Below are 60,948 nucleotides of genomic sequence, written 5' to 3'. Positions count from 1 at the left end.
TTTTGCTTGGAGACTTCATTGTCCCCATCTGTGAAATGGGGACTCATGGAGCTGCTGTGAGGGTGCCTGGGTACCCAGCACATGATTGATAATTGCTAACTGAGCTTCAGACATCAAACCCTAGCCCACCCTCACTTTTCGGGGCCAGAGGACACTCAGACTTGGGCCGGGGGCGTGAAGAATAAACTTTAATCTCTCTCGGAGTGGGGCCTCTAGTTAGGCTGCTCTCTGGGTGGGGTCACAGAGCCGTGCACACGCACTCGGTATAGGCAGGTGAAGCGTGGGTTCCCCCAGTTGCTTGATATCTTCATCTTGACTGCTCCAAAAGTCCTGGGAGGGTGGTTCTAGAAAAGAGTCACAGACGGGGGGCAGCTCGCCATAGGACCCCCACCCGGCCTGTCCAGAGGAGTGTTCGGGAGAGAAAGGGAACCCTCTATTTCCTCAGGTGGGGAAACTGAGGCTCAGAGAGCAGAATGTCCCAAAGCCACACAGTAAGTTGCTACTCAGGGGCTGGGATGGAAGGGGATGAGGCCAGAGGACAGATAGACTGTGATGAGGAATGCGTCCCAGCACAGTACGTACGTGCTCCGGGACCCTGGGCAAACCACGGCCTCTCTGGGCTTCAGTTCCCCGTCTGTAAGAGGGAGCGGTAATATCTGCTTCTCAGGGTTGCCGTAAGCATGAAATGAGATCTTGGGGCCAGATGGCTTACTGGCACCTGGCACACAGTAGGTGCTCTGTAAGTGCTTTGCCCTCCCCTTTTTGCACCCTCCCCAGAGGGGATGGAGCCCAGTGCAAAAGGGGGCCTTGGCCTGTGAGATCTCACTGGATGGTCTCAACCTACCAGGGAATTACACCAGGGGAAACTGAGGCCCAGAGAGAAAGGGAATGGCCTGAGATCACAGAGAACGTTTGGTTGGGTCAGGATTTGGGTCAGGGTTAGCCTGATTCCCAAGCCTAGACATCCCACTGAGCCTCAGGGCCATTCCAGCAGCCACCCTCTGGTCCTGCTTCTGTCCCCAGCTCCCTCCCCTCCAGGCCTCAGCTTCCCCACCTGTGGTTGGACCAGGTGCTGATCATGTGGCCGCCCAGTATGGAGACTCTAAGTTTGAGGCCAGCAACCCTGGCCTGACAGGTCACCTGCTCAACACCTGCTGTCCCTGGGAGGAACCACAGCGGGAGGGATCCTGGGCAGGTCAGGGAAATGGAAGCGAATAGGTCTCCTCAGGGTCCTACCCTAGGCCCTGGGCAGTAGCTCTATCACTCTGGGCCTCAGTTTCCTCATCTGTCAGTGGGCTAGTGACAACTCTGCACCTCCTCGGGCTGCTGGGAGATGAAGTGGGGGCCCCTGGGTAAAGCCCTGCATGCAGTGTGTGTTCATCAGGTGCTCAACGTGGGCAGCTTTTCTCAGGTACCTGGAGCTGGAACATCTGAATGATGTTTTCTGGCTGAAACTGGAACGCTCCCAGGAACACCTCCTTCTTTGGGGAAACTTCCATGCCCTGGAGAATCAGAGCCACAAAGAAAGTGTCAGGCACAGGTAGGACATCTAGAGGGTGCTGCCTTCTCCCAGCCGAGACTTGCACACCTCCCAGGATGGGGAGCTCCCTACCTCTTTGGGCACCGTTCCATTGCAGCACAGAGTAATGAATAGGAAAGAGCATTGGACTGGGAGTCAGAAGGTTAGGGGTCCACTTCTAACTCTGCCATAGACTTGTAGGGTTTGATGTTTCCCTGCCCTTTCTCTGAATCTCCAGTTTTCTTATCCGTAAAATGGGGGCTTAATGGTCTCTGAAGACTAAATTGGCTCTGAAAAGCTTGGGTTGAAATAAAGTACTGTTTACCCCCTTTCCTTGAAGGCTGTGATCTGACCCCAACCCTGGCCATTCCCAGCCTTAAGGTCCAGCCCCTGCAGGCTTCGGGAATTGTGCAGACAGTTTATCACAGTGCCTGGAATACTGCCATTATGAGCTGTCCCCTCCCTCAGTTAAGCATCGCTCCCAGCCAGGGCATGCTCACGTAGATGACGAAGTCCTTGGGGGCAGTGTCCAGGCTGCCTGACAGTGAGATGGTCTTGGGGATGTGCTGCAGTGTCAGGTTGGACAGGTAGACCTTCTGGGCCAGTTGGATGGTCACCTGGCCTCTGTCACCCGAGAAGGCCCAGCAGTTGCCAGGTGTCATGTTGGGCTAGAAGTGGCAGATGCAATGAGGGCTTTGCTGGGTGGGTGGGTGGGTGGGGGAGAGCAGATTCCTCATCCCACCCTGGGTTCCTAGACCTCATCGGCCCTCCTGGATGAGCCAGATCCTTCCTGTCTACAAAGCTTGGCTCGAGTACCATCACCACCAGGAAGATTCCCTGACTATAGGTAGCAAGGATAAGCCTTCCCCTCAGCCCAGTGCAGCGAGGGCAGGGGCCTTCTCAGGGCCCTGAGGGTTCCCTGCCCTCAAGACTTGAGGGCTGGGGGAGGGGCCCTTTCCAGTGCCAAAGCAGGCTGTCCTTGCCCCTGTGCCTGCACCCCCAGGGGTCCCTGCTGTCTGCACTCGCCTCTTGCCCTTGCTCCCTGACTTTTCCCCAGAGCCCCCCCTCGCCCCATCAGTTGCCCCCTTTCTCTGCCTCTGCACCCCGCTCTCTTGTTCCTACCCCTGCCCCAGGCCCCCACCCCCTGCACTCTCGCTCCAACCTCTGCCTTCAGTTCCTGCCCCCAGGCCCCTGACCACACCCCTACCACTCTCCCCAAGTCCTGCCATTCCTCCTGCCTCAAGGATCACGTCCGGGGGCTGTGCATAGTTCCACAGCCGGATCCAGTTCCAGTAAGAGTGAGCCTTGTCGTGGTTGTATGTGGCTGACGTTTGCTCGTAGTCGATGGATGCCCCTGTATGGGAGGTGATGGTGCAGGGTTGGGGGGAGAGGTGTCTCAGCTGAGCAGCCCTGGCTTCTGCCTGGTGGAGGGGAGACTCACTATGTGCCGGGGGAGCACTTTGGAAGAGTCATTGGTGCTCTCTGGACTTTAGTGTTCTCCTCTGGGAAATGGGAGTAATAATAGTAACAATAATAGTAGTAATGATAGCATCCATTTCATAGGGTTGTTGTGAGGTTACAAGGAGTTAATACACCAAACTGTTTTTCCAGCAGCGCCTGGTGCGAAGTAAGGTGCTTGCTCACTTACGTCAGCCTAGTTACTATAACCCGGTTTTTATTACTATGGCCATGATTATACCCATTTCACAGAGGAAGAAACTCCGGGCCCGAGAAGTTAGACTGATACTTTCTGACCCTACATCTCCTTGGGCCTGCGGGTGCCTGCGTGAGCTGGTACTGTCTGCACAGGGCAGCCCACCCTGCCGGCCCACCTCCCTGCTTTCCACACAGCCCCTCACAGGGGCATCTTTCACGTCGGTTCCCTTAGTCTGGAACGCTTTTCCCTACTCACCAGGTCTCAACCCAGCGTCCTCCTTCCCACCCCTCTACTGCAGCCACTGGCTTTATTTTTCCAAGGCACGATTCCCAACTGTGATTGGTCCGTGGTCAGTCTCCCCAGCCGGGCAGGGACAGCTCTGCTGACCCCTGGATTTGGAGGATGATGGGTGGGGGAGGGCTGGGGAAGGGCCTCCCCTCCCCACCTCAGCTGCCATGGGAGAAAACGGAAAACTGTAACAAGGAGACCAGCTGGGAGGCAGAGGTTAGCTCTGAGGACAAACTTCCCAGCAGCAGGGTGTGCCCCAGACCAGAACTGAAATCACCCTCTGAAGGGTTTCTAAGGAAACTGGAGGTGGGCCGATTGGTGGGGCAAGGGGGAGGGGGAGGGGGGCAGGGGGAGGCACTCACCTATCGACTTCAGGGCAAAGTCCGGCTTTTCAATGTAATCTCCTTGGATCATCTTCATTATTTTCTGGGCCATTTTTTGCTGAGAAGGCAGAAAACCCAAGCTGTGCACTGGTGCGTTCTTACGGATCATGGTCCACAGGTGTGTTCACACCAGGTGATGTGTGCCTTCAGGACTCCCTCTTGTCCCTACCTGCTTGCCCCTGCATGGTCCACACACAGGGCTGCCCAGTGCTATGCTGTGAGGAAGCCCAGGGCCAGCCCTATCCCACCCATGGGGTTACTTAGTATTTTCACACCCACGGTGATGGGATGTCACACACGCAGGACCAGGGGTCTCAGTGAAGTTAAGGGCAGGGGAGCTGGAGTCAGACCTTTCCTGCTAAGAGCCCTTGGGCTATTTACCGCCCCCTGAGTCTCGATTTTCTTGTCTGTAAGATGGGCTGATAATCGCGTCCACCTCCTACTTTTGCAAGGATTAGAGCTGAGACTCAAAGCCGCTACTATATGCCAGGACTGTCTTCGGCTTCACGTGTGGTCACTCTTATGCCCCCACAGCAACCCTAGGAGGTATGTACTATTATCATCCCCATTTTAAGGAGGAGAACCCTGAGGCACAAAAGGGTAACTTGTCCAGGGTCACACAGCTGTTAAGAGGCAGACCCGGGACCTTGGGTTCTGGAGTTCAGGCTCTCAACCACTATGCTCTGTTGCCAGAGAAAGACCGCAAAGCATTTAGCATAGTCGGTGCTCAGTAATCACTGGCTATTATTCTGTTAGACTCTTCACAGCTGTGACAGATTGTATTTTCTAAAAATGGCTGCAAAAATGTCTCCCGTTCCCCGCTCCTCCTTCAGTGTGGCTTTGACACCCTTCTCATGGAGACGTGGGACTTCAGTTCCCTCCCCATCGGTCTGGATGGGCCTGTGACTATGGCAGGAGTGATGCTGTACGACTTGTGGGCTCAGTCCTAAAAGGTGAACCGCCTGCTTCTCTGGGGACGCTCACTCTTGAAAGCCAGTTGCCGTGTTGTGAGGAAGCCCGTGCCATACGAAGGGACCACTATGGGTGCTTTAGTCAACAGCCCTGAGTTCCCAGCTGACAGCCAGCATCAACCTCCAGACAAGTGAATAAAGATTCCTCCAGATGATTCCAGACCCAGCTATTGGGTCACTCCTAGCCTTCAGGTCTTCCCAGCTGAGGCCCCAGACATCATGAAGCAGTGACAAACCATCCCCGCTGGGTCCTGTCTGAATTCCTGACCCACAGAATCTCTGAACATAATAGAATGGTAGTTTTGCACGACTGTGTTTTAGGTTGGATTGTCATGCAGCAGTGGTAACTAAGATGATAGCTAGAGTGTTATAGGGCAGTGATTATGACTCTATTTCGTTGATGTGGAAACTGAGGCACAGAGACGTAAGAGCTGAACTCCAAAAGGTAAGAAGAGATTTTGCTCATAAAAAGATAAAAAAAGAAAAGATATTGCATCTATAAAATAAGAATAGGAAAATAAGAATATGAAAAGGAGCACCGAGAGAACAAAGAGGAAACCGTTACGAATTCAGAATACATTAGCAGAAATGAAAAATTCAGTAGAAGGTTTGGTAGATAAAGTGACAATGTTTTCTCAACTGTAGAGCAAAAAGATAAAGAGAGGAAAATGGGGTGAAAGGAAAAAAATCCCAGAGTATTAGTTTAGGAGTTTGACATCCACATAATGAGTAGTTTCAAAACTGAGAATAGAGCAACCAGGGCCAGGGGGAAATCATCGATTTAATCACATGATTAAAGAACATTTCTTTTTTTTTTAATTGAAGTATAGTTGATTTACATTGTTATGTTAGATTCTGGTGTACGGCAAAGTGATTCAGTTATACACATCTATATATTTTTCAAATTCTTTTCTATTATAGGAAAAGATGTTGAATGTAGTTCCCTGTGCTGTACAGTAGGATCTTGTTGTTTATCTATTTCACATATAGTAGTGTGTATATGTTAATCCCAAACTCGCCCTCTAATTTATCCCTCCCCCCTTTCCCCTTTGGAAACCGTAAGTTTGTCTTCTATGTCTGTGAGTCTGTTTCTGTTTTGCAAATAAGTCCATTTTTATCATATTTTAAATTCCACATGTAAGTGATATCATATGATATTTGTCTTTCTTAAAGAACATTTCTTAGGACTAAAGAACACATGTTTCCAAATTAAAAGGGTTCCAAGTGTGGCCAGCCCATAGGCATATTATTGTGACATTTCAGCTATAAGGTAAGATGTAGGGCTTCTAGGTAAGATGTAGTAAGTTACAGAGAACCAATGATCCCACTAAAAACAACTAGAAAAAGCCAGATAGTTTACTAAATCATATTTTAAAACCATCACTGAGCTATGAAAGAAACAGGAACAGAAGGACTAAAATTCTAGAGAGGGGACAACCACTCTAAAATGTGCTGACATTCTTAAAAAAAATCCCTGGGGCATTTGATGATTCTGGGCATGGGTTGAGGATCTGAGTTTGGGTCAGACAAGGGGCTGCTACTGGTAAAAGAGAAAGTAGCAAAGTTTTTAACAGTTACATACAGTGGGTGAGACAAAATTGGAGATTTGAGGAGCCTTGACCATGACCACTTTCCTCCATTAGATGCTAACTGAACCCCAAGACTATGTAAGAAGCTAAAGGGCTACTTTGAAAGCTTCTGAAAGGCAGAATAAAACTTCCTGGTCTCACAAGCCTTAGTAAACAAAGTCCCTCTGAGGAAGTGGACCTCAAAACAAAACAAGCAAGAGGTTAAAGCCTTAGAACAGTGATTCTCCTTATTGTATGCCAGAATCACTGAAAGACTTGTTGAAACATAGACAGTTGGTTCCCATCATCAAAGTATATGATTTGGTAGGTCTGGGTGGGGCCCATTAATTTGAAAATGTTAACATTTTTCCAGTTAATGCGGATGCTGCTGGAATAGGGGCCTCACTGTAAGAACTCATGCCCTAGAAGAAATGCTAAATCAATACTGAGTAGCTACAGCTGTGCTTACCTGAGGGCACTAAACCAATTATGGGTACAATTAGAGGCTGAGAATCCAAGCTTGACCCTGGCAGGTAAGGCTTCCAGTGGGGTCAGAGATTTTGTATCCAAAATTGGAAACTCAAAGCCCAGAAATAAATCCATCCACCTATGGTCAATTAATCTTTGACAAAGAAGGTGAGAATATATTGATACAATGGAGAAAAGACAGTCTCTTCAGCAAGTGGTGTTGGGAAAGCTGGACAGCTACATGAAATTAATGAAGTCAGAACACAGCCTCTCACCATACACAAAAATAAACTCAAAATGGCTAAAAGACTTAAATATAAGATATGATACCATAAAACTCTTAGAAGAGAACATAGGCAAAACATTCTCTGACATAAATTGTACCAATTGTTTTTCTTAGATCAGTCTCCCAAGGCAAAAAAATAAAGCAAAAATAAACAAATGGAACCTAATCAAACTTATGAGCTTCTGTACAGCAAAGGAAAACATAGACGCAAAATGAAAAGACAACCTACAGACTGGGAGAAAATATCTGCAAATGATGCGACCAACAAGGGCTCAATTTCCAAAATATACAAACAGCTCATACAACTCAATAATAAAAAACCAAACAGCCCAATCAAAAATGGGCAGAAGACCTAAATAGACATTTCGCCAAAGAAGACATACAGATGGCCAACAGGCACATGAAAAGATGCTCAACATTGCTAATTATTAGAGAAATGCAAATCAAAACAACGAGGGACTGCCTCATACCAGTCAGAATGACCATCATTAAAAATTCTACAAATAACCAATGCTGGAGAGGGTATAGAGAAAAAGGAACCCTCTTACACTGTTGGTGGGAATGTAAATTGGTGCAGCCACTATGGAAAACAGTATGGAGGTTCCTCAAAAAGCTAAAAATAGAGTTGCCATATGATCCTACAATCCCACTCCTAGACATGTATCCAAACAAAAGTATAATTCGAAAAGATACATGCACCCAATATTCATTGAAGCACTATTCACAATAGCCAAGACATGGAAACAACCTAAATGGCCATCAACAGATGAATAAAGAAGGTGTGGTACATATACATATATAAAGTGGAAGACAACTCAGCCATAAAAAAGAATGAAATAATGCCATTTGTGGCAACATGGATGGACCTAGAGATGATCATACTAAGTGAAGTATGTCAGAAAGAGAAGGACAAATACTATATGATATCACTTATATGTGTAATCTAAAATATGACATGAATGAACTTATTTACAAAACAGAAACAGACTCACAGACATAGAGAACAGACTTGTGGTTGCCACAGGGGAGGGGAGGTGGGGGAGGGATGGACTGGGAATTTGGGACTAGCAGATGCAAACCATTATATATAGAATGGATAAACAACAAGGTCCTACTGTATAGCACGGGGAGCTATAATTGATATCCTGTGGTAAACCATAATGGAAAAGTATGAGAAAGAATATATATGTATGTATGACTGAATCACTTTGCTGTATAGCAGAAATTAACACAACATTGAAAATCAGCTATATTTCAATAAAATAAATTAAAAAAAATTGGAAACTCAAGAGGCCTCAAACACATGGCAGTCTTTCCCATCAAGACATTTACCAGGACTTCCCTGGTGGTGCAGTGGTTAGGAATCTGTTTGCCAACGCAGGGGACATGGGTTTGATCCGTGGTCCGGAAGATCCCACGTGCCATGGAGCAACTAAGCCCGTGCACCACAACTACTGGGCCTGCACTCTAGAGCCCACGAGCCACAACAACTGAGCCCGCCCACCACAACTACTGAAGCCCGCAAGCCTAGAGCTCGAGCTTCGCAACAAGAGAAGCCACCACAATTAGAAGCTCGCACACCGCAACGAAGACCCAGCACAGCCAAAAAAAAAAAAAAAAATTTACCAATTTTTGAAACTGCACGGGCAGGAGGCTAGAGGGTTAAACTGAAAACCTCTGACTAAATCCTATAAAAATTGCAATCCAGGTCTGAACCAGTTCAATGCATGTTTACATAGAAGTGATCAGTATACTTCATCTTCCTTACAAAGAAAAGGGGGAACTCTCCCTGTTTGAAATTATAATTATCTGGAGCATCTAGTTCTTTTGTAAACAATGTCCAGAAAACACTAAAAAATTACCAGACATGAAAAGGCAAGACCATAAGATTGATACTCCAAAGAAAAAACGGAAAATAGGATACCATAGATGATCCAGATATTAGATTTAGCAGACAAGGATTTAAAAATAATTGTGACCAGTATGTTAAATAAAATAAGGGAAAAGACGGACAGCATAGATGAAATGATGGAGAATTTCACCATAGAATTAAAATCTATGAAAAAGAATCAAATATATATTCTAGAACTAAACAATACAATATATGAAATTAAGAACTTAATGGAAAGTTTTGAGTAGATTGGACAGAACAGACTACAGGATTATTAGTTAACCTGAAGAAATACGAAGAGGAAGTATCAAAACTTAAGCACATAGAGAAAAAGAATGAAAAAACAAGCAAACCAGGTAATAATATAGGAATTATGTGGAAAGCACTCTAAAGTTTAGCATAGATGTAATTGGAGTCCCAGGAGAGGAGATAGATAATGGGGTAGAAACAATATTTTAAGAAGATAATGGGGTAGAAACAATATTTTAAGAAATAATAGCTAAGAATTTTCCTAAACTATTGAAAAAAAATCAACCCAGAGAGTCAATAATTTCAGCAACCCCCCAAGCAGATTAAATATAGAACACTGGAGGTAAAAAGAATATCCTACAAACTCTCAGGAATGAAAACAGATCACACTCAAAGGATGAATAATAAGAGTGACATTAAACTTCTCTAAAGCAACAGTATAAAATAGAACACAATAGTGGACGTCTTTCAAAATCCTCAGGGGAAAATTTCCCATCTAGGATTCTATTCCCAGCCAAACTATCAATCAAGTGCAAGAGTAGAGTAAAGATGTTTTCAAACACGCAAGTTCTTAAAAAAATAATATACTTCTTATTTTGCTCTTTCCCAGGAAATTATTGTGGGGTATACTCCACCAAAACTTGGGATATGAGGAGTGGGGCATCAAACAGAGAGGTCAGGTGTTTGGGGCAGAATGGCCAGCATCTCACCTCATCTGACATGGCTTCCATCTTCTGGAGCTTGGCAATGAGCTGATTCAAGTTACCTCGGAGGTCCTGGATTTCCCCAGCATGATGTTGCACCTTTTCTTGGTACATCCTTATGAGGAAGGAGTGAGAATATGGACTGACCAGTTTGTGATGATGCTGCTATTACCTTCAGCTTCTACCTTTGCCAGTCAGCCCACAAAGAACTAGCTTCACATTTTTCCACTCTCATGGGCCCATCCCTGAACCTACCCAGAAAGTTCTTACCTCTAAAATATTACTCATGCTCTTCCTTCTGCTTGGACTATCCAACTATCCTTAAACCCATCTCATTCCTTCTAAATATTTGAGTATTTTGTCTGCATTTAAGGATGCTGCCACCAGGTGGTATCTTGTTGGTTAAAATTTCTTATTTGCTGAGCACTAACTATGGGCCAGGAACTATTCAAGACAGTTTACATCTTCTTGAATACCCATAATTACCTAGAACAAGGTGGATGTTACACCTCACTCATAAATGGGGAATCAAAGGCCCAGAGATGTGACGTGACTTGCATAAGTTTAGCCAGGTAGGAAGTATGGAAGCTGGGATTTAAACCCAGGTTTTCTGGCAGAGCTCACATTCTTAGCCAATACGTCTCAGGTCCTGGCTATAGCTCTGGTTTTTAGGTGATAATAGGACTATTTAGCAGACTCTTCTTACCTCAGTCTCTGCAGTGGACCATTTATGCTCTCATCCTGGTGGGGTGTTGAGGAAAGCAAGGGATCTTCTTCAGATGACCTAATCTGGGCCCAATAGAGTTTCATCCATCCATCCTCCCACAACCATAAATCCATCCACTCATCCACTTTCCTATTTATTCTTCCACCCACCGACCCACCCATCCACCTGCCATACATTCAAAATCCAATTTACCCTTCTTTTCATTCATCCATCCACATACACTTCCATCCACCCTTTCCCATCCATCTGCTCCTCCATTTATCCAATCTTTCTTATCCATCTACCCTCCTATCCATCTGCCTTACCTTATCCATTGACCGTCTCATCAGTCCATGCACGCATGCATCCCTCTACCCTCCCATCTATCTACCATCCCACTCAACTATCTATTCATCCATCTGTCCATTTACTCAGGCTATCCCATCTGCCCTCCCATCCATCCACTCTCTCATCTGTACACTCTTCCATTCATCCATCCATTTCCCCCCCCCCCATCCCTACATCCATTACTTCCATCCCCCATCCATTCACATTCCCATCTGGCCATCAAGACATCCAGCGTTGATCGTGTCCACCCTGTGCCTGGCATTGAGGTGGACATTGCTGGAATGAATCAGACCTGGCTCTGCCTTCAAGGACTCCTAATACAGTTGGGGAAATAGTTATTACCAAAAAATTGCATTTATGTTTACAGAAAATTGTGGGAGAGGGGAATGTGACTACCTCTGCTTAGGTGTTCCTGGAGGAGGTGACATTTTAGCTGGATCTTGAAGCATATATATGATGAAGTTCATGAGGGGAGAAGAGCAGAGGGAAGGACAGGCCCATCAGATCCCCTTTCTCTCTAGGGCTCTTTTCTGTCCTTAGACAGGGAGCTCTGGCCATTGGTTTCCTCCTCCTTCTTCTCCAGGAACCACAAAGCAAATGGTCTCATCTCAGTTAAGCAGAAGAACAAACTGCCTTGAATAGAGAGAAATGTGTTCCCTGGCCTCACCATCCCACTCTAGGTGGGGGCCTTGACAAAGAAGAGATGGGTCACTTCTGGGAATGAGTGACAGGAGAGGCGTCCTGGAGGAGGAACTATGCCTCTGGTCCTCAAAAGTCACATTTTGGCAGGAGAAATGGGTTCCAGGTGGGTGGCATGGCAAAGGCAGAGATTTGGAGCTGGAATGAGTCAGGAACTGAGTAGGGTCCAGTTGTGACCCTAAGAGTGAAAGGAGCTTATGAAGGCGACATTGACTGGCTGGGGTGAGGCCAGTCAGTGGTGGGGCCTGAAGAGAGCACACACTCACCTGCCAGACATCCATTTTGGACAGCAAGTGCATAGAAAACATCCAGAATCCTGTGGGGATGGGGGAATGAGAATGAGCCATTTAAGGTGAAAGGTTAAGAGCTCTGGAGTGAAGCCATCTGGATTCAAATCCCAGCCTTGCCACTTACTAGCATTTGGGAGAAGTTACTTAATCTCTCTACACTTCCGTTTCCTCCTCTGTAAAATGGGAATAGCAGTCATATGCACTTCATGATTGAATGATATCATATATGCAAAGTGTCTCCCATAAACCAAATAATCTGTCTCCTCTCTCTCTCCTGTCTCAATCTTACTGGGGATAATTGACAGAAGAAAAGGGGGTGTGGTCTCCCCTGCATTTTATGATATCTGTGCTGCCTGAAATCTCATTATTCAAGCCATTATTAAAAGCTTGTAAAACCCATTGGTTGTTCATGATAAAACACTCAACAAACCAGGAATAGAATGGAGCTTTCTCAGTCTGAAGAAGGCCATTTATGAAAACCCACAGTTAACATCATACTTAATGGTGAAAGACCGGAGGTCTGCTCTTGCCAGTTTTCTTTTTCTTCCTTCCTTCCTTCCTTCCTTCCTTCCTTTCTTCCTTCCTTCCTTCCTTCCTTCCTTCCTTTCTTTCTTTCTTTCTTTCTTTCTTTCTTTCTTTCTTTCTTTTTCTCGCTTTCTTTTTCTTTCTTTCCTTCTTTCGTTCATCTTCCTTCTCTCCTTCCTTCCTCCTTCCTTCCTCCTTCCTTCCTTCCTTTCTTTCTCTTTCCTTCCTTCTTTCTTTCTTTCATCTTCCTTCCTTCTTTCCTTCCTTCCTCCTTCCTTCCTTCCTTTCTTTCTGTTTTTCTTTCCTTTCTTTCATCTTCCTCCCTCCCTCCCTCCCTCCCTCCCTCCCTCCCTCCCTTCCTTCCTTCCTTCCTTCCTTCCTTCCTCCCTTTCTTTTGACAGCACCGTGCAGCTTGTGGGATCTTAGTTCCCAGACTAGGGATTGAAACCGGACCCTGGCAGTGAAACCAATGAGTCCTAACCACTGGACCACCAGGGAATTCCCTGCTCTTGCCATTTCTATTTAACATTATCCTGGAGATTATAGCCAGGTCAATTAGCCAAGAAAAAGAAATAAAAGGCAGATGACATGATGTTGCATATAGAGATCCTAAAGTATACAAGACTGGTGTCTTGCCCAGTGTCAGCAGTAACACATGAATTTGGCAAGGTTGCAGGATACAAGATCAGTACACAAAAATCAATTGTACAGTTGATCCTTGACAACAAGGAGTTGAACTGTGGAGTTCACTTACATACAGATTTTTTTCAATAAATATACCTTCAGCTCTCCATGTTGGGGGGTTTCACATCTGCAGATTCAACCAACTGCTGATCGAAATTTCCATCTGCAGTTGGTCAAATCTGGGGATGCAAAACCTGCAAGTAAGGAGGGCTGACTGTATTCATTGTACCACATGAATTTATATAAGGGATTTGAACATCTGCAGACTTTGGTATATACAGGGGTTCCTGGAACCAGTCCCCCTGAGGATACTGTATTTCTAAACACTAGCAATGAACAATCTGAAAATGACATTAAGAAAACAATTCCATCTATAACAGAATGTCAAAGAATAAAATACTTAGGAATAAATTTAACAAAAGAAGTACAAAATTTTCACTCTGAAAACTACAAAACATCATTGAAAGAATTAAAGGAGGCATAGAGTTATTCATCAATAATGGAAAGACAGCCCAATGTTCATAGATTGGAAGACTTAACATTGTTCAGGTGACACTACTCCCCATATTCATGTGTGGATCAATGCAATCCCTGTGAAAACCCCAATGGCCTCTTTTGTAGAAATGGAAAAGTTGATCCTAAAATTCATATTTTAATGTAAGGGACCCACAATAGCCAAAACAATTTCTAGATTTCAAAACTTACTGTGAAGCAACCAATCCAGGGTAGTACTAGCAAACAGATAGACATATAGGTCAATAGCATAGACTGAGAGTACAGAAATAAACCCTCATATTTATGGTCAATTGATTTTCAGTAAGAGTACCAGACAATTTAATGGAGAAAAGAAGTCTTTTCAATAAATGGTGCTGGTACAATTGTATATCTACTTCAAAAGAATAAGGTTGGACCCTTACCTCACACCATATACAAAAATTAACTAAAAAATGAACCATGGACCTAAATGTAAGGGCTAAAACAATAAAAATTTTAGAAGAAAACATGGGAGTAAATCCTCATCACTTTGGGCTAGACAATGGTTTCTTAGATATGACACCAAAAGCACATATCACAAAAGAAAACACAGATAAATTGGACTTAATTAAAATTTACAATTGGCCTTAATCAAAGGACTTTATCAAGAAAGACAACCCACAGAATAAGAGAAAATATTTGCAAATCATATATCTGATAAGGGACTTGAATCCTGACTAATAAGGAATTTTTAGAACTCAAGAATAAAAAGTCAAACAATCTAATTTAAAAATGGGCAAAGATCTGAATAGACCTTTCTCCAAAGATATACAAATGGCCAATAAGCACAAGGAAAGATGCTTAACATCATTAGTCATTAGGGACATGAAGTAAGAACCATAATGAGATATCACTTCTCATGACCTAGGATGGCTGATAAAAGACAGACAATAATGATTGGAAGGGAGATCAGCTCAGTGCTTAGTGTCCACTTAGAGGAGTGGGATGGGGAAGGTGGGAGGGAGACACAAGAGGGAGGAGATATGGGGATGTATGTATATGTATTGCTGATTCACTTTGTTATACAGCAGAAACTAACACACCATTGTAAAGCAATTATACTCCAATAAAGATGTAAAAAAAATAATGATTGGAACCCTCACACATTGCTGGTGGGAATGTAAATGGTGCAGCCATTTGGAAGAGAAGTTTGGCAATTCCTCAGATAGTAAGAGTAATCCAGCAATTCTACACCTAGGTATATACCCAATAAAATTGCGAACACGTGTCCATGCAAAAATATTACAGGAATGTTCATAGCAACTTTATTAATAGCAGCCAAAAAGTAGAAACAACCCTAATGTCTATCAGTTGATGGATGGATAAACAAAATGTGGCTTACCCATACAATGGACTTTCAGCCATAAAAAGGAATGAAATGCTTACGTATGCTACAAAATGGATGAACTTTGAAAACACTGTAAGTGAAAGGAACCAAAAGACAACATATTGTATGATTCTATTTATATGAAATGTCCAGAATAGGCAAGTCCATAGAGTCAGAAAATAGATTAGTGGTTGCCTAGGTCGAAGGGGAGGGGGCATGGGGAATGGCTGCCAGGGACTGGGAAGTTTCTTTCGGGGGCAGTGAAAATACTGGAATTTGTTAGTAGTGATGGGTGCACTACTTTGTGAATATACTAAAAACTGCTGTATTATACACTTAAAAATGGGGTTATTTATGATATCCTTAATAACCTTAATAAAGCTATTTAAAAGAATCTTATCTGTTGGGTTATGTTGCCTAGGAATTTCTAATTTCCTAGGAAATTCTCCCCCCGCTCCAAACCCCGTGGTGCCCTTAAGTGGAAGGAGGAGATTCCTTTGCTTGAAAAAGCAAAGCTGTGATGCGGTGGTGGTGGTGGTGTCTGGTAGGAAGCCATAGAGACCCAGAGAGAGAGAGAGAGAGAAATGATTATCATAACATGGTCTGGGGAGAGCTTTACAGTTTTCAAAGTTTTTCTTAGCTTTCAAAAAATTTTCTTGGTCATTGTTTCATTTAATCTTCTGAGCAACACTGATTAGTCAGATGAGGAAACTGAGGCTCCTAGAGGGGCAGTGTCTGACCCAGTGTCACGTAGTCAGTGCCAGAGCCCTCACTCTTTCCCTTCCCAGGATGGGCAAGAGCCCAGGGATACCTCCACCTGGGATGGGGCAGGGCTTTGGATACACACCAAAAGCACAGAGGATCAGAACACCTGTCTTTCCCATGAGCTTGCAGAGGGACAGATTGCATCTGGAAGACAGAGAAGCAGTGGTCAAGGCGAGGTAGGGCTTTGCACAGCCTAGTAAGTCTTAGCCTGGCTCTTGCCCCATTCCCACCCCAAGAGACAGGTTCCTTTCTGGGCAATGACACTCTCTCCCTAATGCTGGCCATATTCTGTGGCTCCACAGCATCTCAGAGGAAAGAAAGCTCTTACCTCAGTATCTGGGGCCATCAGAGATCAGCTCACAGTGGTCACCCATGTCCTTCTCACTCCCTCCATCTACATACTGTTTGTCCCCTCCCTTCTTCTCTCCCGGGAAATGCACCCTTCAGGGTTTTGTTCAAATGTCCCCTCTGCCTACAACCTCCAGAGTCAACACTCCCAGCTTGGCACTGTTTTTGGTGTCTGCCTGCCCCACCCAACTGAGAGCTCATGAGTGATGGAGGCCAGGTTGGGCCCAGAGTAGGCATTAAGGAAGCGTTTAGAATATAAACTTTAAATGAACGAATGAAGTGGAAAACTCTTGCAGGAATTTAGAGGCATTTGCATGGGCAGGGAACAGAAAGGGAAAGAATGGGACAGGCATTGCAGGCGGGAAGAGCGGCCTGTACAAAGGTATGGAGGTGGGAAGAGGAATAGTGGGTCCAGGGAGTGAGAATCCTAGCTGGCCCATTGCTGGCCCAATGGATCCACAGCAGAAAACAGAATAAGAGGAGCTTGGAAAGAAAGGGAGGGACAAGATTTCAGAGGGCTACAGGCTGATGTGCTGGAGCGATGGGGAGCCACACTGGGGTCTGGGGTGAGGCGATGTGATAAAAACCAGGTTTGAGATAGCTTATCTGAGGGGAGGTCCAAACCAGTGACGGGGCTGCCATGGTCACCAGTGCACGGTTCCAGTCCCCATAACCCTCCCCTCACCTGCCCTTGCTCACCTGCAGGTGTTGAACAGAACCTGGTGGGCCTGAGTCCTCAGGAAGCAAGCCAGGCGGCTGATCCAGGCTGTGGAGAAGACAGGGAAGCAGTGAGTAGCTGCACCCTCATTCTTATCCTGCAACAACTCACAGGGGTGAGACCCTGTTGTTGGGAGACCCTCTCAATTTGCCATTCGAGCCCAGGACAGTCCTTTGCTCTACTTATGGGTAAGCACCAGCTTGGAGTGAGTACTGGAACTATAGTAAACCCGCTAGCAACCGGTGGTTAATAAACACTTAAAAGTGACTCAGGCACATGAAAAGTCTGAGATGTCCTTGCTAATGTCCATTCCCAGACACTGAGAGCTTCTCAGTAGAAGAGTCCTTGTCTGGTTCATCCCCGGGTGCCTAGCATTGCCCCGCATTGGGGAGCTAGGCAAAAAGTAGGGGTTCAGGATGGATGAATAGGTGGAAGGATGCATGGATAAATGGAAGAATGGGTAAGAGAACGGCTTGGAAGATAGATGAATAGGAAGATGAATGAGGATGGGAGAATGAGAGGGGGGTTAGAAGGGTGAATGGGTTGATGACTGGATGGATATGAATATTAACAAATAAAGGTGTGGGTGAATTGATGGATGACTCAGTGAACGGACTGGAGGGGTGGATGAACTAATGGGATACATGGATATCCCAGAAGGTGGATATGTGAACAGATGGTTGGATACATGACTGAGTGGATGAATAGTGGAAGTGTGGCTGGATGAACATAGAAGACTGATCTTTAGGGTGTGGTCAGAACCATGTCCTTGAAGTGAGGGTGAGTTGCATCAAATCATTCCCATGACTTCAGAGGCCAGCCTGGTGGCAGAGTAGAAAAGGCCTGGCAGTTAGCTTCTCCTCCAGACAGCAAGTCTCTCTTTTAGTCCCTCTCTCCAACCGTCAGAGAGCCTCGCTGGAATGACACCCCTGACACCTCTGAAGGGAAGACCCCCAGAGCTCAACCTGCAGCCTGACTTGAGGCTGGGCCCTCTTCCCAGGCCCATGTTGATGGCCCAGGCAGCTCTTCTGTGTATACGTACACATACATCCCAGCATGCACTGGGTCAGGCCTGAGGCATTGATGTGGATAGGCAACAGGAAGGTGTCACCTGCAGAGAGCACAGGGCTGTCATGTCACTGCCAGCCTCTGGGATATGGTGCCTGCAGACACCGGGGGAGCATCCCTGCCCCCTGCCCTGCCCCTCCCCTTGCTGGGTGACCCTGGGTTGTCCATTTGACATCTTTGAGCCTCAGCCCCTCACTGCCCACAATGACCCTGGGATCCCCTCTCCCCTCCCTTCTCACTTGTGTTTGACAAATCCTCCTCTGTCATCCTGCGGGTGTTCCGGCCTCGTTGGGTGACCCTGGCAACAACAAGATTCACAATTGCATTTTTACAACTTACAAGGAGTGTGGAGTCCCCATTTTCTAGATGGAGAAACTGAATTGTAGAAAAGTTTGCTCAAGAACACAGGACTGCGAATCAGGGAGAGACCCAGGTCTGGCTGACCCCCCCGATGCAGGTCTCTTTAGAGGAAAGGACTCAGTTTGCTATGGCAGTCTTCCAAAAACCACTCCCTCCTCTTACTGGCAGAAGGCTGGTTTTGGTCCCTTGTCCCCTTCTCCCCCGAGTGATTTAGATGGTCCTGATTGGTCTCAGCCTGTTGTATTCTCAGTCCCCTTGCTGTTGGCACAAGGATGGGGAAGTCTGCAGGGGTGAGGTGTGGGGGTGGATACAGGGGTCTGGGACTTGGGGGAAAAGTTTTCTCACTGCTAAGCTGATACCTACAGGATGCAATACCCACTCTCCTTCCACCCTATATGACCATGCTTCTGTGTGACCCCTGGGACAGTGGTAGCCATCTTGTGACCATGAGCGGAGGCCAAAAGGGAGAGCAAAAAGATGGCAGGAGGGACTTCCCTGGTGGTGCAGTGGTTGAGAGTCCGTCTGCCGATGCAGGGGACACGGGTTCATGCCCCGGTTCGGGAAGATCCCACATGCCACGGAGCAACTAAGCCCGTGTGCCACAACTACTGAGCCTGCACTCTAGAGCCCATGAGCCACAATTACTGAAGCCCAGGCACCACAGCTACTGAGCCCACGGGCCACAACTACTGAAGCCTGCGCGCCTAGAGCTTGTGCTCCACAGCAAGAGAAGCCACTGCAATGAGAAGCCCACGCACTACAACGAAGAGTAGCTCCCACTCGCCGCAACTAGAGAAAGCCCGCGCAAAGCAACGAAGACCCAACACAGCCATAAATAAATAAATAAACTTAAAAAAAAAAAAAGATGGCAGGAACCTGCATCTTGGCTGGCACTGCAGAACCTCAGAATTAATGTGCTCTGGAGCCACCCATATCTTGGGACCTTTGAATATGTGAGATAAATTTTCTTTATTCCTTTAAAAATTTTTTAATTGAAATACAGTTGTACAATATTTTATAAGTTACAGGTGTACAGTACAGTGATTCACAATTTTTAAAGGTTATAGTCCATTTATAGTTATTATAAAATATTAGCTATATTCCCTGTGTTGTACATTTTTCTTTCTTTTCTTTTTTTAAAATTTTTATTGGAGTGTAGTTGCTTTACAATGTCGTGTTAGTTTCTACTATGCAGAAAAGTGAATCAGCTATACGTATACATATTTTCTTTATTTCTTGATGTAATGGTCTCCAAACATCATTTTTTGTTATACTCCCAATGTTATTTATATATATATATGTATAGCTATATATATATATATATATATATATATATATATATATATATCTACAAGTGTGCTGATATATTATTTGCCCTTTCAAATGTACAAGCTTTATTTATACCTGCCTGAGGAATATAAATTAAAAGAGGATGAGCTAAAGGAAAATACACACTGAAGTTCTAATAATTTTTCCCCTTACCCCAGTGAACTGTTTTGTACACCCTCTTGGGATATACACCTGTTCTGGGGGCCCAGACGTAGGCATCATTTTGAGCTGGAATTTCCATCACCTGCAGCCAGAGGTCTCCTACAGATAAAGATGGCAGAGATGTGTGTTTTCTCACTTACTATCTGTCTCCCTCACGTGAGCGCCACAGGGGCAGGGACCACACCCATCTGGTGCGACGCCATGCTCCCAGCACTCTGCCCAGTGCCTAGCACACAGAAGGTGCTCAGTAAACACGTGCTGAAAAGATAACCACTCCACTACTTCCTGACTGGGAGACTTTAGGAAAGCCACTGTCTAATCTCTCTGACCTCAGGTGCTGCATCTGTAGGCGCAGCTGGTAATGCCCGCTGGCTTCCATGAAAAGGCTGAGGGGCAGCATTTTGTAAACTGTCAAGGGCTGGGCAGAGGGAGGGGATGCTGTCCTCACCTCCTGGATCTGACCTCCTTGGGGACATTTCTGCGTGGGTCACATGAGTTCCCGGGGCTCCTTGAGGACCGGGGCATCGATGTCCTTCTCTAGGATGGGGAATTGGTGGCAGGGCTCTCTGGGAGTCAGTGAGGAGGAAATGGCTACTCCTGCTGCCGCCTCCTAGCGTTCCCTGGAAGGTGCCATGTGGAATCTTCCCTGGGTCAAGGGGAGCTGTTGGCACTGTGACCTCACAGAGCAGGTGGGGATGGTCAGCCCAGTCTCTAGCTTGGCCCTGGAACTTCCCCTTGGAGGAACCCATTCTGACCAACTTTCCACTTTAAAGATGGAGAAATTGAGGTCTCAAGAAAGGAAGGGCCATGCCAGGGATTCTGGGGCTGGACAGGGGAGAGACCTGGCATGCCAATATCCAGACCATGCTTTTTCTTGCTCCCAGGCCCCTTTCTGCCCCAATCTTCCCACATTCTTAGGCTGTACATGAATTTATTCTGTAATGTCGAGCTTCTCCTTGGTGTTTTGTATTTTACATAATACAAAATGATGTTTATGTGTTGTTGTCTTAATAAAGTTCTACTTTTTACTGGTGAAAAAGAAAAGCATACAGAAGGCTGTGGTTTTCCAGTCAGTCCTGCCTGTGAAGAGCCTATTTGGATTGTGGAGCTAAAAATGAATTCACTTCTTCCCTCTTGTGGCAGTTGCTCAAATTGCAGGCTAAGTACCTGTGGTAAATAGAGTAACTGTCCTCCAAAGAGGCTCACATACTAAATCCTGAACATGTAAATATTTTAGGTTACGTAAGGGGAACTGAAGCTTGCGGATGAGATTAAGGTTGCTAATCAGCTAACCTTGACATGGGAGAATATCCTAGATTATCCAAGTGGGCCCAGGGTAATGATAGGGGTCCTTATGAGTGTAAGAGGGAGGCAGAAGAGGAGAGAGATGACAGCATAAGGAGCCTAACTTGCTGGTTCTGAAGATGGAGGAAGGAACCATGAGCCAAGGAATGAAGGCCAGGAAGTGGATTCTCTTCTAGAGTTTCTAGAAAGGAACAAAGCCCTGCCAATACCTTGATTTTAGCCCAGGGAGACCCATTTTGGACTTCTGACATCCAAAACTGTTAAGGTAATAAATTTGTGTTTTAAGTTACTAAGTTTGTGGTAATTTGTTATAGCAGCAATAGGAAACTAAGACAGTGCCCTGAAGAATATTTGGTGAAGGGGAAGCCCTGAAATGCTGCCACTGTCATTGTTACAAGGGCCTTTCATTGGTGCATTCATTTAGTCATCGAGCAAGTATTTATTAGGCTATTTGTTAAGCACAGGGGTGAGCAGAAGCAGCTCCTATTCTCGGGGTGGAGGGTAAAGTGGCTGCAGAACAGCCTGCACATAGCGGGTGCTCATGGAACAGTGCTTGTCATTGCTGGTTGGGAGGTGGGCTGGTGAGAATCTCCCTCCTTTGTTTCTACTGGCTGTCACCCAGTGCCCCCTGGTGCTTGAAATGTGGAGGAAGAGGAAGTGTTCGTGTCTAGAGCAAACACTGAGAGTGGCTTTGGTCAATATTTGTGCTGCTTTCCGCTGAGTCTGCTGTTTGCCTCGGCTACAGCGAAGACCAGGAGGGCTGGTCTTATGCATCAGTGGATAAACTGAGGCCAGAGGAAGGATATCAGGGAGCATGCAGCTGGCTCCGTTCATTCCTTTCTGCCTAAAGAATGGGGCAGGGGAGCATGGGCTAGGAGGCAGGGCTGGTCCAGGGGAACTCTGGTCTCTAAGGGGAGGGCTGGATGGTTTCTGCACTTCCTGTCAGCTCTGTGGGCACTAGTGGGGACCCAGCGTGGGTGGGCCTGGACTCTGAGCCTGGTATATGGGCTGGTGTGGAATCAGTGGGAGCCATGGAGGGCTCTGGAGTGGGGGAAGGCCCTGGGGACCCTTGTGTCTGTACCCCAGGTGAGCCATGCAGAAGAATGGAAGGGCCTTCCCTGCAGTTCTGCCATCACCTACTGTGCACAATGTACGTGCACACACAAACACATACGCATACCCCGAATGTCAGGAACCAGTCCACTATGCACACATATACATACACGTACAGACCCACAGACACACTCAGTGTACTAAGCCCACCTAAACATATTGTACACAGAACTCCCCACACCTGCACTCATGTAAACAGGCATGTGACACCATAAACTAAGACGGCAACACGTCCATTTCATGTGCACACCCACACACAAACACACACTTTCCTCTGATGCCAGTAATTATGACCTAGTACACGTGTGTATGCATGACTACGCACACACAGCCACACGCAACTATAAGGACGCACATACCCCTCAGACACGCATGTATAGACAAACCCATTCGGGGGCACACGGTTCCCTGGGCCCCGTAGAGCCAAGGCGGAGGCTGGAGTTTGTAACGCGGAAAGAGCAGACGGGCTCAGTCCTCTGTGAGTGGGATGTGCATTTGGAGAGAGGCTGAGTGCTAAGTAGCAGCACTGGGTCCTCCACACGCTCTCGTCTGCCGCCCTTTGAGTTCGGGTTCCACGTCTGATGAGGGCGAAGTATGTGTGACCAGGAACAGGGCTCAGTCGGTTGGGGCTCAGGTAGCCTCCTAGAAGAGCTGGGTTTCCGCTTGGAGGCACAGGTGGAGAGGTCAGTCATCCCCCTGGCTTTAGGCATCCCTTTCCTCCTGGGCCTGGCCCAGGGGCGATGAGGGGACCTCCCGGGGACAGCCCTCCTTCTAGAGATCCGCTGATCTTTGAGGCCCTAATGCTGCCCGGCCCCAGGGTCTTGCAGTGGTTGGCAGCGGGCTTGCTACGTGGACGTGGCAGCCCCCCTCCCCCCCCCACACATGTGGGATCACACGCTTTGGCAAAGGCCATGTTTGCAGGGAAAACACTTGCAACCACGAGCAAACCTGCCCCTCCCTGGATCCCCCACAGTGGGTCCTGTGTACCGGGGAGCCTCATAAAGCAGTTTCCACACGCGCCCCGGGCCGCGGAGGGCTTGCCTGGGACTGAGAACCCACCTACCCCGGGAACTGCCTGAGGTCGGAACAGAGATGGGGCTGGCACTCCTCCAGGGAGGAGCCTTGACTTTTCCATCTGTTCAGTGGGGATGCTACTTCCAAAAGCCTTCTGCAGAAGGGTCCATCCCTGGTCTTGCTGTGGGACACTGGGCAAGTGCCGCCTCACTGGGCCTTAGTTACCCATCTGAGCAGTGGCCCCCCGGTCCCGCCTGACTCCCTCTCCCCAAGTCCACCCAGCTGGGCTGGGTCGGGAGGGGCCGGGGGCCATGTGAGAGGCCTACACTTAGTACATTCCTCACCTGGCACAGGATGAGGTGAGGATTGGACCACCCTGGGTCCTCCTCTGGCTGGGTTCGAACAACTGGGCACCAGGCTGGGCTGGATTCCTGGCATCAGACGACACAGCCCTGGGCCTTGGAATGCTGGGCCTGGGCTCCCTCCTTGAGACAGGAAGCTGCCCTCAGTCTCCACATCTGGGCGTCTCTCCATCCTCCTTTGGCACAACTTGGGTCCTGCGCCGGGTCCTAGTTTGCTGTGTGGCCCTAGGCAAGGCCATGTCTTCTCTGGGCCTTGGGGGCCGTTTCCAGACCAGATGCCCCTGTGGTTTCTGACGAAGCAGGCTGGGAAGGGGATTCTTGCCCGTGCAGAGATGCAAAAACTGACGTGTGGCAGGTCGTGAGCAGGACTGGGATCGCCACTCACAGCTTGTGACGTCCTGGCTGGGGTAGGTTTAAGCTGCCCAGGGCGGGACCGCTCTGGACAAGTTCCCTGATGCTTGTCCCCACCCCAGCGCACAGATCCTGGGGGGCAGGGGCCAGGGCTGCCATGGCTCGGGCACGCGGGCTGGGCCTGCTGTTGGCGTTGCTGTTGCCCATCGTCAGTGCCTCCAGGCCAGACACCGTGGTCAGACTCAACAAGAAAGTGCTGAGCTACGGTAAGAGACGTGCCGCCAGGCTGTCCTGCGTGTGTCTCTGCATGAGCATGTGCTTGTGAGTCCATGTCTGTACGTGTGTGTACGATCCTAATTGTACGCGTGCATCGATGAACTCAAAGCCCCACAGGGACCTGGATTTTCTCTCTTCCGCCGCTGTGTCCCTGGCCCCCAGACAGTGCTGCTGAACAAGTATTTATTAATGAATAAATAAATGAATGCGTGAGTGGGAGTTACATGCTGTGCCCTGTGTGCACATGTGTTCCCGTGGCCAAGTGATGTGAGGATGGGTCGGTTTGAGGGGCTCCTTTTGCTTGTGTGCGTCTGGTATGAGTTTGAAAATCCATGGAGATGTGCCCACGTGTGTTGGGGAGGGTGCCTAACCACTGGCCTCTGTGCAAGGGCCACAGTGCAGGCCTGAACATGTGTACCGCTGTGGCTGTACACCCTGGGTGTGTGTATGCCTGGGGGCCTGCATGTGCACGTGTGCTGGGGAGAGGCACATCTAGCGCTGCTGGGCTCACAGTTAGAACCAGCCCCTCTCTGGGCCCTTTTTGGGCGAGGCCTGTGTCCCATGTTTCTGTTCCCTCCTTCCAAGTCCTGTCCAGTCCTAGGGCAGAGGGCAAAATGAGGACATCTAGGCCCAGGAAGGGACAAAAGCTGTCCACCAGCTCTACCCGGGGAGGCTTTTGGGATCCCACCAAGGCTGGGTCAGCGGTGAGAGATCAGAAGCTCTTTTCCCCAAAACCAGACCAAACTCAGATAATAACGTGAGAAACTCAGGTCAGACAGTGGAGGGGACTTTCAGGGGTCCCAGGTCACGAAGCAGCGAGGCAGTGGCTCAAGGAAGCTGCAGGGTCCCCGTGGGGCACACACAACCTTCTGGAACCTTGCATCCGGGCAGATGGGCAGACAGTGAAAGGGGTCAGTGATCCGTGTTAGTGTGGCACGTGGATGACTGCAGGCAGGGACAGGAGGCCTGCTGCCCTCCCCTGGCTCCCTCCCTCTGCTGTGCTGTGAGAGCCTCCTTTGTCCCCAGACAGCCCTCTCCCTGCCGCCGGGTGCACCTGCCTGTGTGTTCTCAGCGGAAGCAAACTGCCGAGAACACATGCACACACCTCTTCCGTGGCCAGGCTGGTGGCTTTTTACTCCCGTCCCATCCCGCAAGCCCCAGAATTCAAGCCTCTGTCAGGGGAGCACTGTGGATGGAGTCCAGAGGTCTGGATGTGAATCTCAGCCGCAGACGGTCAGGCAGGAGAGGGGCCTCGGGAGCATGGAGACCACCACCTTTATGCTCTAGGGTCTGCAGAAACTGAGGCACAGGGACTCCCCAGGTCCCACAGCGAGTCCGAGGGAAGTTCGGGCCTCTGGGCTCTTCCTTTGATCCTCCCTGCCTGCACCACAACCTCTCATTTTAATGCTGCTCGTGTTTAATTGTTTAGTTAGCGCCTCTGTCAGCCCAGCAGCCCAGGTACGGGAGGAAGTCCAGGGCCTTGAGGGCTGGGTGCCTTGGCCCAGATCTGAGTTCTCCTGGCCAGGGTGCTCAGCGCTCGGAAAACCGGGCCTAATAATGTACTGACGTCATAGAATTTTGAGGAAAACTAAAGCCCGCAGAACAGTGTCTGGCACAGAAGAGCGCTGTGGAAGTGCTAGCCATTATTACTACAAAAAACAAGTAGCCATGGGAGCTAACACTTACTGTGAACTGAGTCAGTCTTTACAAGGACCCCATGTGACAGGCACCATTCTAGTCATTGCAGATGAATAGGCGGGGGAAATGAGGCGCGGCGCAGCCACACAGATGGCGAGTAGCAGAGCTGGGATTTGCACCCAGAATCTGAGGGACTCCAGAGCCCTCAGCCTCCGGGTGAGGCGGTCCCCACCCCATCCCCGCAGGACTGGGAAGTGCTCCTTCTGCCTGGGGGCTTGTGGAGGCTCCAGGGAGATGGGGTCTGCTCAGATCCTTGCAAAAGGGCACAGGGTGTGACTGTTTTCGAGGAAAGGGTAGACACGTAGGGTTTGGAGAGGCAGAAGTGAGAGGTGGAAAGGCATGTCTGGAGGGGCCTGGTGGGGTCATGCACCCCAGGCTGGCACATGGGGAGCCAAGTGGCCCCCCATGTGCCCGTGGAAAGACCACCCCTTCCAATCTCTGAGTTCTCTCTGCCCAAGGTGTGGGGCGGATGGTGGGCAGTGTGGTCTCTCTCGGTGTCTCCTGAGGACAACCTGACCTCACCCTGCTCTGGCCGCTCAGTGGCTGAAGCCGAGAAAGCCCCTCTCCAGCGCCCCTTGCAGGTCACTGTCGCGCATTTCCTGGACTGGAGTGGAGGGGTGTTCCAGCCCACCAGGTGAGTGTTTCCCTGACCAGGTTAGATACTCCCACCTGCCGGCTGAGTGGGTACAAGAGGATTTACGAGATGTGACCAGGCATGGGGGCCTGGTGCCTCTTCATTAGTAGATTTCTACACCCAGGGGCCAAGACTGTGGCTCCTGGGTCCCCAGGGCTGGCTAGACCCTTGGCTACTTCCACCAAAAGCCAGACACTGAATCTGGACACAGATCTGAGCTAGTTTACCCCTGCAGCCCCCTGTAATGCGGAGGCTCAAAGGCAGAGGTGGTGGAGGCACCCCAAACTCAGACACGTTTAGGGGCCGGGCTAATTGTGGGAACGCAGACTCGTTATCGCCAAGACTCTGGATTTCCAAGAGAATCTATATATACATATGTGTGTGTGTGTATATATATATTATATATGTATAAGAACTCATATATGAATATATACGTTCTTATAAAAAGCACATATATTTTCTGACTCTTGCTAGCAATAATTTTATTTCTTCATCATTGTGGTCATCATCATCAGCAACAAACATGCAGTTTCTTCCTTCTTCATACGTAGCATCGTAAAATGGGTGCTACAATCTGCCTATGGTACAAAGTTTATAAATGCAGTACACCGATACAAAGTTGAAGCCATTAAAAAGAGCTTAGGGCTTCCCTGGTGGCGCAGTGGTTGAGAGTCCGCCTGCCGATGCAGGGGACATGGGTTCGAGCCCTGGTCCGGGAGGATCCCACATGTCGCGGAGCGGCTGGGCCTGTGAGCCATGGCTGCTGAGCCTGTGTGTCCGGAGCCTGTGCTCCGCAACGGGAGAGGCCACAACAGTGAGAGGCCCACGTACCACAAAAAAAGTAAAAATAATAAAAATTAAAAAAAATTAGAATTATTTCTGTGCATTATATATATTCAAACTTGGAGCTGGGCATTCTTATGTTAACTCCTCTGAGCTGACACTACCATTTTATGAGGGCTCACTGTGGGCCAGGCTCCAAGCAGGATGTTTTCACATGATTGTCTCCCAGAAAACTCAGCACAGCAGCCCTGTGAGATAGGTACCACCAATCTTGTGTCCATTTTACAGAAGAAGAAACTGAGGCTCAGCATGGGGAATGACTGGCCCAGGGTGTTGCAGTAAGAGGGTACAGGGAGCCAGAGTTCACGGTCATCTGCTGCAATGTCTGTGACCCTGAGTGGAGTTTGGGAGTGCATCCGGCCTGCCCCAGGTGGGGCCATCTCATGTTGAGTGCAGGCCCCGCCTGTGTTAGATGGTCAGCAGGCTCTTGCCGGGGGGAGGGCGGTGGTTGTGGGGTCTTGCATCAGTCAATGTGGGCTTGCTGGGCCACAGTGCCACTGTGGCTCAGGACTGGTGTCCCTGCAGTGTTCCAGAGCCCCTGCATCTGATGCTACCCATGGCACTGCTGGCCAACACCCCTGTGAACCAGGGCTCCATCGGGCCCCCCGTGGTCAGCATCTCCGGCTGCTTCTCTCTCTTCAACAAAGCCATCGTGCTTGATGGCTATAACAGGTGGGTGCCTGTTGGGGGCTGGGCTGCAGGATCCCAGACACCGAGGCCGTGGTGTCATTTCTTGAACTTTCTACTTCATCCAATCACCAAAACGGACCTGAGCAGCACACCCACCCGCCCCCTCAGTATCACACCTATTTTATGGCGAGCACACGGAGGCTCAGAAGGGGGAGGAAGTTGCCTGAGGTCACACAGTGAGTTTGTGGCCAGAGCCCACGTCCCCGCTACTGCCCTGCACCACATGACAGTGCACAGTGGCCATCAACCTACTGTATGGGGAGGGAGTCTGGGCTGGCAGCCACTGTTAGGGACCTCAGAGGGCTGCCCCTCCCTGCAGAAATGAGGAGTCTGAGGCCCGGGGAGGGGCGGGGCCCGCCAGGTTCTCCCCGTGAGTCAGGTAGCTGCTCCTGTTGGCATCTAAAACAGACAGTCGCTCTACTTCCGGAGCACCTGCTGTGTGCTGGGTGTGCTCTGGGCCCCTTCTGTGCATCAGCTCACAGTAGTCCTACCAGGTAGGTGGAAGCATTTCCCTCATTTTACAGGAGAGCAAACGGAGGCATGGAGTGGTTAAGTGACTTGCCTAAGGTCACACAGCTGGCAAACGGGTTCAAACCCTGGCAGCCTGACAAAACCCCACCGCTGCGAATTCCTCTGCATTAGGTCTACGCTCCCGCCCGTGGATGGGGGCTCACGGTGAGGCGGTTGAGTGCTTCAGAGACTTAAGAGGGTGCGACATTTACGCAAAGACTGGACTTCTTCCTCAGAGAAGGCTTGGGTGTAAATCTATTCCCACCGGGGTCCCATGAGCAGCCCGTGTAACTCACAGCCCCCCACGACCCCTCACGGGCCTCATGGGCGGGGGCTACTCGTGGTTCATGGACGGGGAGACGGAAGTCCAGAGTTTGATGCTGTTGAGAACATAGATGCCATCCTCCCACCTCCCCAGGAGGCCATTCAGTGAGGCTGGGAAGTGGCTACAGTCAGCATTTTAGGAGACCAAGGAACCGTGATTTCCAATGGATCCGCACAGAGAAACACTGACTCAGACCCACCTCTCAATGAGGAAGGGACTTTAGTAGGTGCGTCGCAGAGAAGTGGGGCCCACGCAGGAAGCAGACCCGGGCCGCCAGCCCCACCCCCGCCTCACCGGGCTCAGTGGCCATGAGGCCAGCTGGCCAAGGACGTGGCCGTGTCCGGCTTTTGCAACACCCTCTGTCTCCCCCGAGCCTGGCCTCATTCTCACATCTCGGCCACTTCCGAACCTTGAGACCAATGACTCCCTTCTTGGCGTCACAGTTCCTCCTCTGTGGGGACAGTCGTGCCTGTACCGTGCCCAGAACATGGCAGGGTGTGGAGTGGGAATCACTGGCCCCCGGCTGAGGAGATAGTCTTTCCTTTGGGACCTGTGGTTTTGCGGAGAGACAGGCCCCAACGTGCCGACCTGGAGCTCAGGGGCCCTTCCTGGTCTCTTCTTTTTGGGCCTCTCACTGTTGTGGCCTCTCCTGCCGCGGAGCACAGGCTCCAGACTCGCAGGCCCAGCGGCCATGGCTCACGGGCCCAGCCGCTCCGCGGCATGTGGGATCTTCCCGGACCGGGGCACGAACCCGTGTCCGCTGCGTCGGCAGGCGGACTCTCAACCACTGCGCCACAAGGGAAGCCCCTCCCAGTGATTTTTAAAAAGCCTTTTCCCCCCATGTCTTGTTTTTTCTTTCACTTAAATGTTGGGGAGCTAAACTATTTAGTTTATTTGCAACAGTTTATTGTAACCCAATGTATTGTGTTTATTGCTGGCTGCATCATTCATTCATTCACTAAGTGGCTACAACGCTGCCCTCCTGGAGCTTAGATCCTCGTCCACAAGACAGACCTATAATAATAAGGTCTAAGGAAACAAGAACAAGTAAATTAGTAAAAAAAAAAAAAAAGGCTATTTTGAGATCGTCTTGAGGGTTATAAGGGGGATAAACGGGGACACATATCAGGGAGGGAAGGGGGAGGGGGAGGCACGGCTGGGTGGGCAGCGAAGGTCTCTCTGAGGAGGAAGCATCATCAGAGACCCCTCTAGGGGACTTCACAGTCTATCACCCTTCCTTTCCCCAGGATCCAGGGTCTCTTTCTCTCCTGGTCTCCTTGGTAACACCCAAATCCTAGCTCCTGGGAAGGGGGCTCAAAGAGAAGTAGGTCAGGACTTCCTGTCCAGTCTGCCCTGGGAAAGGCTAGAGGGGAGGAAGTCCTGCCTCAAGAGGGCGGCAGGAACTTGATTTCCAGGCCAGTGGCTAAGGCTGCTCTGTTCCTACTTCCAGTGTTAGAACCCTTCCTACAAATCCTTGTGAATTCACCCATTTGTTTCTGTTCCTACCTCCACCTTTCTACCCCCTCCCATCATCTTTCCTCTGAACCACTGCTCCAGCCTCCTCACTGGTCTCGCTTCTTCCAATCTTGCACCTACTATCCTTTCTCCACTCAGCGGCCGGAAGGTTGGGTTTTTTTTTTTTTTTGCGGTACGCGGGCCTCTCACTGTTGTGGCCTCTCCCGTTGTGGAGCACAGCCTCCGGACGCGCAGGCTCAGCGGCCATGGCTCATGGGCCCAGCCGCTCCGCGGCATGTGGGATCTTCCCGGACCGGGGCACGAACCCATGTCCCCTGCATCGGCAGGCGGACTCTCAACCACTGCGCCACCAGGGAAGCCCCGGAAGGTTGGGTTTTTAAAACTGCACGTCCAGTCATCTCCCTTCTCTGCTTCAAGCTCTTCTATGGACTTTTCATGGCACCCAGAGCAAAATGCAGACCCCTCACCACTGCTCACAGGGCCCTGCCAACTCTGTCCCCACCCCCTTCTTCAGCCCCATCTGTCCACTGGTCCTGTGCTGGAGGAGGGATGGTGAAGCCCTCCATATGGCCCTCATACCCCTTCCTCAGACATTAAAACACACCCACAGCCTTCAACAAGTTTAAGTTTTTCTGCTGTTTAATTTTTGAAAGAATTGAAACTTTGGGGGTGTGTACATTTTGGGGTTATAAATAACTCATTTCATTTCCCATCGTCTATGACTTCTCAAAAGTCAAAGGGCATGCTCAGGCATTCTTTCAAAGTGAGAAAGTGGATTTGGAAGAGTAGGGAAGGAGAAAGAGTCGCGGATCAGATTAGAATCTGGGCAGAGTAGCTTGGGGTGGACGATCCAAGTGGTAAAGAGTGGTCCGGCACGCTGGGACTTCTGGGGCAGTGCCGGGTATAACAGAGGAGTGAGGCTTGATGAGAGTCTTCAACACCTGGCCTGATTGTTCAGGCCTCAGACCACACTGCCCCCTCCTCCTTCGGCTCACTACATCTTGAGTTGACAGTGACAAAAGCAAATGAACTGTTAATTTAAATTTAAAAGTGAGAAGAGGCTCTGTTAAGCATCTCCACCAGCTTTGGATGATACTGAGTTTCCACGGATAAACCAAGGATGATGCTCAAAACTGCAGGGATTCCAGTTCTCTGCGTGTGAGCGAGGCTGCTCCTTGAAGCACTGCAGCGCAGCAAATTTCATGGCAGGACATGCAATGAGACTTCTTAGGTAACTCCACTGCTGTCCTATTTCAGCTGCAGTTGATGAATAACAAATGCTAGAAGCCCTCCAAAGAGCTCACTTAGTAGGTGTTTCTGCTACTAATCTTGAGTAACAAACCATCTGAAAACTTAACGGCATAAAGCACAGTTTTAGTGTTTCCACAGATTCTGTGGGTCAGGGCAGCTTACCTCTGCTCCAAGACGTCAGGGGCCTCAGCTGGGAAGAATGGCTGGGGTGACTTGCTGTCTGGGGGATGGAGTCACCTGGGGGGTTCCTCACTCAGCTGGCTGGTGGTTGATGGTGGCTGTCGTCAGAACACCTACATGTGGCCTGTCCATGTGCTGGGTTCAAAGGCTGAGCATCCCAGAGGCACAGAATGGAAGCTGAATGGCATTTTTTGATCCAGTTTTGGAAGTCACGTGGTGTCACATCTGTTATACTCATTTAGTCAAATCATTCGCAAAGGTCCTTCCAGATTCACTGAAATGGCTACTTCATCAGAGTCTTGCCACAATGTCACAGAGTCCTGCGAGTGACCCTACTGCCTCTGAAATTCCTTTCTTTCCTTCCTAACTTCACCACCCTGGCCTTCAATCCCACACCTAAAATCTCAGTTGTAGGCTCACTAGGAGAAAGAGCAGTCCTCTAGTCCAATCCTTCCATTTCTCAGATGAATCAAGTGAGGTTGAGAAAGGGCAAGGGCATCCCACAGATTGAAGTAACAGGCACAACATGGGATGCTGGCATGTGTGATAAAGTTGCCTCTGAGGCTGCTGGTTCCTAGGAAATACTCTGTTCCAGTTATTCATCACTGATCACTAACCACTCCAAAACCTAGTGGCTTAAAAAGCCCGACAACTTATTATTTATCACGCTTCTGTGGGTTAACGGAGCAGCTCTTCTGTCACATGTGGTGTTGGCTGGGGCACTGGGATGGCTGGAACGTCCAGTGTTGGGCCTAAGGACTTCCCTTCGGCCCGAACAATTGTTTGGCATCTGTCAGGCATTCAGAGAGAAGGTTGGGTCCTGCCAGTGTCCTCCCGTAGAGCCTGCTTGTCCCAGGCCCTAGGTGGGCCATTTGCATTGGGCTTTGATGCCCTGGCAAGTCCTGCCAGTCCCTGCTTGTGCCCAGGTCCCACCTTGGGGTTGGGCACCAAGACCCTACCACCAACCCCAGAAGCACCTAGAAGCAGTGTGGAGTGGACTGTAGTCCCTACGGGCACCAGACCCGCCCTGGACTCCCAGGCTGAGCCCTTCTAGTTTGTACTGTGGAGCCTTGACCTCTCTCTGACAACTCAAGGAGCTAAGTCCTTTGAAGCAACAAATCATCACCATCCAGGTCATCACAGCCATTTACGGAGCCAGGGTGCGGCACTGAGTGCTCACAGCTGTCGCCGTGGCAGTATGATTACTTCTCCTTCCTGTTCTGCAGACGAGGTAGGGGAGGCTCTGAGGGGCTAAGCTGCCCGTTGGCATGCAGTATGTGTGCGGCAGGGCTGACACTCTTTCCTAGGCCTACGACGCTGAAGCTGGGGCTCTACTGTCCAATGATGACAGAAGTCCCCACCATATGGGATTGTCATGAGGTTTAAATACAGGGTGCGCGGGAAGGAAGGAAGGAGTAGGGCACATACGAGATATCGATGTTTTCAAGTGTTTTGCTGCTTCGGGGTTGTCGAAGGATAGACCTCAGAGAGTTCAGAGAGAAGTTGCCGACGATGACCCCTCCTGCGCTGCGGGGAGGTTGGGGGCGCTGGCTGCGGGGAGGATGTCTGAGCGGCGTGGGTGGTGTGATAGGAGCAGGTCGCTGAGCTGTGAGTGACAACAGAGGAGCTGGTGTGCTGAGCGGCTGGACACCAGCAGCTCCAGGACACCCTGGACGGCAGGCAGTGAGGGTGGGCTTGGGGACGCAGGCGGTAGAATATTCGGGGTCGCACCGAACAGGCTTCACAGGGGCACAGTCGGGGTGTCAGGGGCTCTGGGGGGACAGCAGGAGGTGGTTCACTGCGGGGGCGACAGCAGTGAGGGCTGTGGGGGTGGCAGCGGGTGGCAGGGATGCTGAGGGTGGACAACCCTGCAGCAGCTGCGCTTTGTCCGGGGACGCCATGCGGGCCTAGGAGACTTCGTGGCCGGAGCAGCAAGGACGGCACCGCAGTGCTAGGGAGGGGGCCGCGGCGGGCAGGGATGGGAGGAATCTTGCCTTTGGCAGCCAGTCCCTGCAAGTGAATGCATCTGGCTGTGGTCTTGCCGGAGGTGCGGCCAGCCGCGTCAACAAGGACACCAAGGGCTGAGTGCTGGAGGCGGCCTGTCAGCGAGGTTCCCTTGTTCGGAAAACATTTCCTAGCTGGTGGGGGGGGGTTGGGTGGGGGTGGCGACAGCTTGGGTGGCAGTGGTGGCGGTGGTCTCATGGGGGAGTAACAAGGAATTGGCAGAGCGAGAGGAAGGCTGAGGAGAGTATGTGTGTGTGTGCGTGCGCATGTGTGTTCCCTGCATGCGCTTTTCTGTGTCTTGGCTTTGCCTGGAGGTGATGTTATCTCTGTATTCCAGTGGTCCTTTTGCCGGGACCTCCACCGGGGATCCGGGGAGCGTTGCTCACAGATGATGTCACCCGGAAAGCAACGGACCGCATGGTGGACTGCATTCCCTGGCCAGTGGTTCCACATTCTGCGCTGCTCCAGCCACAGGGGTGTCACTGCTCTGCGCGGCCCTCCCCGTGCCAGCGCCATCCCAGCCCGAGAGCGCCTCTTCTTTGAGCATGCCCTTCCTGAGACCCCTTTGGCCCTGTGCATCCCCGTGCTTCCGGACATGGTGGGAGCCCCCAGCTACCACCCGAAAGCCATTGTGGAACCTCGGAGAAGGCAGCTCCCACAGCAAAAAAAGCCTTGCGCTTCGGGCGTTATCGGGTGTGTCTCTGGATCAAAGCACGAGGGGGAGAAGGATGCTCCAAGTTTAAACCCATGAATACAGGTCAGGTTTGACGGGGGTGGGGGGGGGGTGGGGGGGGGTGGGGGGGGTGGGGAGAGGGTGGAAGGGGAAGCAGCACCCTTGACTAAAGGCCTAGCAAGTGTGAGGAATTTCCCACCCATTGTCTTGTGAAATTGTCACAACCATTCTGGGGGATAAAGGGTGTGATCCGCACTTCACAGATGAGCACGTGAGCTCCCGGAGTCTAAGTGACTTGCCGGGAACCTGGCCTGGGTTTGGCTTCAGAACTTGCTCTCTTCCACTGCACCGCAGTGTGTAAAGGCAGAGAGGAAGGAAGCCCAGAGGGTTTGGGGAACAGAAAAAGCAATAGTCTGATCAGAGCAGGTGAGCAGCCTGGAAGGCTGGCCAAAGAGCTTGAATTTTCTCTGGTAGGCAGTGGGGAGCTATGGAAGGTCTTGCGGTGGGGGTGGGGGGTGGAAGGAACCTGACATTGGTGTTGGATGTGCCGAAGTGGACAAGGCAGACCGCGGTGGGAAAGGCTGGAGCCTCAGTCAGGGCCTTGAAGGAAGAGGGGAGGCCACTGGGAGAGGCCTGGTCACCTGGATATTGGCATTTCCTTCTCCCAGGACTTCCCTGTGTGAAGAGGATGGCCACCCAATCTGAGCCTCTGAGGTTCCCCACTGCCGACCCCGAGGTCTAAGCTCAGGCACGGAAGGCTCCCGTGCGCCCAGCTACCACCTTCTTCCTGCCACGCCAAAGAGTCTCTGACTGGACGCAGGCACTCCACAATGTTGTCCAGTCTCGCTCTCAAGTGGTTACACTTCCCATTTTGCACATGATTCTGGCGTAGAGTCAATGTGTGTGATTCAACGACACAGTCAACCTAAAAGCCCAGGTGTGTGTTGCTGGGCACCTGACAGATGCTCAAGAAATGCAGACCCCACCCCCTTGCAGATCTTTAAGCATAGACTTTGCTGTTTGGAAAAAAGGGAAACGGAGGTCCAGAGAGGCAACGGGACTAGCCCAGGGCCACACGCCAGGAGTAGTATAGTAGGCTCAGGACCAAGTCCCCGGAGTCCACATCAAAGCTCCTTCTGCATCATCTCCGGGTCTCAAATCCTGGTGAGCACAGAATCCCCGGGCAGCATGTAAAGATGCAGGTTCCCAGGCCCCCTATTCCTCAGAGCTTCTGACTCAGTAGCTTCAGGATGGGGGACTGGAATCTGAGTTTAACAAGTTTCACAGATAGATTGGGGGAAAGACTTTGAGGAATATTACTTTAGTCTGCCATCCCCATTGTGCAGTCAGGGACAGAGGCTAGGAAAGGGCAAGCAGGTGACAGGGTTGGTTTTAGACCTGATACTCAATGCTCAGCCCTGAACTCGGTTGGGCTTGCCTTACTTGTAGGGTGTTTCAAGGGATTCCCCCCAAGCCCTTGAGTCTGTTCCTCTCCCCTGCATGGAGGTACGGACCAACTGTGACAGAGTTAACCAGCCTTCAACTCCCACCCCCAGTCGCTTTCCAGGCAAGAGGTGACTCTGAAAAGTGCAAACACAGAAGTTGCCATGGCCTGGGCTTGATAAAAACAAACCAGGCAGGGGCTTTCCTGGTGGCGCAGTGGTTGAGAGTCCTCCTGCCGATGCAGGGGGCACGGGTTCGTGCCCCGGTCCGGGAAGGTCCTACATGCCGCGGAGAGGCTGGGCCCGTGAGCCAGGGCCGCTGAGCCTGCGTGTCCGGAGCCTGTGCTCCGCAACGGGAGAGGCCGCAACAATGGGAGGCACACGTACCGCAAAAAAACAAAAACAAAAAAACAGGCAGTTGCCTTAGGGGAGCTGCGGGGCCAGCGAAAAAGAGCCCTTGTTCTGAGCCCTGAGCTGACCCTCAAGGGCCCCGCCCCTGCCCCACCTGAACACTGACAACCCACCTGTTAGCCTGCGGCTCCCCCTGGGGAACTCTGCGTCTTTCTCCCCGTCACTGAGGCGGCACCCTCAGGGCTCTCTCTGTCCTCCCTCTACCCGCCTTCTTCCTCCATCTCAGACTTGCTCCATCTCCCCCTCCAAGTTGCTGGGACCTTTCAAACTGTTCTGTCGTCCCTGTCCCGGTTCAGTCCTTGTTCCCCGGTTTCTGGACCAGAAAAGTCTCCCAGCTCCTGTCGCTACCCTATTGTGAGCCACACATCTGATTCTTCATCTAATGAGCAGCTGCTATATTCCAGGATGCATGAGTAGGACGGCCTCCCCTCCCTGCGATGCTTTGAATTTCGGCAGCTCTACTGCTTGGGGAGCCACGTTTGAGCCTGGACGTCTTTGCCCAGGCTGTGTGCTGGCACCTTGGCTCCCACACAGCCTCTAACCTCTGGGGTCCTATCCTCTCTCCAGGGTACTGCCGGGAGCCAGGTGTAGGCCTCGCTGCTTCTTCCCAGACTTGGGCAACCCGGTCTCTCACCGGAGGGTTCCAAAGCAGGTTGTAGCTGTGACCTCATTTAGCCTTCATCTGGGAACTGTGAGGCGAAGGAGGGATTGGGATTCGCGTTTCACAGAGGTGGGAACTGAAGCACGGGCAAGGTGTGACTTGCCAGGGCTACCTGGTGAGGGAAAGGCAGTGCTTGATGGCAACCCAGGCCTCCTGAGCTCGCCTGCGGGGCTCTTTGTGCAAATCCTAACAGCAACAGTGGATGAGTTTACTTGGTGCCTGGCAGCGTGATAAGCTCTTGGCGTGAGATTCATTTAGCCATCACAACAGCGCTTCACAGAAGGCGCCGCCATTCACTCCACCTTATAGATGAGGAGACCGAGACTCAGAGAGGGGATTTGCGGTCACCCAGCGCCAGAGAGCAGAGCTGAGATTTGAAGGCAGGTTATCCTGACTTTGCTGCACATGCTTCCAACCTAAGCCACAGAGATGATGGGGTGACATTTAAACCCAACCAAGCATGGGGTCCTGCAAAGTGACCAGAGGAGGTGGGGGTGCAGTTGATAACTGGCAGCCCATGTTGCACCAGGGGTGTTCAAACTGAGCCCTCTCGTCAGTTGTCTTCTGCCTGGGTTGAGGTGATTATACTGTAGTATAATCAAGATGGAAAAATTAGTGAGGGCTTCTGGACAGCCCAAGTAGAAAAACAGAGGACAGTGGAGCTACTTGGGTTGCAGGAAGGTGGGATTCAGAAGCCCTGCCACTCGGGCTCCCTCACTCCCAAGATAGCCTAATTAACGAGAATAATAATGGCAAAATGGTGATAAAGCACTACCGACGACGGATGTAAAGTATTATCACAACAGCAGCTAAGATCCTCTGAGCACTTGCCTTGTGCTGGGTACCACATGGCCAGGCCCTTTATTTTCTTATTCTTTTATTTCTTTATTCTTGTCCCCATTCTACAAAGGAGGAAATTGAGGCTTAGTCAACTTAGTGAAGCAGTCTGAGAACACACCGATAATAAAGGGAAGACTCAGGATTTAAACCCAGAATCCACAGACACATCTTCCAGGCATCACTACGTTGTGAGTCCAGCAGGTTGGAGCAGGGATATAAAAAAACTGTCCGTGGGTTCATTTATGGGATATTTATGAGAATCCATTTACTGATTCTCAATTTTTCTATGCTCTCTTTCCCAAGAACCCTCTTTTCAAGAGTGGCTTCTTCCACAAACCTTCCCACCTTCCCTTCCTCAGGTGTTCCTTCCCCCTCCTTATGAAGCATTTTCTCTTTGCCCCAGTCCGTACTCAAGAGCATTGCCTTGGAACATCACCTCCAGGACTTGGAATAAATGGGCTATGAGTGATCCTAGAATGTCCAGGAAATAAGCCAGGTGGTTTTCAATTTTCTTTCAACAAAAGAAGAGTGTTACTACTGTTCCTAGTCTTAATCTGCTTGGAGTTGTTGAGAAACGTTTTTTGATAATACAACCCCACGTGATTTTTGTCATATACATTGAAAGCAGTTCAAAGAATTGAGCAACACTGTTTTAATCAAACTCCTCTCATGTCCATCTGCTTACTTGTTGAAAAAGTATACAGAATTTTTTGTAGCACTTAGATCTCAAAAGATGAAAATTAGGTCTCTGATGGGTGCTGAACCCTGCCTCCTTCTAGCAATGAGTAAAGTAATTCACAGATAAAACAACTAACTGGGAAAAAAACTGTCCATTTCATTAAAACATCCATTTCTCAACCAATACTTCTCTGTGTTAAATTATTATTAAAAATTTTAGTAGAATGCATGTGACCATTAATTGTAATGATAATGAAGGGCAGAATATGTGACCCCAAAATAACCTACTTTGGCCTGTAGATTATTTTGAGCTGAAGGCAGTCACGCCCAGCATACAGACTCAAGAAAAACTTTTACGTCTCCCTTAACCTCCTGAAATAGTTAGACGGGGGGTCTGGTTCAGAGAGAGAGCTATTACCGGAGATAACTTTTATCTGAATACCCTAACCGTATGGCAGGGCAAACATCTAACTACCAAACACCTCCTCTTCTTATTGTCCTGTGAATTACCCTCCTCCCCTTTGAAGCCCCAGGCCACTGTCCCATTCCTTAGCTCAGGGTGGCATAGAAGTGTCAGCAGCTGGATTTGGCCTTGGTTTTCATTATTTTTATGGAACTCCCATACATACATAATTAAATTTGTTTTTCTCCTGTTACTCTGTCTTACATCAATTTAATCAATAGGCCAACCAAAAGAACCCAGAAGGGTAGAGAAAAAAGTGTTCCTCCCCTACAATAACAATCTAAAAGATTATTTTTAATATTTAGTGCCTTACGGTCAAGGGGGAATTTGAAAAAAAATTTAATCAAGATACATATTGTTGATGCAAAGAAGCACATCTCTCTCCTTGCCTGTCCTACCTCATCCCCTGTTCTTTTCCCACTTGTCAGCTTCAAGAAAGCTTTGCTGGCCTCCTAACTATTCCTCTAACACACCAGCACCTTTCCTACCCCAGGGCCTTTGCACATGCTGTCCCTCTGTCTGGATTGCTCATCCCCCTAGACATAACTATGGGTGCCTCTCTTACCCCCTGCAATCTTCTCTAAGTCACCTTTTCAGTAAGATCTTCTCTGACCTCTGTGTCTAAAATTTCTCTCCCTCCCTCTCAATCCTTTATATTCCCTGCCTGGCTTTTCTCTCCCTTAGCACCATCCTCTTCTTCTTATAAGGACACAAGCCTTACTGGATTAGAGCTGACCCTCATGACTTCATTTAACTTAGTCATCTCTGTAAAGACCCTATTTCCAAATACAGTCACATTCTGAGGTCCTGGCAGTGAGGCTTCAACATATCAATTTGGGGGGTGTGGACACAATTCAGCCCATAATACGTGGGAAGCTTCACTTTAACCAGTTCCCCCAGCTCTATGCTTATGATGGTGCACTTTATGTCTGTATGCTCTGCTTCAAGAAAGGTGTGAGAGGTACATGGTTTTTAAAAATTCTATAACTCAGTACAAACAAAAAGGTTTGGAGTCCTCTCAGGTTGAAGTTGCTCTGATTAAAAATTATAGTGTAGGGCTTCCCTGGTGGCGCAGTGGTTGAGAGTCCGCCTGCCGATGCAGGGGACACGGGTTCGTGCCCCGGTCCGGGAGGATCCCACATGCCACGGAGCGGCTGGGCCCGTGAGCCATGGCCGCTGAACCTGCGCGTCCGGAGCCTGTGCTCCACAACGGGAGAGGCCACAACAGTGAGAGCCCCGCGTATCGCAAAAAAAAAAAAAAAAAATCATAGTGTATCTTCCGAGGCTGTGGAGTGACGTGCCGCATAAACCCTCGCGGCTGCGAACAGTCAGAGGAAGGGAGGGCCCACTAGGTGCCGCATCCAGATTCTGGGGCAGAGCCGACGGCAGGTTGGGGATGAGAGCTGGCCAGTCAGGTTTGCCCCACCATCAGCAGATACCCCTCCTGCCAACCCTCCCATATGGCCATCTCCAGACCCTGATATGCCTGTTTTCGAGATGGTGCAACCTGAGGCTTGAGAACGGAAGGGATTCACCCAGGGAGGCATCCTGGCTCTTCGGCTCTGCATGCACTCACCCCTGACTCAGCCTGGTCACGCTGGCCTATCCCGCAGGCCTCGCATCACCCCACCCTGGCAGGGCCGTTTGTCTTCCTCCTGCTAAGTGAGGTGTGAAATGGGCCAAGAGCCTACAGGCAGGGCACAGACCAGCCAGCCCTCCCAGGCAGCCTGCCCAGCCCACGTGCCCCTTGGCCCAGCACCTTGTGACTGAGTACAGCCTGGGTGCCTGGGAGGGATAAGGGAGTGGGCTTCGGAGAGGCCTACAGGGGTCAGAGGAGCCTGGTTTGCTGTGTGACCTTGCTGGGCCCCTTTGCCACTCTGGGCCCTGGCATCCTCTCCTCTGATTCCTCTCTACCCAGGATGGGCCCCGGGAGAGTCACACTGAGGATGAGCGAAAAGCAACAGAGACACCCATCCTTGTGGCCATAACAGCCCCTTCAATGGGTACCACCCTTTACAGTTTGCAAGTTACCCTCCCGTCCATCAGGGTACCGCTAAGGCCAGTACCTAGGGGGTAGCTGAGACCCAGCAACAGGAAGGGATACATTCAAGGTCCCACACCTGGCCTGTGGGACCCTAAGGCCCCAGTGCAGACTCCAGGTGCAGCCTGGGGGCTCCCAGACTCCCTCAGTGCCGCTTGGGAGGAGGGAGAGTGCTGGCGTTATTTCTGGCATTTCCAGAGAAATAGTGGACCTTCTGTCAGCCAGCACCAGGATTTCTCAGGTATGCCAAGATTCCTTAGGAAGGTTGATAAGGTCCCTGGAATTCCCAAGGGATTCCTGCAGCTTCCTCAGAGACACTGACATTCTTTTTTTTTTTTGCATGTATTTTTTTTAAATTGAAGTATAGTTGATTTACAATGTCATGTTAATTTCTGGTGTACAGCAAAGTGATTCAGTTATACATATATATTCTTTTTCATATTTTTTTCCATCATGGTTTATTACAGGACACTGAATAGAGGTCCCTGTGCTATGCAGTAGAGCCTTGTTGTTTATCTATTTTATATATGGTAGTTTGTATCTGCTAATCCCAAGCTCCTAATTTATCCCTTCCCCACCCCCTTTCCCCTTTGGTAACCATAAGTTTGTTTTCTATGTCTATGAGTCTGTTTCTGTTTTGTAAACAAATTAATTTGTATCATATTTTATTTTTTTTTCATTTCTCTTTAGTTGAAAATTTTATTCAGTGTGTTTACTCTGACATCAAATTCACCATTGGTCTCAAAGAAATTGCAAGAAATGTTCAGGTCTTCATAGCATGAACAACTATCTTAGTTTAGCCAGGACTGAGAGGATTTCTGGGAGAAGGGTCGTTCAGGGCTGAGACCAGAATATTCCCAGGCTAATGGGACAAGGTGATCACCCTCCTGGGTATCATATTTCAGATTCCACATATAAGTGATATCATATGGTATTTGTCTTTCTCTTTCTGACTTCACTTAGTATGATAATCTCTAGGTCCATCCATAATGGCATAATTTCATTCTTTTTGCGGCTGAATAATATTCCATTGTACATATATACCACATCTTCTTTATCCATTCATCTGTCGATGGACTTTTTGGTTGCTTCCATGTCTTGGCTATTGTAAGTAATGCTGCTGTGAACATTGGGGTGCATGGATCTTTTCGAATTATAATTTTCTCCAGATTATGCCCAGTAGTGGGATTGCTGGGTCATATGGTAGTTCTATTTTTAGTTTTTGAAGGAACCTCCATACTGTTCTCCATAGTGGCTGCACCAACATACATTCCCACCAACAGCGTAGGAGGGTTCTGTTTTCTCCACACCTTCTCCAGAATTTGCTATTTCTGACATGCTTATGGAACACTGGTATTTCTGAGGAAACAGTGAGCTGTCAGGAAACACTGAGAATTCTTTTAGAAACAAATAAAAAGGCTCTCAGAAAGAGAGATTTCACAAGGAAAAGTTAGCATTCCTCGGGAATTCAGAGTGTCCCTTCAGTTCCCATAGGAATTTCAAGATGTCTCTGAGGAACAATGAGATACTCACAGGAGGGCTGACAGTCTTCCCAAGTCAGTGATTCTCTCCAAGAAAGTTGAGAGACTTCACAGAGAGGGAGCTTAGAATAGGGAGCTAACTTAACGGGGGGCTGAGGTTGCCTTGGGGAAAGATGTGGCCTCTTCCCAGAACTTTGCAGATGTGCACATGGAGACAGGATCACACCAGAGACCCCTGACACACACACACACACACACACACACACACACAGTCACATACACAGACACAAGGCACACACATACAGACACTCAGGCACACACACATGGATTCATAGTTCTTTTATTTATTCAACAAATTTTTTTTTTTTGGCTGAGCTGGTTCTTCGTTGCTGTGTGCGGGCTTCTCATTGTGGTGGCTTCTCTTGTTGCGGAGCATTGGCTCTAGGCACGTGGGCTTCAGTAATTGCAGCATGTGGGCTCAGTAGCTGCGGTGCGCAGGCTCTAGAGCGCAGGCTCAGTAGTTGTGGCGCACGGACTTAGTTGCTCCGTGGCATGTGGGATCTTCCCAGAGACCGGCTCGAATCTGTGTCCCCTGCATTGGCAGGCGGATTCTTAACCACTGGATCACCAGGGAAGTCCTATTCAACAAATATTGAGCCAGCCACTACAGAGTTGTTCCTGGAGATACATTGGGGAACAAGACAGAGAAGGATGGGTAGATGGTTGCACGGATAGGTGAATGGGAGGATGGGTAGCTGGGAGGATGGAGGGATGATGAGTGGGTGGATAGTTGGATGGATGCAAGGATGGAGGGACATACGGATGGAGGAATGGATTGAAGGGTGAAAAGATAAACTGACAAAAAGACTTTTGTGGACTACCCTGAAAACCTGAGCTTGTTTCACTAGATGAAGTCTGAAAATGCATGCCTACATAATTTAAGAGCAATGAGCTAAGGGTTAATCAGATTCCGTAGCACTATATCTCAAACAGGCCATTCTCTAAAAAGATGTCCGGAGCCTGGGCTGCGCCCAATCACCACCTTAAAGGTGATCTCTGATGTCATTACTTCATGATTGAGAAGGATGCTGTAATCACAGATAGGTGCTATAACTCAGGAGTGCTACAGTTAAATTTCATTATGAGTTTTAAAAGATAGGCAGGCTAGCCTGAGAACCCAACTGCCTGGTATCTGAGATCCTTTGTAGTTCTCAGATTCTGAATTCAACAACTTAGCATAGAGATCACAAACTTAAATGCCTATTGTGGTAAGAATTTAGGATAAATTAGTAAGGGAGCCCGGTTTAAGAGAAGTACAGCATACAAGTTCAATTTCATTTTTAGGGAGGCAATAGAGAGTGGTGGGGTCTGTGGCAAACTGGACAGCATATGCCTCATCTGAAGAGGGCAGCTCCTCTTCAGCTCCAGTTGACTGTGGCCACGTGGGACGGTGGGCCCAGTCTTGTCAATTTTCTGTATTTTAAAGAGAAAATGGAAATTTGAATTTTTAAAACTGTAAAGTTTTAAAAGACTGTCCTTGAAAAAGAAAACACACCTATGGACCTCATTTGGGCTGCAACCTACTATTCTGCAACCTCTATCTTGGAAGCTGATTTCTAAGAGGAAATGCCCTCTATGTGCCTTAAATCGTCACAAAGAATGTGAAAAACACCACCTGTTTGTGAGGTGGCAGAAGCCCTGCTGGTGAGGGGGTTGAATGTCCTCTAGCCCATCTCTTTCTTTCACTCACTGCATCCTCACGGCAACATTATTTTACATATTACACATGAGAGGCACAGAGACCTTATGTAGATTAGGCAAGGTCACACAGCCAGGAAGCAGTGGTGCTGGGATTCAAGCAATCTGTGTTTTTAATATTATAGTAATTTGAGTTAGTATATGCCAAGTACTTAGGCTAGTCCCTGGAGTGGAGGAAACCTTTTGTAACCATTAGCCATAATTGTCATTATTTCAAATGTCCCTGTTCCCTTCCCCAGCCTGCTCTCTGCAGTGATAGAAGCCATGCTGAAACAGATCCTGCAGAGCTCTCTACCCAACATGGTGAGTTTGATAAAGTGGGTCCCAGGCAGACCCTAGAGATTAGCTGGAAAGGCTTTGCAGCTGGAGGCACAGAGATGCAACCAGGGTAGAGAGAGGCAGCCAGGGCAGGCGAGTTTGTCTTTGGACTCTCCAGCCTCCCAGAGCTTTGCCGTCCTGTCCTTTGTCCAGGTCCCTGCTCCTGGGGAAGAGACACTTACTGAGGGACTAATGTGTGCTAAGCAGTTTACACCTGTGGGAGAGGATGATTTCTATTGTGTTTGTAAAAGCCTCTGATAGAACCACTCAGTTTTATACAACCAGTCAGAGGTTGGGCTGGGCTGGAAGGCGGGAGACCTCTGCTCATCTGTGTTTCAGCTGTGCTCAGTGGTCCGATTCTGGCTCCACATCACCAATCAACAGCTGAGCATCCTGAAAAGTAAGTTGCGTTATGGACCTGACTTGCTCTCTGGCTTAGACTACTGCAGTAGCCACACACCCACTCCTGTTTTCTCCCTTTCATGGCTTGCAGAGAGGTATTTCTGAATCACACCTCTGCTCAGAGTCTTCCGTAGGAGGATCAAGTTCAAACCCCAAGGTTGGCAGTCAAGGTCTTTCCTGCAACTTCCCCAGCCTTATTCTGCTCTGTCCCCCTCATGCTGCTTCAGCCAGCTGATCTCAATCATCCCATATGCTCCAGGCCCTTTTGAGACATTATAGCTTTGTTCCAAGTGACTTCCCACACCCTCCTCTGCACCTGGAAAATTCCTGCACCCCGTCAAGGTGTGACTCCAATGGTTAGTTCCCCCCAAAGCCTTTGCAGACCTCTCCAGGTAGAATGAATCCCTCTTCAGGACTCCCACGCACACCTTATCCATCACTTGTACCAGACTGTGTAGTACTTGTCTGCTCCTTGGCTGTTTCTTCCACTAGAACAGAAGCTCCTTGACAGCAGGGATTCTGTATTATATTCTTTCTTGTGTTTGTCTCACAGTTCCTGGTTAGGCACAGAGGAGGCACTCCAAATATACTTTGTTGGAACTGGAGATGAAAGAGAAGAACATCGATGAATGGAACAAAGGACAAAAGTATAAATATAAGTAAGTGGAAATATGTATGGAAGAGTAGGTGGATAGACGGATGGATGCGTGGATGGATAAATACAAGGAAGTGTGAACAGAATATGATGGAAGGAGGGAAAAATGGAAGAAAGGGAATATAAGTGGATTTATGGATAGATGGAAAGACAAAGGAAAGAGATAAAATGATTGATGGATATAAGAGAAACTGGAAAGATGAAAGATGATGGAGGGATGGAGGGATAGATGGATGAATGGATGGGAAGAAGGATGGATAAAATCATGAAAGAAGGAAGAGAGGATGGTTGGATAAAAGTATGAATGGGTGAAAGGGTACATATATAGACAGGTGGGTGGTGGATGAATGGAAGGAAAGAAGGGTCTATTACCTTTGTGTGGGAAGATGGATGGTGGAGAGGTGTGTATAGACAATATATGTATTAATTGAATGGGTGAAGGAAGAAAAAAGGAAATTATAGAGATGGATGGAAGGTAGGGCTTCCCTGGTGGCGCAGTGGTTGAGAGCCTGCCTGCCGATGCAGGGGACACGGGTTCGTGCCCTGGTCCGGGAAGATCCCACATGCTGCGGAGCGGCTGGGCCCGTAAGCCATGGCCGCTGAGCCTGCGCGTCCGGAGCCTGTGCTCCGCAACGGGAGAGGCCACAACAGTGAGAGGTCCGCGTACCCCCCCCAAAAAAAAAAAAATTAAACAAACAATCAAACTAGTTACTTGGCATCACAGTACATGGGGACCCCAGAATGGAGGAGTGGTTCAGGCTGGTCTTAAATGCATCCTTCCCCTCTGAGCTTCTTTTAAGCATTAACATGATACTGCCAGCCCCCTCTAACTAATGGGAAGTCCTGATTTATGGGGAATGTGCTTTGCTCCACAAAGTAAGAACTTCAGGGACCTTGGGACTAACAGCCCCTGTGCTCCCAGCACTCAGCTGTTCAGGATAAAATTCAAAAGTCCAGATTTTAGGAACAGCTCTTTCACCAGCATCCTGTACGACCTGGGCAAAGCCATTCACATCTCTGAGTCTTCTCTTCCTTGTCTATGGTCCCTATATTGTGAGGTTGTTGTGAGGATTAAATGAGAGGCGCAGAACTTGGTGTAGTAGGTGTTCAGTTAACGTGGGCTTTCTGGTTTTTCCCAGGACAAACACTTCCTGGCCTCTTTCATTAACTGGCTGACTGAACGTAAGTTTTTTCTTCTCATACCTACCCCCACTGTCTCCCAGTCCCCATTCCATCTTCATGTTGAACTCTTCTTCCTCAAGAGTCCTGAAAGCAGGTGTGAAATCTTGGAACCACAGAGAGCCCACCGGACACAGATTCCATGCTTTGATCAATATCGAGCACTGAAGCTGGCTTCGTGGACACCGGCTCCCCAGGGACCAGTGTCACAGCAGGTTCCTGAGATCGCCCATTCCATAGTGATGACTGTGACGGTGGGAGTCCAGGCTGTCTTATTCCATAGTGACTCTGGCTAGAGAGAGATGTCTGGAGCAGCCCGTTCCATAGTGATGAGTGTTAGAGTGGGTTCCCGGGACAGCCCACTCCAGAGTCAGCAGTGTCGAGGTGGAGCTCCTTAACTAACCTACTCCATGGCGAAGAGTTCTGTCATGACATTCCTGGAATCACCTACTCTATAATGATTAATCTTTTAGTGAAATTGTTGAAATTTTTTACTCCATAATGATCCGTGTTATGGGATTCCTGGGCTATCTCACCCTGGAGGGAAGAGTACGTGACGGATTCCTAAAATATTTCACTGTGCTGGTCAGTTAATTGGAATATCTCATTCCGTTAGGTTTCTAGGCCAGTCCCTTTCCTTGGTGAGGCTGTTCTTCACATTATGGTTAAGTTTCCAGCCTATCCCGCTTTATGGTAAAGAGCATTGTGGTGCGATTCTTGAGATGTTCCACTAATCTAGTGTGAGGAGCTTTCCAGTAGAGCCAACTGATTTCTGAGTCTTAAAGGAATTTGTTTAATCATTGTGCTTCCATTCCATCCCCAAACCCCCTATGCCCTCTGTGGGGGCCTGGGCTGGACAAAGAAGGAGAGCTCTCCTGGCCAAGCTTCTGGATTGTCATCAATAACCTCTTTCAAGCCGCCTCTACCTCCTCTGGGCTTCTCAGCGAGACTGGGTCCCAAGCAGGAGGCAGGAAGGAGATGGGATCCCTGCCAAGCAGGAGGGGCAGCCTATAGTCTCCCTGTGGAGCCAGGGAGGGCCTGACTTATCCGTGAGCCCTCTTGCTGCTTCCCTGGAATTCTCCATGATTATTGCGAAAGCCAGAGAAGATGACCAGAAAGATGCCCTGGCCTGGGCATCCGGAGACCTGGGTTCAAATCCCAGTTCAGCTACCAGCTCTCTGGTGATCCTATAGCAGTCCCATCCTCTCTCTGGACCTCTCTTCTCCCATCTATAAAACATGCACAGTCTCTAAAGATCTTTCCGTCAATGATGAGTGCTGGGGAAATGGGAGCGGGACAGGACCAGAGGCCAGAGAGGCCCTTGACAAAACTGTGGCCGCCACAGGTCCTTCTCATGGTGGCATCTTCTAATGTCTCTCTTTGCTGTCAGTTGCAGAGACCCCGCAGTCCTCTCATCATCAGGATCAGCTTGGGAACGCTGCCAGGACCACGGTAAGGATGTTAAGCCCAGGAGACGCACTGCGGAGCTCTCTGACCCCATCTCGAGAAACTGCCATCTTGGTTTACCCACCATTGATCTCTCACAGCCAAGCCGCAAACAGTCCCTTCGTTAGAGCTTGGGTTTGCATTCGCTCAAAACCGATCAGATGAAACACCTCTCCAGGGTGGGTACTGATCGAGGCAGAAAAGCCTCTAAGAACCCAACCAAAAGAGTGATGCTCTAATGGGGGAGGGACAGGAGTGAGCATCCTCCCCCTTCAGGCAGTTGGTCTGATTTGTAGCCTAGGGTCTGCGTATTTCTGAGGACCACTGAGGCCGAGGAGACGTTCCACCCAGTACGGCAACGGCATTCCAGTGAGATGCATGAGCCGGGCTGAAGGACTGGCTCCAAGCTGTTTAGGACTCAGAATCAATAGGTGCTACTAGCGAAGCTGCCTGTAACCCTCTAATCCTGTATCCCCCAATCCTGCTCCTCTGTACTCTGCCTTCCTTTCCTGTATAAGAAAATTGCTCCAAAGCCGCTTTTTCAGTGTATAAGGTACACTTCAGCAGCTGCCTAGAAAGGATGAAATTAAAACGTAAGATAATACACATTGAGAATTCCAGAAGGTCAGAATCCTGGCCTCAAAGGCCCTGGGAATCCCAGGGCCTTCCCAGTGGGTGGGAATGTCGGGCCTGCTGGTCCCACACAATTGAAGCCCTGAACCCTTTCTTCGCATGAGACTTTCATGGTGCAGTTGTGTGCTTCAGCGAGTGGGTGGCCCCTGTTGTGGCACTTTGGTGTGCAGTGAAGGGAACATCTTTGGAGTCAGGTAGACCTCGGTTCAAATGCTACCCTTCCCACTGACTCTGAACCTCAGTTTCTTCTTCTGCAAAATGGGCGTGAGAATAGTGGCTATTTTATAGGATAATCCTGAGACAATGCATGAGGAAAGCCTAGACGCAGAGCCTGGGACAGTGTCACAAACTGCGTCCACCGGTGGGTGGTCCAAAAACTGCGAGGCAGAGGGAAGAACTGGTGCAGAGATGTGGAGGGAAAATGCAAAGGGCTGTGAGAACACACTGTCAACCCCCCTCCCCGCTTCACTCCTGCTCCCCATAGATGAGTTCCCACAATCACAGGGGCTGGAGACTCCATGAGCTTCAGTCACCCTCCTCTCCACTCCCCACAACCCCCGTACCCCCTACCCTCCTGGCCCCATGAGGAGGGAGTAAGAAGAATCCATGGGGTTGGCCCAGGTTGGGTGATAGATGTGCAGTTCCCACAGGACACCACAAGGTGGCGCCATGACCCTGCAGATTCATGTTTCTTACACTGTGAAGATAATTTGTACAAAGCAGCATTTTTTTTTTTTTTTTTAATGCAGGGTACTGTGCTGAGCACTTGGCTTTCACGATCTCGTTTAATTTTTCAAAGCCATCTCTCAAGGTCAGTGTAATTAGCTTCATCTTAAAGATGGGAAACTGAGGCTCAGAGAAGTGATGCTACTAAACGTGTAGGTTGGGAGTCAGAACTCTTGGGCTCAGAGCCCAGTTCTTCAGTCTACTGAGACACTTAACTTCAGTCTCCCCATCTGAAAAATAGGGATAATAATAGCAATACCATTACGGTAGGTAATAGACCTTAGCTTTGTTTATTCTTAGTCTCTGCCCAGCCCTGTGCTGTTCTCCTTACCTGGGCCATTCCATGTGGTCCTCACAACCATCCTTGGAAGTAACCCTAACCCTGTTTTGCAGATGAGGAAATTGAGGCTCAGAGAGGCTCGCTGCCTAGCTGACTCGCACACAGCTGGAAGGAGGTAGAGTGAATTAGGACCCAGGCCTTCTGGCAGAGCAGGAGGCTGGAAGAGGGAGGGTGTCCAGGGCCTCAGGGAGGAGGGATGCCCTAGGTTCTCGTTCTGACCCAGCACTACCCTGCCACATCCTTGCTGAGTCCCCCGTGTTGCTCTGGCCTCAGTTTCCCCACTGGTACCACAGGGAATTGGAATTCAGGAAGCTGGGCCTCTTCACCACTACCTGGTTCTACAACTCTATCCTGGGGGTGGGGGGACTCATGGGGTGGCAGCCAAGAGACCACAGGTCGGGCCATTGGGAACCCGCAGTGACGGGAGGGGCCCAAGCCCCCAGGGCTCTCCCCACACCCCACACAAAGCGACGCCAGAGCCCAGTCCTCTCTAGGCCTCCCTCGTGCCCCTTGGGCCCTGGCCTGAAGACACCCTGACTCTGGTGGCTCATGTGCCCTTCTGGCCCAGTGACACATGTGACAGCATTTGTTTTGTCAACCTCCTTTTGCCAGCACCATCTCTGTGAACACCCCGAGGGTTTCCACGGGCCTGGAGAAGAGTCACGTGGAGCCAGATGCAGGGACAAAGAAGGGAGAGAAGAGGGAATTGGAGTGGCCTTTGGTTCTTCCCCAAGTCTCTGCGGGGCCAGGTGTCCCTGGTCCAGAATCAGTGATCCCGGGGAGGCCTCCAGGCACCAAAGGACCTGCCGTGGGAGACTCTCGGGATACACCACCACCACGACGTTCCTTCCTTCAGGCAGCAAATACATGCAGGTCACATCTATGTGAATCTGATTTATGCAAATCTGAAACAGGGTCTTGCAAAATACAAATGAAGTTTCATGTTGGGAACAGAAAGTTAATTTTTCTCATTGTTAAGAATGCACAGCTGAACACGTCTCAGGCTCTCCCTCCTAAGGAAGAATCAAGGCTCCTCTCTTAATGCCACATTCCCTCCAGCTCCCTCCTCCCCTCCCTCTCCCGCTTCACAGCCAGGTTTCCCCAGAGCTGGGCTTCTCAGCCTGGAACAGGTGCAAAACGCCTGGGGCTCTTGTTAAAATGCAGGTTCTGGTGGGTTGGTCTGGGCCAGGGCCTGAGATTCTGCATTTCCTCAAAGCTCCCTGGAGACGCTGATGTTACTCACCCACAGGTCACCCCTTGAGCAGCACACTTGCTTGGGACACGTTTACCCCTCTGCCCGCCCAGTTTCACTGGTCACCCTACCAGCTCAGTGCTCACCAGGACGTCAACAATCTCCATGTGGAAGAAACCAGCGGGCCCTTTTCAGCCTCATCTTGATGGCAGCACAGACATCACTTCCTCCTCCTTGAAACCGGCTCTTCCTTGGCCATCCTTCCCTGCCTGTCCTCCTGCCCTGCCCACCATTCCATCTCTGCCGCCTTTACAGGCATAATGTTTTCATATTGGCCAATCAGTGTATTCCTTCACCCCAGCCACTGTGATTGGCTCAGAGCTCGGCATGTAACCCCAGCCGGACTAATGCAGATCAGCCCTAGACTTTGGAAGAGGTATTAGGAGAGAGATAGTGCTCTTTCTGCTAAGGTTGTTAAGAGAGAACGTGAGCCTGGTGTCGTCTCTGCTACCCCTTGGGGAGAGTCGGTTTGAGAATGAAGCCAATGAAGAAGGTAGAGCCAAGTCACAGACAGAAACTGTCCTGAAACTTTTCTTTGAGCACTTGGATTCAGCCATGCCTGAAATCCATTGACCTTTGAGTTAACGGGAGCCAATGACTCCCTTTTGCACTTAAATCAGTTTGGGTGTGTTTTCCATTACAAATAACACAAATAATCCTGACAGATGCAATTGACAAACACATTGCAGCTCATTCTGTGTAAACCATCCTGGGAAACAAGAGATGAATCTCAGACAGACCTCGGCCTCTCAGAATTGACAATCGTATGTGTGTGTGTGTGTGTGTGTGTGTGTGTGGAAAAGGAAGAGACTTATTCAAAAACCACAAGGCAGGAAAGTAAGAAGGGCCAGCGGGGTGGATCATTGAGGGTCTCGTAGGGGATGTTCCCTGAAGGGTGGGGGAGATTTTTTTTTTTTAACATCTTTATTGGAGTATAATTGCTTTACAATGTTTTGTTAGTTTCTGCTGTATAACAAAGTGAATCAGCTATATGTATACATATATCCCCATATCCCCTCCCTCTTGCGTCTCCCTCCCACTGTCCCTATCCCACCCCTCTAGGTGGTCACAAAGCACCGAGCTGATCTCCCTGTGCTGTGCGGCTGCTTCCCACTAGCTATCTATTTTACATTTGGTAGTGTATATATGTCCATGCCCTCTCTCACTTCATCCCAGCTTACCCTTCCCCGTCCCCGTGTCCTCAAGTCCATTCTCTACGTCTGCGCCTTTATTCCTCTCCTGCCAGATGGGAGAGATTTGCAGGGTGTGACATCATCAGACCTGGCTCTGGGTACAGGGAGGAGTTGGTGCAAAGTAGGTCCAGGAAGACAGAGAGGAGGCCCTGGGGATCGTCCAGAGAGACAAGAAGCCTGAGAATGATAGTGAGAGAGACCCCACAAGACATGTGTCCCATGACGAAAGGCAAAGAGTTCTGCTCTTTTCTCTGCATTTCCTCCCCTTTAATTCAGTGGCCACCATGTAAGGCTCCAGGATGTTTTATTCTCCTTTTTATTCAGTGCATCCCCAGTGTCTCCCAGCCAGGATCAGCATCTGATTTTAGAGAGGAGGTTCAGAGAGCTGACTTGCCTAAAATCACCACCTGTAAGAAGTAGGGTCAGGAAAGAGATCCTGTCCTTTTTCTGACCCTTAATCCTTCCCCTGGGCAGAGTTAGCTTTTCTGAGTACCCACCATGTGCCAGACACTGGGCTAACTGCTTTCAGGCTTAAACTTCACCTAATCCTCACACCAACTTTATCAAATGCACTATCATGAGCTCTACTTTGCAAATGAGGAATGGAGGTTCAGAGAGACTATGTAACTCGCCCAAGGTCACACAGCTGGTCAGCAGCAGGGTTAGGGCTCCAGCTGAAGTCTGGCTAATTGTCGAAAGCCCTGTGAGACAAACACACTCAAAGCTACCCCAAGTTTGGGGATTCTGCCAACATCGGTCTTTTGTATTATCTGTATTATCTCCAGCTACACCATAATGTCATATTGTTTCTTCTTTCATGTCCCAAAGTGCTCAATTCAACCCAATTCAGTGTTTATGAAAGGCCTTCCTCAGGACCAGGCTCTGTGCCAGGGACAGAAGCCAAGGCAGGAAGAGGGAAATTTCTGACCATTTGCATGAAGCTTTCAATGTACAGAACATTTTCAAGAACATTACCTACTTTGGGGAAAATAGTTGTCAGTATGTATGTTTGCCTCCACCCACTGCTGGTGGGCACTGGAGGTGGGCACACACGGGTGCTCTTTGGGACCCCAGAGCCTGGCATGGGGCAGGGCCAGAATAGAAGTTCCAAACAAATGTGATGAATGAATGGATGATGGGATGAGTGGATGGATGGAAGGATGGGAGGATGGATGGATGGGTGGATGGAAGGATGGGAGGATGGATGGATGGGTGGATGGAATTCTGGGAGGATGGATGGATGGATGGATGGATGGATGGAATTCTGGATTCTTCTTGCTAGATTCTGGGTCTCATCCCCTACATTCATCTGTTCAGCCAGTTGGTCAAACTTGATTAAGTTGCTCTTTTCACTTTAATTCAATGTAGTGCTTATTGGGACCTACCGCAAGCCAGGCCCTAGCTGGCTCCTGGGGACACAAAGATGGCAGAACCGTGGTCCCTGACCTGAAGGAGACCCAGTCTAGCAGAGGGGAAAGGGCTAACACACATTCCTTCAGCCAACAAACTTTTATGGAGTGCCGCCTCTGACACAGAGTGATGCTAGGGAAACGGAGATGGACCAGAGTGCTTCCTGCCCTTGAAGGGCTCAGACAGTCCAAGAGGGATGTCAGTGATTAACATGTAAATGACAGTGTGATGTAAGTGGCTCAGAGCATGGGCTCTGGGATCAGGTTACCTAGGTTTTAATCCCAGCTCAGCCATTTACTAGGTGAGTGACCCTGAACAATTCACTTTCCCTCTCTGTGCCTCAGTTTCCTTGTCTATAAAATGGGGATAAATATATTACCTGCCTCTGGTTGTTTGGAGGAGCAAACAATGAGATTACACTGTCCTTCAGTAGTCACGAGCTGATCTCAGTGGCTCATCTACTGCCCTGGAGGGTGGCCCATCTCTGGGACAAGGACCAAGATTCATTCATCTTTGACATAGGACTTGGCCCTCAGGAAGAGCCAATAAACAGTTATCAAATGGATGAGTGGTCCCAGCACAAAACTATTAACATTTGTTAAATGAATGAATGAATGAAGGGATAGATAGGTGGATGAGGGGCCCAGTTCACTTTAGCAGGAAGGATCTGGAAGATGACACAGGGTGAAGACAGACAAGAGATCAAATTCTGGGAGGTCAGCTAAGACTAGGGAGGGATTCAGAGCTCACTCATGTCAATAGGCTGCTGGCCTCATTCTTTGGCCCATTCATTCATTCAGACAGTCAGCCAATGCCAGTTAGCCAAGCTAGGTCCTGTGCTGGTCACTGGGACCTCGGAGCTGATGCAATCCCTCACCTCAGAGATCTGATCTCATAGGACATAGCTGACCTCCCTTTCCCAACCCCTCTCTTTCTTCTTTCCTCCTTCCTTTCCTCCCTTCCCCTCTCTTCCCATCCTCTCTCCCTTCTTCCCTCCCACAAACATCATTTGATTCCTACTCTAATCAGATCTTGCTCTGAGGGACCCAAGGTGAAAAATGATAAGGTGTCCAGACTTCAAGGGACTCAGGGAAGGAGCCAGACCTGCTGAACATTCCTTTCAACTGTGTGCTGAATCTTCTCTGGGAGATTTGGGCAAAGTGTTCAGGGGACATTTCATGGGGCAGGAGGAAGAAGACCTGAACCTGGGAGGGGTGTGGAACGAGCCCGCCTGTCCATCGGTCAGTTCATGAGAAGTAGTTCTTCATTTTCTAGAGGCCGGCACCTGGGGGAGCTGTTTAACCCAATAGGTGTTCCAGACACAGAGCCCAGGGCTTGGGGAAATGTTTGCAAGCTGAAAAAAACAAAATGTGTCACCTTCAAAATCAGAAAAATGTCAAAATCTTGAAGTTTAAATTAAAGATCTTCAGACTGTAACATTATAACAACTTTGTTAATTGTTATATTTAGCAGTCATGAAAATGACAATATGTTTGAAAACAGTCGTTACTTTGATCTTTTCCTATTTGGCAAGAATTCCCGAGGAAGCGATTCAAGTCTGAGAAATGCGAGCCTGTTATAAGTTGGATGAATTATTCCTGCCTGACTGATTTCTAAAGCAAAATGACAATTCTTTCAGCTTTCTTTATAGCAACATGAAGAAATTACATTCGGTGGGTGGGACGTGGGTGCCCTTCCATATGTCTGCCATTGTGAGGGAAGTGGTGGGGGAGGGGAGCCTGTGGGCAGAACCTGGGAGCTGAGTGGGAGCGCGGAGACTCAGCCAGCCCTGCCCCTGCCTCTGAGCAACCTCAGCCACACCCACGTCCTCTCTGATCTCAGCAGCCGCGATGACCTCCTAGGACCTTTCTCGACTCGGGGCTGAGCCGCGGTTGGAAAGAGATACCAGCTCGGAGCTTAAGGGCTGAGTCAGCGGGACCAGGAAGCTGCCATGGCGGAGGATTAGCAGTCACGCGGTGAGTAGGATGTCCTAGTCCTGGGAAGGCTAACCCTTAATGCCTCGCTGAAGATTTTCAATAAGAAATTCATCTCACGACCCTCGTGGCTGGGACCTTTGTCCCTGAAAGACAAATACCTTCGGTGCAAGGAGCTGTCATCACTTCTCTTTCCGGGATGACCTGGACCAGCCTGTCTGGACCTCAGATGTCCTCAGAAGGTACCAACCTCCCTACCCACCGCCAGCACCCTTTGCGTGCCCCCCCATACCCAGGCCCTGCAGGGTTTGGAGAGTGTTTGGGCGGGAAGGGGCACTGATGCACCCCGAGTTGTGCCCACCCGACTGTTATCCTCTTGTTGCACGTCACAGACGCCTGGAGAAGCACTCAGCCTGGCATTAGCGCCCAGAGCAGAGGAACAACAGGCTCAGAGGGGCCCACAGCTGAGGGGAGAAGCCCCCGGCCAACAAAGCCCACGCTCTCAGCCACTACACAGACCTGGGGTCACCATAACATGGAGGGGTCTGAGAGAAAGGAGCAATGGGTCGTAATGCAGCAAACGTGCCAAGTGTCTGGGGAGAGGCAGATGTGCAAGCAAAATACTTGAAAACAGAGCGACCATGGCTCTCCCTCAGGAAGTCACCCGTGGGCAAGGTCCCTGATCTGTGTATTATAATAACAACAACAACAATGACAAGTCAGGGAACATGTATTCAACAGCTACTATTACAGGACATTGTTATGGCACTGGGGACGCATCGGGGAACAAAACAGACAAAATCCCTGCCTCATGGGGCCCCCATTCCAGTGGAAGAGCAAGAGGAGCACATCTTTAGAGATTGTGTCCAGGTTTATACATGTTAACTTGTGTACCCTTCAGACTGGCTCAGTGAGGTAGGTAGACCCATTGTGCCCACTTTACAGGTGTGTAAGCTGAGTCTCTGAGAGGGAAAGGTCACAAAGCTAGTAAGTGGCAGAGTCAGGATTTGAACCCAGGCCTAGCGTGCTTTTGAGAACTGCGCACACTGCCCCTTGTCACCCTCCTGTTTTCCTGGGCTCCTAAATGCTGTGATAGGTCACCACTCACTACTATTTATTGTAATAATAGTAATGATGATGATCGCAATTATTCATGGAACACCTTCAGCAGCCAGGGCTGGGCTGGGCTCTCTACTGACATTTCCTCATTTAGTTCCCCCAGCAGCTCTTCTAAGGTAGAGGACATTCTCGTTCTCATTTTATGGTTAAAAACCCCAGACCTCAGAGAGGTTAGGGTACTTGGCTGCTGTCACACAGCCAACAAGGGAAAAGTCCGGGAGGCACAGCCAGGGCTGACACTAAGAGCAAGCTTATTGCACTGTTATAAATAAAATGCATGAATTTTAAAATGTGTATATTTTAATTAATCAGCAATAAAGAAAAATGCTTCTGCAGACTGTAATAAATATTTATTGAACATCTACTGTGTGTCAGGCCCTGGGGATGATGCCCTGTGGTCCTGGCCCTCATGGCCTCAGAGCAGGGACGATTATCACTGTGCCCTAGGAGCTGGTGGGATTCCTGCTCAGAGCAAGGGTGTGGGGTGCTCCAGCTGGTGGGAGTGTAGCAAGTAGCCCCCAGATGTTCCTGACCACCTCTCAGAGTCCTGAGAGCTCAGCTGTCTAGCAGGGAACCTCTGCTCATTTTGTAGTTAGAGGAAACGGAGACCCTAGGAGGAAATGAGCGTCTTGCTCCAGGTCACAAAGCAGGTTATTAACAGAGCCAAGACTGGAACCCAGATCGGGGTCTCCTCCTCCATACCCCAGCACCAGGCAGGTCCCAGAGTCCCACCCTCCATGAACATGTGGTGTCAATGTGCCCATCACCAGCTGGAGGGACCTTTAGAGATGACCTGGTCCCGCACCGCCAAGTGTGCGGTTGCTCCACTCTCCCCTCGTGCACTTGTGGCAGACATTACTAATCAATGATGCCCTCTCAGCCCAGGAGCTGCCTGGGAGGGCTTCTCAGCAGAACGCTCCCTCCAGTCCCTACAATCAGTCAGACTTGTAATTGAGAACATAGTTCTTAGAGTTCCCTTACTTGGCCCCGGAAGGGAAACGGAGGCTCAGTGAGGAATGACACCTGCCAAGGGCTATACACCAGCGCCTAAGGGAGTCAGAATTTCCAGACACTGGTATACTGGAGGCCTGAGACCATTTTAGCTCATCTGGTCTTTACTGCACACAAAAAGAAGAAATGCTGTTGCCGTTGATTAAGCATTAAGCATACTGGATGCTTAATCTTCTCACTTAATCTTCTCCATAACCCTGTGGGGCGGGGCCATATACAGATGGGAGACCTGAGTTGGAGGGCAGTGAAGTGACCAGAAACCAGCAATAATTATAATCATCATCATCACTGTTGTCACCATGTATCGGGGGCCTACCACACGTTATCCCACTGCATCCTCACAATATGCCTGGGAGGAGAGTCCCATCATTAGTCCCATTTCACAGGTAGGGGAACCTGAGGCTCAGGGTGATGAAGCCCCTTGTCCAGGCAGCACAGCCAGCTACAGACAACGAGAGAGGATTCAATCCCAGCCTGCCCAACTCCAGAGCCGGGGTCTGACTACCGCCCCCTCGGTACCCTTTTAATTTCCATCTTGCAACCTGGATCCAGGCGCGAGGGATGTTTACCCATTTTACGATGAGACAGCTAAGGCCTGGGGTGAACACCAGTTCTGAGTCTGAGGTCACTACATCACACTTGGCCCCCTGGGTTGCGTTCCTGAGGCGGGAAAAACTCTTCACATTTCAGCACAACCCTCAGCTCTGTGCCCACAACCAGGGCAAGAGGAACCTCATGTGTTTGCAGAACTGGGCACAGACAGCCAGGGAGGGGCGTCTGCTGATCGGCCCAAGGCTCTGCTGGATGGCATCTTCCACGTCCCAGGCCCAGGCTTGGGTACCTGGGCTGCCACCTTCTCCCTGCTCTGTGCTCTGATGGTGGGACCACAGTCAGCGTGAGGAAAACTAGCTCCCGAAGCCTCCAGCCCTACCCCTACTTTCCTCTGGACGCGTTCATGTGGAGGACAGGCTTACAGGTCCCTACTGAGCTGCAGGTGGGTGACCGGAGGAGATGGACACTGGGTGACCTGGAGCTCCCTGCTGGTGCTCCCAGCCTGATGCCAAGTGGGCACTCATCTGTGCTTCCTGGACCATATTCCAGGTTGACACAGGCCCAATGCACCAGGCGTTACAACCAACTCAAACAGCAGAGGCTGAGGAATAAACAGGATATTCTAGCCCAAGGACTCTCCCGCTCCACCAGCTGGCCTCAAGTGACATGGTAGAAAGGTCCTTCCCTGGGGACCCAAATTCCTGTCCTTGTGAGTCCTGGGGGAGCCACCTCCCTTCCCTGAACCTGTTTCCTCAACTGGAAAATGGCGCTTTCCAAACCTCCTCACGGGGTTGTCGTGGGCACCAATGGTGAAAGTGGACCTGCAGTAAGAAGCCCCGGGCCAGGCACTCACCCGCACCTACTGGGTGCTGGGCACTGGGGCCAAAGAATGCGACTCGCTGCTGCCCCCAGAGGCTGCGAGCTGGAACAGCTGATCTCAATGGGAGAGGATGCAGAACTGCGTGCACTCTCCAGCCTTGCCCTTTCCCATCTGTGTGGCCTTGAGCAAGTCATCCCCCGCTTCTGAGCCTCACACTCCTCAGCTGGGAAATGGGGGCAGTAACACCCCCTGCGTGGTTGCTGAGGGCATGAAACAAGATGAAGCAGGATAAGCACCTAGGGTTGTGAGGGTCATGTCTGGGCTGAGCTGGGGCTCCAGAGGATGGGGTGGAGGTCACAGCTCATAGAATTCAGGTAGAAAGTACCTTTCAGCCATCTAGTCCAGTTGTTTCCATTTCTAGCCAGCCATCCCCAGGCAGCTCCATCCCGGAGCCCCTGACCCTAAGTATCTAGGGAGGGCATCAGGCATCTATATGGTTTAAACAAACTTATTAGGTGATTTTGTTTAATCTTTTTTTAAAAGGCTATTGCCCAGAGTAGAAAATTTCAACAAACCTAAAAGATATGAAATGAAAGAGGAAAATAAGTGTAGCCTGTGTAGCCTTGGATGAGTCCTTCTCCTTCTCTGGGGCACAGCCTCCACAGACTTCCCAGAAACGAGGTTAAATTGATGAACTCTAAGCTCTCCTGTGGCTTTGATGTCTGTTATGTTTCCAATGTGGTCATGTGACCCTTGAGTAGTCATCAGAAGGGAGGAAGCAGATGTGTATCTACAAATGTGTTAAGTCAGGATTTACTGTGGGTTTGAATGGCATGATCCAACTCACACTGGCTTCAACAAATATAAAAGAGGAAGGGAGAAATGTGTTTGAACTGGAAAGTCCTGGGCATAGAGGACTTCAGGCACAGCTGAATCCAGGCACTAAAAGGATACATTTTCTCATTCCCTTAATATGGCTTCATTCTCTAGTGAGACTTGTCAGATAATTGTATCTAAATTTTTTAAGGACAAAAACAGACCCAGGCAATCTGTGCAGACCCAAAGCCCCCTTTGCTGGTAGTGAGCTCTTTTATCCAGAACAGTAGTTATATGGTCTCCATGATACTGTAAATGTACCCCTTGTGTAGGGACGGAAATGTATGTGTTTTCCTCATATGAGTCTAGCTTATGCTGTCTTGTTCTTGCATGTGTGCATACATGCATGTGGGAATGTGCACATGTTCACATGTGTAAGTATGTATGTGCTTGCTCAAGAGTCCCACACACACACTGTTGGGATTAGGATCCAGAGGACCTCAGAAAAAAGGGGGGGCATGGTTTCTCTCCACTTTGGTAGATTTAGTCTAGTGTACATCAGACTTGGTATACACTAAGCCTTTAGCAGAAGGGGGCCCTTGAGGGTGTGGTAAAGTCTTATCCTCATGTGGGTTGGAGCCAGTGAACTTGCAGAGGAGTGAGCGACCCTGAAAATATGGCTCTGAGAAAGCAGGACATTTGAGGTGCATGTGTGCCCACCTCCAGGCCCGCCCCCAGGGGACAAGAGTGTCTAGTTAATTTCACCTCAAAGCTCAGCCATGAGAGGCGGCCGACATCCGTGGGAGAAGCTGGCT

The 60,948-nt window shown here is 49.6% G+C and overlaps 2 protein-coding genes across 2 annotated transcripts; one reads left to right on the top strand and one right to left on the bottom strand.

Annotated features, from left to right (window-relative positions):
* Window positions 1–212: 212 nt before the first annotated feature.
* Window positions 213–20,050, bottom strand: SUN5 (Sad1 and UNC84 domain containing 5; the record flags this gene model as incomplete). The annotated part of the gene is given in 15 exon segments (XM_079944622.1): window positions 213–344; window positions 1,416–1,502; window positions 2,020–2,187; window positions 2,758–2,873; window positions 3,827–3,905; window positions 9,991–10,099; window positions 10,691–10,725; window positions 12,004–12,053; window positions 15,945–16,006; window positions 16,910–16,976; window positions 17,971–18,039; window positions 18,170–18,190; window positions 18,193–18,259; window positions 18,263–18,294; window positions 20,032–20,050. Coding segments are annotated over 15 exon segments (1,113 nt in total).
* A 4,099-nt stretch (window positions 20,051–24,149) lies between these two features.
* On the top strand, window positions 24,150–28,469 carry BPIFB2 (BPI fold containing family B member 2; the record flags this gene model as incomplete). The annotated part of the gene is made up of 3 exons (XM_079944621.1): window positions 24,150–24,258; window positions 26,507–26,600; window positions 27,936–28,469. 3 exons carry the CDS (start codon window positions 24,150–24,152, stop codon window positions 28,456–28,458), a joined length of 726 nt encoding a protein of 241 aa, XP_079800747.1. The 3' UTR covers window positions 28,459–28,469.
* Window positions 28,470–60,948: the final 32,479 nt, after the last annotated feature.

Source organism: Stenella coeruleoalba, assembly GCF_951394435.1.
Source record: "Stenella coeruleoalba genome assembly, chromosome: 15".
NCBI classification, from domain to species: Eukaryota; Metazoa; Chordata; class Mammalia; order Artiodactyla; family Delphinidae; genus Stenella; species Stenella coeruleoalba.
The sequence above is the reverse complement of the archived record's forward strand: the minus strand, read 5'-3'. Positions and strand labels throughout refer to the sequence as shown.